A 72089-nucleotide genomic window follows, 5' to 3' on the forward strand; every position below is an offset into this window, starting at 1 on the left:
TTATTATTTTAAGATGTTGAAATTATGGGCCTAATTGATGATAAAGGTGGACTTCTATTTGGTAACTAGAGCACATCATTAATACCCCCAGTGCTATCCAAGATGAAAACCTAGAGTACAAGCCTTCCCCCCACTCTATTAATGGAGAAGCTGGGGACTGCTGCAATGGCTAATTCCACTATCAAGATCCCTTTAAAGAGGACATGCTTGTGTAGTAAAGCTAACAGAGTAGCTCTTGCAAGACTGTCAATCCGTTCAAGGCGTGATTAGCGCAAGGTCAAAAGTCAGACCTCTCAAAAAAGCAGATCTCAACCACTGGGGCTAGGACTGTAAGGGGCCCAAAACACTGCCACGTCTCCAACCCTGTGTACATTCAGCCATTTAATGGGTCTTATTTACGGCTTTTCACTCCACTCCAACAGGTCTTCAGTTCTCCTATATGTTAGAAAAATGTTTTCAAACAATTATGTGTTCGGTAGGGGGCCACCATGTGTAGGGAAGTGATCACTTCATGCCAGAAGGCCATGGCAAGAGATAGCTCTGTAGATGTACTAAGATGCGGTTCAATATGCAATTAGACATGCATATGAACCGAAGAAAACATTTTTTTAAAAAACCATAAATGCCACTTGAAGCTTGGTTTCCACTTACCTGTGAAAACTCCTCCTCCCCACTCCAGCGCCACATAGCAGATCTATGGGTAGCACTAACCCATACAAGAGCAGGGCTGATGAACACTCCGAGGACAGAAATGTTCTTTCTTTTCTACCAACATTCTCCTCTACATGGTTATGAGCATCACTAAAATACCATCTACACCCAACCAATGGTTCAATGACAATGCACACACAATATGATGGATGCCATACACTGCAGATTTATTTGTGTAAACTCTATTTGCCTCCACAGCTCGCTGATAAGCCAGGTACAAATTTGCACACTCACTCAGGAAAAAACAAATGTTGTGTAATTTGCAAACTGACTCTGATGGCTCACAAAAGTGAAATACACATATGACCTTTCTCTTACATCACAACAGGCGAGGAGACACCCAGACAACTGGGCAGACGTGCAGTCAGACATTGTGAGCTCCTCGGGGTCCACTTAAATCGTGACTTAACTCAGCTCCTATCTGGAAAGCCAGAGGCTTCTGACTTGGCTATAGACCAGTACCGACTTGGGTCCCATTCCAAAGCATTGGGGCTGAAGCCAACCTGTGTTGGTAAACCTAAGTATGGTGATGACTACATGAAACTCACATCCTGTCTTCGCAACAATTGGTGGGTATGGGTTCAAGTTACTGACAGCCATCTTTTTTAGTCAACACCCGTTGAAAAAAAGCTCTGGCAAATTCACCCCTGGGGAATCTATTTGCCAGTGGTTAATTTTCAGCCTGCAGACCACCCAGCCGCTCGGTCAACAAAGGCCTGGTCGACCCTCCAGGAAGCGGGCAGGCTCCTCTCAGGAGTCCTCACCAAAGGAGAACTTCTCTTGCCTCATATCACCCATACCAGATGTGGCATGTGCAAGGCTGTTCTGTGGCAGCTCCCCCACTAACCACTTGATCTCAAATATCGGAGACATTCTGACTCTCTGGAAACATTTATATCTCACATGCACACTCACAGCAGTCAAGCATTTGCAGAAACATATCACTCACTGTCAATCACTTCGGATCCCATGTGGACATGACAAATGCTGCAGAGAGCCTCCCACATCCAGGATGATAAATATATGGACCACAGGTCATCCTGACTCAGCAATATGAGGACCCAACATGTATATGTGCTGAGCGGCTTCATGTGGAGGAGCCTCAGAGCTTGCCAGGAGCATGAGATAACTCAATCACCACGTCAATACCCCCAAACACGCACCCACTCTGCAGAAACTTATACAGCGTAAAACAGTTTATCCTTGGTTCATTAACCATTGATTTAATCAGCGGAGGATCCTCTTCCCAGAGTAAATGAGTCTGTAAAACAGTAGCATTGCATCATAATTTAGTAGAGGTGTCTGTAAAACACATTTATTCAAATGGGCAGCAAAGAAGCAATCAGACAACAGCATGTGGAGCCACTTACAGCCATGGGACCGTCTAGAGATGGCTGTGAAGGGCAGACCACCACGGTGACCTCTTACGGTTAAACACTACTGGATCAGGAGTTAGAGGGCAGATTTGTCTTTAGGGAGGAATTCAAGACACAAACGTTCTCAACTTCAGCTTTCTGGCATGATTATTTTCTTTGACACATTGAAGGGCTGTTAAGAATCAAGAAAAATAAAGGGGGTTCAAGGGTATCCGCTGCTGCAAGTAGGGTATTTCCTTCATCAGCAAAGTATCTGGAAGCATGGAAGAAACCTACGCGAACTCTGAAGATTTCTCTGCCCGTAGAGTTAAAAAACAGAAGCAATTACAGCAGTTTTGCAGAGTAATCGTCGGTTTGGTTCATAGACTTTGCCTACTACTGCTATCTGAAGGGTACCACACAGTTGTTATAGACAGTTGCACGGAGAAGTGTGTGGGAGACTGCGGACTCTTGCAACATTGACAGGATCACTATAACAATTTTGGACATTTCACAACATTATTTTGCTGGCCCATTGCACTTCCGGTGAAACTCTCAATTCCTGCCACCTTCCTTCATGGCAATGCTGTGTGACACAAAAGTGAATCAATACCAGCCCACCCCATGTTTGATGCTTATAAGGGCACTCTGGCACCAATGGGTTGTTTGTGGCCTAGACTGTTGCCTAAAATGAAACTGCCATTGAATCTGGACCCTTCACTGGGCATGGCCTCTTTCACTATATTCCAATACAGTGGCATCTTTGTATACATAGGCGATAATATGGGTCGGCACTTCACACTAGAATCACTCAGCCAGGAAAGTTCCAATGTCCTAAATTCACTTGAATGTAATCATATTAGAAGTATAGAAAACAGTCCTGTGGGCCATAACTTCAAAAATCACTTGACAGCTGATCACAGACAAATATTGTTCAGGAAGTACAGATAACTTGTCGCAAATCTAAAAAACAGTAACTTGCACCCAATGTCCATGCTGAAAGCAATAGTGAACAAAGGACACTGAACATGGAGTCAAAATAATTCTGAGATTCCTGGTGGCACCATCAGCACCTGGTTATAAACACTTCCTCTACCAAACTCTTGGATTGTTTACTAGAACTATTTTTATAGCCATTTCAGATCTAATCACCAGATGAGAGTTGCACATAAAAAATCTGAACATACAACACATCCATGCTTAATACCCATTTACAGTCTTACTGGTCTGTTCAATTAAAAAGCAGCCATTAAAACTGGGGTCTGCTGTCAAGACTCCCATTGTAGTTAACACAGTCCCTCATGCCTCCAACGGCATCGCCTTATGCCCAAAGAAAAAGGGCAGACTTCTGATACTCCTCTATTCCAGTAGCGCGCACTCAGACAGGAGGGCAAAATGCTAAATAGTCAAAATTCTTCCCAATAGCTTCCCCAACCCAGAAACAAATTACTAGTGCAAACCAACACTGGTATTCACACACTCACACAAGCACAAACTCTGTCCCTGCCCACACACTCTTCACAGTCCTAGAACACATACACGCTGTTCTTCCTTAGTAGTCCAGTGTCCATAATCAGTCGCCTTCCTCAAACCTTATCGCTTTTCCGTTCGAAGTCTGAGAGAAGATGGTTCCACCCATAGCATTGTCTTAGCGTGCCGAGTCCCCATGACCAGGCAGATTAGACTGGCGGAAAAGGTCTCTGGTCCACAGGGTAACTGCTGGAGTGGGGTTGTCTTTCTGGAGGAGGGGCTTCCTTCCTCACAAATGCCTGGTTATGTGCGCACCTGAAACTTTCCCGCCTTTGTCATGTACTTGATGCCTTTGAAGGGTTTGTACTTTTCACCATACATATCAAGGCGGTTCACCTTCAGCCCTGCAAAGTACAAAGAGAGGGTGGTTAAAGTGGTGTCGGTCTAAGGCAGAGATCAGAAGAGAAGGGAAGTTAAGGGGTATTACAGACAGACACAAAGTAGAGGAGCAAGAGGTTAAGCTGGGTTACAAAAAGACAATGGCACACATACCGGCACAGGAAGAGGACGTAGAGACTATGTGCGTTGAGAGAAATGCAGACAAGAGCATAAAATCGATGGGTGAAATATACAGTCAGATATTTTACAGAGTGTGTTGTTGAGTTGCTATCACTTGATATATGCATGCGTGCTTATTACATATGTTTGTGGTAAGTCTTTGAAACGGGTTATAATGCGCTCCCTTATTATTCTATGGTAAAGCATGCCGATACCTTCCCAGTGGTCATCTTCATTGAGAATATGAGGCACTGAACAGAAGATGAGAAACCTCTAGGAGGAATGTCAGGTTGTGGGTCTGGCACTATGGAGATGATAAAAGATGATTTCTCAGTCTCAGTGGAACTGGGCCTTTTAGGGAATGAACTGGAATTTGGTTATCGCCGGCAACAGATTGTGAGAAAGGTGCTGCAGCTTCCCAGAAGGGGCAAGCTGAATCAGTGGCATCTCTATAATGGATTCCTAGTGGAAGGGCACAAATTGGGCCAAAGATCAGCTAGTGGGGCCCAAACCCACCAAAGGTAATTTAAACAGTATGTGTTCAGGAGTGTGTGAGCATATGTGAGTGCATACCCACACACACACATAGCTATTTATATATACACATCTGATTGAAATGTACAATCAAAGTCAGATTTAAACATGTCAAGTAAATGTGGCCTCATGCATTGGCTCAAACAATTGCTGCTTTGCAGTGAAAAGTAGTGTTTGTGGAAAGGAGCAGTGCAAGTTGTTTTTTTTCTGGGTTGTCCTAGAGTAAGTTCAACAGCTGTGGTGGTGAGGCCTAAGATGGGCCAACTGAATTAGAACTACTAATATTTTATGCCTTTTGTTGCAATTACTTCTTTTAGTTTTTTTTGATTTGTTATATGCATGTTAATATTTTTAGGATTAAATGCTTTTGATTTTTGCAACAAAATTTAATAATAAAGTTGAAAGTCTAAGCATCAGAACTTCCCCAAAGTATGTATGCACATTTTACTGGTGGAGCTAGATTCAAGTCACATGTTGAACACTTCAGTGGTAGGCTCCACTGCATGCTTTCTGCAACATAGAAGAGCACAAATGTTATCGTCTTCCTGGTACTTTGCTCCCCAATAGTGCAATGATCAAGCAAGGCCGGATGAGCCAAATTCACACTTCCAACAAATTCTACAGCCAAGCGAATTAAGCATTCTTAAGAGTCGTCCCTAATTAAGCAGTCTTTAGATTAGAATTGGACACGCTTTTTTATTTGAAAATACATTTCCGATGGATGAATTAAAAAAATCTGCAGTTAGTTTATCATGAGAAAGATTTTGTCTTGATAATATTTTCAGATTTGAGCAAAGAGGTAGTGATTGTGCACAATTCTCGCACAAAATAGAGCTCTGGTGGCAATCAGTCATTGAACTTTTTGAGCTAGTGAGAGAGCGATTTATTAGTGTCCCTAGTCATCACAGACAGAAAGGGTGGGTTTGATCACGACACAAATCAGATTAAGTCAGCCAGCCCCATAGGAGGCATTTACATCCTGGACACATACTTTAGGGATCTGTTCTTATTCTCTAGGTGTTGACTGCACCACTGATAGATAAGTAAAGCTGGTTAATCTTGATTTATTGATTATGTACTTTACACTAGTACACAGACAGCCCTTACAAAGGCTTGTTAGTCATTGGCACATACCAAGTGTCCATGCAGTGGTGTAACAAGTCTGCCATTATCCTTAGCCTAAAAATTTGAATTGCCCCCTTCAATGGTTTCGAAGCAACAAAAAAAGAAATCACCCATGATTGGGGTACAGTATGCCCCTGACTCCAGTGGACCCCCCTGGATCTGTGATTGGACACTCAATAATAAATACATATCGGAGTAAGGGACACTCACCAGAGATTGCCAGCTGCTGAATCTTGAAGTTCAGGTTGATTGTTGGGTTTTCGTCAGGTTTGGAGCACCCAGCCTGAAGACTCATGGACCCTTTCAAACTCGGTAACTTCTGCGGGTTTATCTTCCCCACATCCCACGACAGCAACTACAGAGAAACAAGAAGAGGACTGTGTAAGATTCACACACGGAGCTCTCAAAAACAGAGAGGAACAAGCGCCTTTAATGCAGAGGTAAGGGAAGTGGACATCGGGTGATATAGTGGCCTCCACTCAACAACCATAAAGTATTTACAGTGAAGCGGTAGAAGGATTAGTAAAATCCTGTTCTTCAATACTGGGCACCACAAGGGTTGTGCACCTACTCCAGTAACTTCTACTGGCCTTGTTCTTGCATCCATTTACTGCGCCCCACCTAAGCCCCCGTCTCCTTCAACACTTTCTCTTCAGAATGCCAGAAGCAAGCATTCTGTCTGACTACAGAGAACCTCAAATCAAACAAAACACTTCCCACCAACACACCATGCTTTTCTCCAAGCAGCCCAACTTGGGCTCTACGTCTCTCACCTTAGTCACAGGGTCAAACGTGTTGGTCCCCTGCGAAGGTGTCAGGGTCATATTTAAGACTCCTTTGGGCATCTGGCTTGTGACGGTTACTCCTTCCACAGTCTTCCCCATAGTCTGCTTGGGCCCCACGGTGATCTCAAAGTGCCCAATGGAGCTGTTCTCTCGGAATGTAATATTATGCTTCACATAGACTGGAATTGCCACCAAGCTGCAAGAACAAAAACAAATAGTATTAGATCGACCAAGAAGGATATATAAGCATGTGACGTATTAGTGCAGGGTGAGAAGGGATAGAAAGAATATACAGTGAGGGACCATCAGGAAAATGAGTACACAGGGAGGCATAAGATGGGGGAGGAATTATAGAGAGGAACAAGATCAGCAGTTTTCTTGCTCCCAAGCTTCAAATTCGGGAGTTAACCCAAGAATGGGGCTCGCTAGAATCAGCGATGGCCACATATGGCCTCGATAAATGGTAGTGACGTCACCACAAGCTTGAACACCAAGAAGGACACTCCCTCCAACACCAGGATTGTAGATTTGCTGCCACTTACTTTTGAGCACTAACATGATAGGACAAAAGTCGGAAGTTCCCATCTGGAGGAATGAAAGACAGAATACGCTCAGACTCCCAGCGCTTGAATCGGACACAGGGATGAAAACTGACATCATCAAGAAGTCGAGGATTCTAAAAAATATATATAGAAAGAAAACAGAATCAATAATGACTTTTTGATAACAAAGCACCTAGAATTCATTGAGACTGAACTATATAAAAAAATATGACTGGCAATAGGGTCTCAAGATGAGCCACTTCTATCACACATGGTTATAACAACACAAGCAAAAGTTTGGTTCTTCATTTTGCTGTGTTGTATAGTGCAGAAAAGACATGGGGCAACAAAGTGCTTTACAAAGAAGCATTTAACATAAGATTTCACTGTTTATTTATAACAGGAGTTAAAGTAATACATTATCGGGAGGAGGGAAGGAATAGATGACAGTCCTTCGGCCCAAGTATTCCATGTACTGTGGATCATATGGTAATATGTACATTCTATTTACATGTTTTACAGATGAAAAGACAGGCAGACGTGCCAGAGTTTAAACAGTAAATTCTGGGTAACAACGGAAAGAATAAAAGACAGTCCTTTGGCAATAACTTCCATATAGTGTGGATAAAGTGGGCATTGTGTGCATTATATTTACATGTTTCACAGGTTGAAAGCGCGCAGGAAGTCCCAAAGTCATGGATCTGCAACCCCGCTTGTCCAGACCCATCTTACAAAGCTACAGATGCCATGATTGGACGTTCAGTGCTAGGGATCCTGAGCGTTATCCTAAGTTAGTATGAAGGCTTCGGAAGAAGGAGGAATGAGGTTATTTCTCTGATCTATTGCAGACCACGCAGGCAGCAGGGATTGAAACATAAGATTTTCAGCTCTTTTTATCAACAAATCCAATGGTGGAAATGTCCTGCCATTCAGAGGGATGGAGTTTCAGATTCAATGTGGGCTTCCCAATAAGGAGTGTTTCAGACATTAAGTCTTCTTCTTTGCAAAGATTTGGGACAGGAGATTTTCTGAGCTTCTCAGTTGTTGCGCACCTCCTCAAATCCATAGTGCTCCGCTGAAAAAGACTGGTGTACCATCGAGCAGTGCACTATGGGTAAACTGTGCCAGTCTGAATACATACTTCTGTCTATGGGCAGCCAATCAATTAAATCAGCATAGGAAATAGTGTATGTGTTCAGTTTTTAGACCGTCTTGGACTTAAACTAGCAATTTATCCCATTTTTCCCATACTTTCGGTCACTGTATGAATGGTACACCTATAACTCGCAGGATTGCAAGTCAAATGAAATTAAGATTACAATAGGTGTATTTAGAAAACCAGTTTCTTTGCAGTAACATATTGGGCACCTTTATGGCTATGAGGTTCAAACAATGATATCAGTCAGCATTCAGCGACGAAATGCAATAGCACGAGATAAAACAAAAATATAATTTTAAGGATAAGTCAAAGCTGGTTTGTACTTGTAAAGTGCTGGGACTTTTCGGTCATGCAAGAGTGTGGAATTCTATTCAAGATAAAAACGTCCAAAATCTCCGAATAGTGAAAACGTTGTAGAAACAGCCTACAACTGAAATGTCAAGCTTTTTGTAGGCACTTTCATGGAAGTGGGTTGGAAAAGCGGCTTCAGACTTTACTACTTCACTCTGCACGAGACTCCTATGGAGACCGATAGTTGATGCCTACAGAGTATTTTGTGGCTAAGCACCCACCTAGAGACCCTCAAATATGGTGCCCTGTCTCCACCAGGCTGGGAAAAAACTATTATGTTGGCAAAAGCTTGCATAATTTGTGCACTTTCCTGCCATTTCCCTGTTACTTCAATTTGAGAACGTATCGTCAATGAAACAGAGGTTTGAGCTTAAGCAGGACGAATCTTACAATCATTGCTTCCATTTTAAGTAGCAGAGTCATATCAAATTCACCACTAAGTAATCCAAAATCCAATATAATTCACCTCTAAACAGTAACAAACACAAATGAGAAACACTTAAATTCACATCAAAGAATACCTAGCAACATTAAAAGGTGCCAGTGTTGTGCATGTTCTACTTGTCCACACAAAATGGTAAGAAATATTGTGCAGATGCAGGCAGCATTTATATAGTACTTCTAGCATAACAAACATATAGAAACTTTCTCACGAGGATTAAAAGGCGTTGATAGATACTACAGGTTCTATTTTCCCAAGTCAACTTTCTAACACTTTCCAACCAAACCCTCTGTCTCCGTACAAACCTGCTAATGATATGATAAAGGTGAAGTGTGGGTACACAGGTGGGAGGAGGTTGATCTCTATTCTAACCTTGCGATAAATGCTGAATCTGATACAGCCAGAAGTTAGGAAGAAGTTGGACTCGGGCAAGAAGGAGCTCTCCCAAAGGAATCAGAAATGATCAGTTGCTGCCACTTTGCCACCAGAATAAGGCCAGTGAATTTATTCAGTCAACAGTCAAAGTCGTACGTCAGCATAGGTCCGCAGCAGCTCCATAAGGGGACTGCTGGCCAAATAATCCTAAAGCACAGGAATCGATTTAACCACAAAGCCAAATTAAAAAAAGAATTGTTCAAATGTTGCTGTATAGTGGGTGCCTAGCTACATGGAGATTCGGTCTTCCCTGATAACTTACCATGAAGGATAGTGTCAGATCAGGCATTCCTGTCAATTTAACACAGGCATCAATCACACCCTGAATCTCTGCTGTAACTGTTGAGCCTGCAGAATGGAAAAGACAGTTCACAGTGAGCCATAGAAGGAAGGCATGAAGGACGAGGAGATTGCAAGGGAGAATTTCGGAGGCATATCTACTGAGTGTCAAGGGAAGTAGGCACGAGCCCTGATGAATTACCAGATTTATCCATGATGACATCAATTTCCTCTATCACGTCAAAGTAGGCCTCGTTGTTGGTGTATTTCACCCCAGTGCGTCGCCACGGCACGACAGAAAGCTGCCCTGTAGGGAGCTGGTCTCCAACATTGGTGCTTCCTGCAAAATACAAATATTTACTGAGAATGGTAAAAGAAGAACACAGGTTTTCCTCAATGCAAGCTGTAATCCTGCTCCGAAAGGCGAGATCATCCAATTAAACAGACCATCCATCTTTTACTTAGGAACGCAGATGGTCTATCTGAAGCACTGCAGAAGTGCATTTATACCTTTCCAGTTTACTGGTCATGCAAATACGATCAGTTTATTGTGAAGTTAAAATGATTAGCCACAAAGTGCCTCATTAGAAGGTCCCGGTTATATCTCCCACTAACTCTGCGCCTCCAGGGTTAATGGTAACTCCTGGGGAGGATTAAGGGAGACCCTGAAGTTCCCCACAGAAAACAGGATTTCTGGGCCCGGTTCTCCTAGAAAGTCCTAATTTTAAACGCTATTTAAACCAGAAACTCATGTAGTTCTGATAGGATCAAAAGCTTCTGTTACCTGCTCCATCGGCATTAAATTAATTCTGGTAATGAGACCCAGCAGGGCAAATTGAGAACAATCAGTAGAGGGATAACTATCCCTCGGCCCTCACAATAGAGGGAAGGCCACCAGGTCTCCATGCAGGCCGTTTCTCACAAAACATGGATGTACCTAAATGAGTGATGTCTAACTTAAGTCCACGAGGGTTGGATCCATGTTGAATTTTGAGGATGACACTGACAAAAATTGGCCATTAGATTTTGTAAATCAATCTTCCCTGTTATTGGTCAAACAGTTCTTGAATAAACAACTACTGAAAAAAAAATATTGAAATCAAAGGCCAGGTGGCAAACAACCCACAGGTACACCAGAAGCCTCACCGCTACCACTATGACTAGGACTAACCTTCGCTTTGCGACCACCCTCTCTATTAAAGACAAAGGCTTTGTCTAGATTCTTCCGTTTCTTGGATTTCTTAAGCCAACTCTGCAGAGCTCTTGTATTTGCTAATCCTTACTTCTCATTGCCACATTAGTTAACAGATGTAAATGCTGTGCTTTCATCTCAACCAGTTTATGGGCATGGCCTATATCCTTCCGTTCGCCATTGTTTTTTTTAGAATCGTCTTCTGAGATGGTCTCTGACTGGTGGTTGCAAAATCTCCTTCACTCACACATATGAGACCTGACAAGGGAGCTATACTTTTATGGTTTTGACAATAGCTTCAAACCAACAGATATCAGATTATTCTCAAAACTTTAGTATTACTTAAGCATTAGGTGGGGGGTTTGAACCGCTTGATTCCATTCACTTCTACGAATTCAAGCACTAATTTGATGCCAAGAAGAATACTGTAAATTGAAATTTGAGCTCTGACTTTTTTGTTTAAATCGGTTTATTGTGTTTCAAAAGAACATTATGACATATGCATGAGAAATAATAGCCGTCAAATCATTTCAACCACATGTAGGATCACTGAACAAAGTCTCACGCCTCACTCATGAGCTGGGAATGCCCACCGTGGAACCCGGTAAGATGGTAACCACAGTTTCCTGAAGGGTTATAGCCGATAGGCCATGATGGCGGAGAGAGAGTTAACTATGCATTCGTAAAGTGGTTCTGGTGGTTCCACGTGCAAAGTGTCACAAGTCACACAGTTCATGTGAGCGCATAGATGCTATAGAAAAACAAACAGTAACTCCCAAAAAGCCCCAAACTGCAGCAGTTAAGTCCGACTTCTGGTTGCATATTCTTCACTTTGTCCCCCCGCCTCCCACTCCCTCTTCCCCCCTCCCCCCATTACTGTCAACTGTCCCCCAGCCCCCAGTCTCTCACAGCCCGTCCGGTGGCACTCCATAAAGCTGCTACATCACCCACCGCATACAGCTACAACTCTCCCAACTGACGGACTGCATGAATGTGCCTGCGTGGTGGGATGAGGGTGCACCTGACATGCCACCTATCTTACATTGTAGAAATGCCTCCCTCTTCAACTGGTCGCAGCCCCGGGCTGCCCTCCTCCATGTGTAAGAGGGCTTGAAGTAGACCCTCCCATTGCGCTGCTATGGGTGTCTTACGCAGACCCAGCGTTTCCTTCCGTGTGATAGCCAGTCCCTTCGCTTTGGCCCACGCCAGGGGGGAATACCTCCACACCCTCATGTGTGATGGGGATTGCGCTTTCCAGCGCTTCGTTAAGAGGCGCTTGGCAACTACCAGCCCCAGGTCTAGGAAACGAGAGGTGAACTTTGTGGCAGGGGTCCTATGAAATTGATGCAGTAAGTAAGCAGGCCATTCAAAGGGTATGTTACGGCCTGAGCATGCGCAGAGCGTCTCACTGATAGCCCGCCAATAGGTATGTAGTACGTGGCAGTCCCACAGCATGTGCACTAGGCCAGCCTCTACCTCTGCACAACGGGGACAGGCCACATCCACATGGTGAAAATACCTATTGATCTTGTCGGGGGTGAGGTACGCCCTGTGAATTATGAATAATTGAATCTGACGGAACCGCATGTTTCTGGGAATGCGAGTAGGGTTCTTCAATACCTTTTCCCACTCTCTGTCTTCTAATTGCTGCCCCAAATCTTCTTCCCACTTGCCTCGGAGTGAATCTAACTTTATTGCCGCATGCGTGCGGAGGGATGCCGCAAACCAACGGATTAAGTGTCGGCCTTGTCCCATAACGTGGAGGTACTGTATGATGAGATGCTGACTTGGCTCTTCTTTCATGTCCCCCCCATCTCGAAGTTAGTGTGGTGATCAGAGAGCGATGTCTTAAAAAGTGTCCCGGTGAATGCCCCAGCTCTTCAGTAAGAGACTCAAATGGTAGAAGCACACCATCCTGATACAAGTCCCCTAGGGTCTGTATGACTACTTCATGCCACTCCAAAAGCTCCAGAGACATGATCACCCCAGGCCCGCTAGGAGAACCCACTAGCGGTATAGTAAGTGCGTAGGGAACCAGGCCCTTGGTGACGAATAGGCAGCAGTGGAAACATTTGTAAGCCACTGCTAAGAGGAGGGGAGCCGGCGCTGGTAGCTTGGCAGCCGGATGAAAGAGCTTAGTGATACAGTCCAAGGAAAGGGGGGGGTTCTGTGGACTCTGTCCGCGAGCCATCGGGCTATCCACTGCAATTGTGCAGCCAAGTAGTAGTGTTCGAAGCAGGGGGCCGTTAGGCCCCCCTGGTCCGCGGACAAGTATAACTTTGCCAGCGCCGTCCTATGACACTCGTTACCCCTAAAGGAAATCTCTACGGAGTGCAGCAAGCTTGTTAAAGAAGGCCGCCGGGACATATAATGGTAAGTTAGCGAAGTGATACAGGACACGCGGAAGGATCACCATTTTAGATAATGCCATTCTACCTGTGGCTGTTAGTGGAAGCGTCCTCCAGAAGCTCAGAAGGACTCGATGGCTGTCACCGCACGACCCAGATTACCATCAAAGAGGTCAACTGGTTGACGTTAAATCTGGATACCCAGATACCGGAAGGTATCAGCTTTCCATTGCACCTGCGTGCCAGCCAGTACATAACCCGGGTCCCTGGTATCACCCCCAAATGCATAAAGACAGGATTTATGGACATTTACCCTAAGTCCAGAGATAGCAGCAAAGTTGCTCAAGATGTGCTCTAAGCGACTGGAATAGCTCCCACATCTCTCACAAAGACTGGGAGGTCGTCCGCGTACAGCGAGACCTGGTGCGTTGCATCACCTTGGGGTATTCCATCTCCCAGCATTGCTCGCAAAGCCGCTGCCAGGGGCTCGATGGCCAACGCGAACAGGAAGGAGGGGTGGGGGGGGGAGAGGGGGAGGGGACAGCGGGCATCCCTGCCGGGTTCCTCTACATATCGGGATGGCATCTGAGATGTATGGCCCTAGCCGCACCCGGACTGTGGGATTTTTGTACAACAGGCCCACCATTTGCAGAAACTTCCAGCCCAACTCATATCGTAGCAGCACCGCCGCAAGATAACTCCATTCTAAGCAATCGAAAGCTTTCTTGAGGTCTAGCATCAGGCACCCCGCTCTAGGCCAATCCCTCCCACTATCTGCTGCCAGCCAAAAGAACCTCCGCAATTCCAACGACGTACTACGTTTGGGTACAAAGCCATTCTGGTCAGTATGGACCAATTCGGGAACCACCGGCACCAGACGTTCTGCCAACAACTTAGCAAAGATTTTGTAAGCTGTATTTAGGAGCACCAAAGGCCTGTATGATCCAAGGTTTTCGGGGTCCCTGTCTGGTTTGAGGAGAGACACCAAATAGGACTCTCGCATGGACGGCAGCAGTGTGTTATCCGTCAGGGATGTGGAGTAAAGAGTATCAGGCGTTGTGTCAAAACTTCTCGGTTCGCCTTGTAATACTCAGCCGGCAGGCCATCCGGTCCCAGCGTCTTCTCGGATGCCATGAATCCGATCGCCTCCTCGATTTCCTCCAGAGTAAGGGGACTGTAAAGTGCCTCTTGATGCGCTCTTGAGGCTGTTGGTAACTGGATAGTTGCGAAAAAATTCTCCAGTGCAGGTTCGGAGCAACGCCCCCTGGATTGGTATAGTTTCGCGTAATGGTCTACCATCACTTTGTGTACTTCTTTTTGTGTGTATACTAGAGGGCCCTCTGGTGTGCAGATTGCTCCGATTGGGGCATGCCTACTCTCTTGCTTTAACAGCCAGGCCAAAAGTCGGCCCGCCCTTTCCGCCTTGGCGTGTGTGCGAGCTGTATGGGCCGCGTAGTTGTGGCATCTTAATCTCTCCATAAGATCCGCATGTTGCGCCCTGAGATCCTCGAAGTGTCCTGACCGACCACCCCCACTCTCCCCTTCAACTTAGTATTGGAGTAATTGTGTTTCTATACGAGTGAGCGCCAAGGACAGTTGTTTACGTATATTCCATGTGGCCCTGAGGCAGTGCCTCCTAATGGCAATTTTGTGGGCGGAGCTCGCTGTCCCTTCAGTGTGTTCGAAATATTCCAGGACAGCAGACCCCAGGGATGCACAGAAATCTGGATTCTCCAGTGCAGCAGTCTGGAGGCGCCAGGTGGGTATGGGGGGGCGGCCAGGATCCCAATTCAGTCTTAGCCGTAAAGGATTATGATCGGAGTGCGTCCTACCCAGGTATTCCGCCACTTCAAGCAGGGGGACCAAGGACCATGAACCCACCACCCAATCCAACCGCACATGTAACCCGTGAACTGCAGAGTAATAAGAGTAAATTTGATCCATGGGATGCAAGACGCGCCATATATCCAGTACTGCCCAACTTAACAACCAGTTCGCAATTACTTGTAGCTAGAAGCTGCCATCGCAGACCGAAGTGGCGGGAAGGACCTGTCCATGTGCACATCAAGGACCTAATTGAAGTCCCCTCCCAACAGCAAGGGCAGCCCAACGTAAAATGACAGGGTTACGGATAATCTCGCTAGGAACAAGAATTGATCAATGTTTGGGGCATATATGGAGCCTAATAATATCAGCTGGCCATTAAGCGTCCCATTCACTAGGGTGCATCTGCCATCGAGATCTATCACGGTGTCCTCACAAGTGAAAGGGGTGCCCGCCCTCACCCAGATTAGTGTGCCCCTCGCAAGCGTGGAGTATGTTGTGCCGTAGATGTGCCCTCTCCAACGCCTACGCAGTCTGTCAAGTTCTGGCTGGGTCATATGCGTTTCCTGCAACAGGCCGACTGCAGCTGAGTGACGCGGGAGATACACGAAAATGGAGTAGCGGCGTGCCAGTGTGTACATACCACATATGTTCCATATCATTATGTCAGCACGTGTCATGCCTGTTTATGGTGATCGACAGGGGCACCAGGGACGGGGTATCTAGTGGGACGTGGAGACTAGAGGATTGCATGTTTACGTCGGAATGCTGCATCAGATAGAACAACATACAACAAACTAAGAACGTCCGAACATCTGGGGTGGTCATTTCGCAATGGCCGTCCAAACTTCTGTAACACTGACGGATCCTGAACTAGGACAATATGTTGCATATGGGGGAGTGTGTGCTAGAGATGTTCTATGATACCCTTCCCCTTTACTGTCAGTGTGATCCGTGTGCCAAATACCAGAGCTCCAGAAGTGTCTCTTGGGACCGGCAGCATGTGAGCCGGTCAGCCCGGACAGTCGTGTACACAACCTCCGGTGGAGCCGTGTTCTGCCAGCTGACAGGCTGCGTATTAAGGTATTGTCTCAATGGGAGGATCGTGTGATGTTTAACCCAAGCTGACCACCCCCACCAGCGTACCAGTCAGCGAGTCTATGCATGTGTGAGCTGCTCACAATAAAGTGCATCGTGTCATCGCTTCATCCTATAATGACATCAGCGGTTTGAGGGGTGACCACTGGCAGGCAAGGATTTTCCGAGATTACTGTGGATAGTGACGAAGAGCCACTGGTCACCAGCATAGTCTGCCTGTAACAGTCTGCCCGGTCCTGGAGGTGCGGGGTGCCAAGCTTCCAGCGCATCTCGCCGTTCCTTTCTCATGTTGTCAGGGTTTGGGGCAGTGGCCCCCGGGCTACCTGCTTTCAGATGCCCCTTCCTCCGCCATCGTCTCGTTTTCCGACTCAGTGCATGGTTACCATCTGGGCCCGAGGGCCGCACTCCCTTCCACAATCCTGACTCTTATAGCCAGTCCCACGCCTTCTCAGGAGAATCAAAGAAAAGGGCCCTGTCTTTTGTGACCACACGTAGCCAGGCCGGGAACAGTAGCAAATAAGGTAACTCCAAGGACCGGAGTTGGCGCTTCACAGTCGTATAATTGCTCCTACGCCTCTGTACGAGAGCAGTGTAGTCTGGGAAAAGCATAACTTGACTGCCGCTCACTTAGAGGGAGCCCATTTTGCGTGTTTCATGGAGCACTTCATCTCTATCTCTATAGTTGAGCAATTTAAATATGAACGGACGTGGCCTAGCTCCCGGTTGTGGCTTCTGCGCTGGTATGCAATGAGCCCTTTCCACAACAAACTGTTCGGACAGTGCTCCCTGAGGTAGAAGATCGCGCAGCCATCTCTCTATGAACGGTGCCAGGGTTCTGCTGTCCTCTTCCTCCGGTAAGCCCACCACGTGGATGTTGTTACGGAGTGAGCGCACTTCTGCATCTTCCGCCCTGTCTTCCAGTATATGTACGCGGTCTATCAGATCCTGCAGTGCGGTTGTGTGATTGTGCGTCAAGGGTTGGAGCTCCTTCAGAGTTTGGTTGTGCACAGCAACTTTATCAGCCAGCTTCCGGTGATCCGCATGAAGCAAGGTAAAGTCCGAAGCCACCTTGTCGATTCGGGCCTCCAGGGAGGTCCTAGTGTGATCCAGTGCAGCACCAATCCGCTCCACCGCTGCAAGGACGAAATCCATTTTGGTGCCAGGGCTGTGGTGGTTGGTTTCAGCATCTCCCCCTTAGTCCCCTGCACAGGATCAAGGCTGGTAGCACGCATGTGTCCTTGTTGTGTCTTGGCCCGTATCCGGCCATCACCAACTGCTGTGCTGTGGGCATTTGAGATTACAAGAAGAGCGAACAAAGTGCCGGCGATAATGACTCAGCCAACTGGTCTGCACTCCAGAAGATCCCCTAGGAGAGTGGACAGGTAGGTGCTGTGTGCGGCTGTCTCACCTCATTGTACCCCTTACGGGGAGCACTCTAGGCACCAGACCGTGCAATCCGTGGATTGCTTCTGACAATTCTGCTCATCAATAGGAAGATATGCTCCGTCCGCCAGAAGTGTAAGCTCACTCAGGCCCAGTGGCGCTCACTCTGCAGATCAAGGACAGTCAAGCCAGCATCCAGTCTTTAGCAACCAGTGGCACAGCAGTAACGGTGTCAAAAAGATGGGATAGTGGGCGCTACAACAGCCTCTCTCCACCAGTTCCTCTAATACTCCTCCAGTCGGTAGCGTGTCGCCTGCCTATTCACTTAAGTCACAGTCAGAGGTCTTCATGGGGGGCCCATAAATGCTGCAGGGTCCCACCAGCCAGAAATCACAAACGCCGCCCACAGGTAACACCGACTGCGCTGTCACTTCAGTCTCCTCACCAGCGTGTCCCAGTCGCCCTTCTCCAGTGACTTCTGGCCTCGCAGGTCGCTCCTCTAATTCCACTACAGGCCCTCTGCAACCCTTCAGGCCACGGGGGCTGTCGCCTTGCCTCAGGCTACGCTTCTACGACGGGGAGCGGCGTTTCAAATGGTCCCATCGGGTCCCACCACTGTGCTCCCTCTATTTTCCCCACTTTCCAGTGTCCCTCAGAAGCTCCAGCCAGGTGGTTTATTCCCCATCAGAAGATTGTCTCCGAAGTGGGCCTTAGTGAAAGTTGAGCTCTGATAAAGATACATTACACTGGGGCGTGTTTTTCTAAATGCTCATTCACAACGTTGTGCAGGGATATCCTCATTTGGGGACTGTAGCACAAGCATGGGAACAGCTTTGCAATGCCCTTTACTGATGCTCCAACATTTTTTGCCTTCTTCAGCAGTCTGAGTAAAATGAGAGTGGTAACAAACTGTGCCATGTTTGCAGGATGAAGGACAAAGTTGGCTCAATCGGTCAGTTTGGCTACAGCAGAAATCTTTGTACAGTCTGCATCTTACACAGTCAAATCACAACGGGCGAGTCCGCTAGCCATTGTTCCAAGGTTAACAACATTTAATACAACTGACTAGAGTAATGGTAAAACTTGTTGTGCTAAATTAGGTGTAACAGCAAAACAGTGGCAGCAAGAACTTTATGCAAAACGAGCAGCTTAATAAACATCTGCCAATCAATACTCATTATCACAAAAACTACACAACTGATCATATGGCAGTTAATTGTACTTATTGCATTCTGCGCAACCATCACTTGTTTCTACAGGTTGTTGTGCCTCTGGAACCCTCTAAATGAATACGTCACTACTACATCTACTCATAGCTACAGACGTGCCAAGCACCTGTCTGAAGTTATGGCAGCTGCATGCGGTGGTCTATTAAAGCATGATCTAACGTACCATAAGGTGTTTTTGTAAAGCGCACGTTCACCCAAAGGTACCTTGGCCCCAAATAACAGATGTTTATTGTTACCCAACTCAATGGTACTCTTTTTATCGACCTCAGAACGATGAAAGACTGAGTGGATCCCCCAGGATTTTAACCTGAGACCATGGGGTCAAACACTAGTTCCTACAGTGGACACATTAGGCCACTAAGCCACCAGGCCCGGACTTGTTTGCTTCTCATGATGCACTAGCTTCACTGTTCAAAGTTCTTGTTCCTGAAGCCTCAAAGCAAAGCTGATCTCTTCCCCAGACCAGGGGAGTAAGAGAGGTCAGGCGGAAAACGCCTAGGGAAACAGCCATCATGCATGGTTGAGCCCTGATCATTCAGCAAATAAACCAGCGTCAGTTGACATCCCAACTTCAAAGTTTAGTAATCATTTGAAGAAAGGCCTCTGAATTTTGCGAAGTAGGTTTTGTATGGGAAGATGGAGGAGAGTCAGGTCTTCCCATTTTGCCCTAACTTTTAAAATGTGTCCGTGCTCGGTGCATTCCAACTTTTTTAGCCTCTCTAGATCAAGCATGACACTTGCTTAACCCTACAGTGGATGCCAATCAACAAAAACTTTATTGTACTGCAAAGTGCTACATATTGATTTCCACCTATTGCCCCCACCCGCTCCCGGTCTCAATGAGTTAATACGGATACCTTTGTTCATCGAGCAAGATATGGGTGAATGTGATGCTTAGGAAAATGAGGGGGACCCTAACTTTTGAACTCACCTCTTATTGACTTTCTCGTATAGAAACATATGTATCAAATATGTGTATGTTTATTAAATACCTATTTTATGTGCCATTGCTTTTAACACAGAAGAACAGTTCATAAAATCTATATTGTTATCCTCAGAAATATTCCCAAATATACCAGTGGTCCAAGTATAAATATGTATTTGCAAATGTGGCTGCTTAGGTTGATTCATTTATTAAAGATATAAAATATGACATATAACATTACATACCGCATCAATATTTATATTTCACTATTTAAAACGAAGGCGATTGTCTGCCCCAATCACTATTAATCCATGTTCAGCATTTTTCAGGACACCATCAGTTTTTGGCTATCAATGCCTGACCTGAACAGAGTCTCTGTGAAGCCTGCCAGTGTTATCAGGCTCCAATAGTTTGGCACAAAAGATCAACAAACAGACCTTTTCAGAGGTTAAAGTGATCATGTCAATTTTTTCCCAACTCTTCAATTGCCCAAACAAAACCTTTGGCTCCTGAATGTTTTTCTCCCTATAGAATGAGAAACCTTTGAATTAAGCATGTTGCTTCGGTGTTGAACCACATGCACTTGGCAAATTTATGTTGTAACAACATTTGCTTAGCAAATAATAGTTTTTGGTTTTCTCAAATGTACTGTTCTGCAAACAGATTTTGTTAACATAGGATTCAGTAGTGTTGACAGTTACTAAGAAGCAGGTCTGAAACGCTGTGTAAATTGTGTAGACCAACCAGCCCACATCTCTTGGATCCACGAGCCTGGCCCAACATTCCCAGGATGTATGCCTCCAAAGGCATAAAGTCCCGCTTTCTCCACCCTTGCGCTGTTGCGGTCACTTACCTGTGATGGTGTTGACAACGGTGCGCAGAATTGTGGGGGGTTTAATGAGCTCCTTCAGGATATTTGACTCTGTGGCCAGTGGGAACCCGTTGTCCAGCATTTCCTCCAGCACCTCGTACACAACCACAACATTATCCTTAATCACCACCTCCGAACACACTCCAAAATAATCCTGCAAGAGAGATGACATCACTAGTAACGGCAAGAGAAAGCAAGGAGGGACAACAGGATAGCTAAAAACCGACAGCGGAAGACAGTCCCAGGTGAGAGAGGGGATTGTGTCAAAACGTATTTACCTAAAACAGGGGGCACAGTCGAAAAGCCAGGACCAATGAAGTGGGGATGCCATGTTCAAAAATCATAACCTCAGACAACCAAATTAAAAAGCTTCACGAGTAGTCTTTTTAACCTTTCACAAAGGATGGGAAGGGCAGGTATCAACAGATGACGAAAAGATGGATTCCCAGAGAGGAAAGGACACCTTCTTGAGAGGATCCCTGCAATTTCCTGAAACTTTGTAACAGAACCAAAAGGAAGGAGGTCACAGAAGAACACAGGATGTGGTTCAGCACCACACAAACCAGACACTGTATATGGAGGTTTGGCCTGGCCTCCAGGGGCAGCTCCCAAGCATCAAATCAGGTTTGATCAACCATCTTCATTTAGAAAGTGCTCTGAAAAGAGTGTAAATTATAAGCACAATCCAGACAATAGCAAAATAAGCTACGGGGTCTCTGCAATGCAGTCCAAGGGGAGGCTCAACGGACAAGGAAGCCAGAATAGTCTTACCCTGTGAAAGGGACACACTACTGTATGTTCCATGCAGTATGTCCTCACATGTGGCACCACTTAATCATCAAAGCTCTCAATGCACACCACGTTAGCCCAAATAAAATAAAGGACCATGCTACCCAACCCACAATGTACACACAGTGGAAGTTAAGAACCCCTATGGGGAGAGGCCATGGAGATCCCTAGGTGGCCGCGAGTGTACACAATCTCATTTACCTCTCTGATCTGAGCTCTCCCTTCAAGGTGCTGCCCCTAAATAACACTTGGGGACAAGCACGTCCTGTCCTCACCGCACACAAACCACTGCAGAGGACAATGGTCCTCAAAGAGAAGATTCTTGGCAACCCTGACTCAGAGCTCATCATGCAGCTGCCACAAAGTCTCTGTTGATGCAGCTTCTAGTACATGGGGCTTTTTTGAAGAAGTGATAGCTGTGCATCACTGTCTATCACCCAGTCTCGGATCCGGCTTCAAATCAAGTGCACAAACTCCCAGACTGATACCACTCTCTCCCTGACGCACCTGTCCAAAACATGTGGCAGTGAGTATCTGGCATCAAGGTGCCTTTCAGCCCTAATGCGTTCTAAAGTAGGATCACTTAACAGGCTGATACTGCTTTCTAAATATATGAATTTACATTTGCAAATCAGTACACAAATTAAAACATTTGTGAAATCGTTAATATGATCGGGGATTCTATATTCCTTCCTTGTGTTGTAGTTGAATTTCTCACACTTATTAACCAATTATTTGCACATTCTGCAGCGGCCAAACTTGTGAAAATCATGTGTATATGATGTCAAACAATTTGCCACTATTCTTACCCTTTGACCTCTTCTACAAAAAGGAGAAGAGAGGACCATGGAAGGTGAAGCAATTTATGAGAATATGCCTTGTCTTGTTTCTCAGTGTCACTACTTAGAGACACACAAGCTACTATTCCTGGCTGTTGTGTCTGCTTGGTTCCTAGTATGGTCTAGTTCCCTTTTAATTAATTCAGTAAACCTGTTTGCAAATATAAATATTTGCTGCCTGCTTGGAATCTCGCTCATCACGCGTCAGTTTCTTATTTTTCATGTTTAATGCCTTCCTGGAAGTTCTTAATAAAACTTCCATTTCTCTTTGTGCAGCTTCTGTTAGACAGTTTAGCTTTATTTTTGACATCTACTTACGTTTATTGATGTCATGTTGTCATTTATCTCCTTCATTGTCATTAGTTCTGCATCTAGGTCATTGAGGTAGGTCTAGTTTATGAAACTGTAGGCAGTAGGGTGTCCGGTAAGCATGCAATCACCTTCTTACTTTCGTATTTGTTGAACAAATTGCATTGGGCATGGTTAAAAAAACACAGTTGCCAAACCTCCATTAAGTCTGTAAAACAGGATGCATCCATAAGACAGGAATATTTAGTGATGTGAATCTGCATTTTGAAATGGAAGTCTACGGATTATTTAAGTCACTGCCCCACAAAGAAGACATTTCAGACTATTTTCCAGTGATTGCATTAACTTTCTACCAACCTCAGGTAAATTAGAATTTTGAATGTTTTAACTTGTTCAGAGCTAAGCAGAGGCCAGATAAATCAATCAATGTCTTTCATGTAAGACAGAGTCACCTCACCAGGTGTGACCTACATGATGTAAACACATAAAGGAGGGGACCCCTCTAACGTTACTTTGAGGTCAGGAAAAAAGGGGAGAGAAGGTAAAAAGTACTAAAGAAATTCCCTCAAGACCTATATACTTTTAATTACCAACATGATTTGCATATTTCATTTTGTTCACACACAATAATAACCTCAAAACTAATGAAAAACATTTCTTTAGTATTTTATTTCATCATTCTTTGTTTTTCATTTTCATTTCTTATAGATTCATCATTCTTTGTTTTTCATTTTCATTTCTTATAACATCTTTTTATATATAGTTTTGTGCAAAATACATATTCCAACAAGTACAAAAACAATTTTATAATAAATAGCCCCTGACCTACATGATGTGCGCAGCTTGAGAGAGTACAAGTTCCAAGGATGGCCATTCAAACTCAGACTTTCGCAAACAAAGAGGACCAGACCTTTCTCTGTTCCACATTCTGGAGGCAGTAAGGAAAACAAGTCTTGTTTATGCATGGGGAGCAATCAAGGCCCACTCTATAAAATACGCCAGAAGCAAGAGATTTACTGATGAGGATGAGGAATCTTTCCATGCCAATATATGGATGACAGACATGCTGTGCTCCACAAAGGAGGGCAGTTACTTGTGAAGATCAGACACTATGGAAAGCCATGGAGAAAACATGTGTTGGTGATCTCCTGTATGCTAGTCTTTGACCGGTAAGGGTCTGTCTAACCTCAACCAGTATATGCACCAGTCTTAGATGGCAGAGTCTGGATGAAAAATCTCTGTAAATACATACCATAAGGTTGTTCAGCACGCACAAGGAAATCTCTAATGGATTGGGGATACTGCACTGAGACCCTGAAGTGTTCTTCTCCAGTGACTACCTTGATCATCATTACAGCAGCTTTTTGACACCGTGCCTTAGTAAGCATGAGTTCTGGCCAAAGTCAACATCAAACACAAATTCACGCTTTGAGGTGTGAAGCAGAATTCCCATAATCTTGGTCTCTGTGGCAAAGCAGCCTCTACTGCTGCTGGATGTCTTCAATTCCCATGTGCACTACATTGATCAGTCGGCACTGCATACTGACAACACTGTCACAGTGGTTGAGCTGAGATACCATGCAAATCGTTTCATATGTGGAAATAAGTTGAAAGAGAGCAGAAAAGGCTAGAATCACTAAAACTGAGTCAGGAACCAACACCATGAGTCATGTTGATTGCGTTTTCCAAAAACACAAAACAACCAAACAAAATAAGAATCCGATTGAGGTTGTGACAGCAAAACATGGTCATCCAAAGGGAAAGCCATGTGAACCTCACCATCAATTACATAACTGCAGATTCGACAGACGCCGGTTTGTTTTTCAAGCTTAGTCCGTACTCAAAGCAGCCAAAAATTCGAGCAACCGAACTTCAGATAAATTGTGACATTCTCACGCCATGTTGGGCTTAGTACTGGTATTTCTTCCATAGCACACTTTTTTCAAAATAGCGCTGGAGAGGCGCTAGGTGGCATGTCTGGCGCCATCAACAAGAGCGATGACATGTTCCTGAATATGTTGTTTCCAGAGACTAAAAGACAGAAGCAAATCAATATAAAGTACCAATATCTAGGTTATGTTGATTTGTATAGCGCACTAAAAACCTGCTAGGCGATCCAGGCACTTGTGCAGGTGAGTAGGTGTGTGGTTCCAAGCTGCTTATATGAAAAAAGGTCTTCAGTTTCTTGTGGAAATCAAGAAGTGAGGAGGAGGTTCTGATGTGTTGAAGGAGGTCCCTCCATGTGTTGAGTGCAATGTGGGAGAATGAGCGACCTCCAGTTTTGCTTTTGCGGATGCTGGAAATGTGTGTGAGGGAGATTGAGGCAGAGCGTAGGTGTCTGTTGGGTTGGTGAAAGTGTATGCGGCTGTTCAGGTATTCTGCTCCTGTGTTGTGTAGGGCTTTGTATATGTGTGTAAGAAGTTTGAATTGGCTGCGCTTGTAAATGTGGAGCCAGTTGAGCTTCCTGAGGTCCAGTGTGCTGTTGGTGCGGCATGGGAGGTAGAGTATGAGTCTTGCAGCGGTGTTTTGGATGGTCTGGAGTCTGTGTGGGAGTTGTTTGGAGATTCCGGCATACAGAGTGTTACAGCAGTCCAGCCTGCTGGTGATAAGTGCTTGCATAATGATCAGTCTGGAGTTCTGAGGCAGCCATTTGAAGAACTTTTGCAGCATGCGTAGGATGTGTAAAAAGTGGTTCACACTGCCTTTACTTGAGCCGTCATGTCATCTAGGATGACTCTTAGATTTCTTGCGTGATCTGGGGGTGTGGGTGCTGGTCCTAGCTCAAACGGCTACCAGATAGAATCCCATGAGGAGTCTTGTTGCTGAAGACCAGTCTGTCCGCCTTGTCAGAGTTGAGCTTCAGGCAGTTGGTTCGCATCCAGTCTGCTACCATGGTCATGCAGTTGATGAAGTTGGTGTTTGTCTGGTCTGTCAGGGAAACGATGAGTTGGATGACATCGGTGTAGGAGATGATGGTGATGTCTTGTGATATATGTAGAAGGCAATTCTTGTAAGAAATAGATATCCTAAGATCAAGCTAAATCGAAACTTCAAAATCACATGCCATGCAAGTTGTAGGTTCGGAAAGCACCAGGATTACAGATTCTTGATGGAATTGGAAGGTCTCCATGAACTCGTTCATGTAGTAACTAAAAAGGAAAATAGGTCCCAAAGCAGTCTGAATCCCTAGCCACCAGTGATGTATTTACAGTGGTGCCAACCAAGTTAAAACACCTTTTGACCCTCTTTAAGAATCCCACGTGTTAAAAGATCAGCCAAAGGTCACTAACTGCACTAATATCGAAAGGTGTAGCACATCTGAAACCACAGGTCAACATGTGAATGTCAGTTTACAGCAGATGATCTTAGCCTGCGGTCCACGGACTCCTGTAGACTGCAGGCATGTACTCTAGGTGTCCGTGGCGGTTTGGAAAATGTAATTATATTAGCAGAATAATGAAGTATATATAAATAAAGAAGCAAAATGAAAAATTTCAAAATTTAAAACGTTCGGTAAATAGGAAAGAATATAACATTGGAGGCTAAAATTACGGTGTTGTAAGCTTAATCCATAGCAGCAGTGTAATTACACTAAACATAATACAGTATGGGCCATCAGTGGCCTCAAATGAAGTGCTGCCAAAAAGAGAGCATGCATTAAGATGAATGACAAAGCGATGAGGCAGTCAAGTATATCGCTTTGTCTCTTAGAACTAAGAACCAAATTTAGAAACGCTCCAACCTTCCTATTAAAATGAAAAATTCGATTTTTCTATATTTGTGAATCAAATAAAATATTCACCAGTTGTGGGTTTGCTTGATGTATATTTGCTTCTGCATTTTTATATATTGAGTGTCAAATCATAGGAATGGCTGAGGGCGGATTTCTCCGCTTACAGTAATAACCCAGTGGAGGCGTGCCAAGAATCAAGTAATGACTCAGTGTGGGCTACAGAGGTCAGGAACCACTTTTGCACAGTATGAATTGATATCCTACGTCGAGGTTAAGGATCTAGCCCCAAGTTCTAGTTTTGACTTTTGAGGGGAGTAATGTGCAGCTGATTGCACCATCTTGTCCAATACCCTCTTTCAATGCCTTATGGTCATACAATTTGCACACATGGAGATGGGGTGGAATTACCTTTTGTGAAATGGCCATGCATATCCTGGCACACTCAAGTTGGCTCAAAGTGCGCGAGCCCCTTAAATTCTCCCAGCCTGGCACTCGAAGGTGCTCCGACTAAGCAAAATGCATTTGCCTGTAGACTCATGCTTGCTGGACTATCGACAGAAGCAGCCTCCTGCTCCCCTCCTTTCTGTCTCCTACAAGAAAGACCAACCTGCTTCCTCTGCACACAGAGTTTGATTCACAAAATGAATGGCTCTGGAAGATACTCAAAGGAAAAACATGTCAGCAGCAGAAACTGATATGTGAAACAGGAGACCTAGGTCTTCACAGTAATGAATAAAACAAGAGCTAGCAACAGATAGAAAAAGCAACACAGTGTGAAAGAACGGCATGAATAGAGACAAAGCGGGCGCAGAAGGGAGAAGTAGTGCTAAAAAGAGGGGTGATCAGGTTAACACAAAGAGTTGGTATACAAAAAAGAGTGATAGAAGGAGGGACAGGGGAAAAGAAATGCGAGAGTACAGGGGGTGGGGGAAAACCTGGAAAGAGTGAGAAGGAAATATATGGGCATGGTGGCAAAGGGCAAAAGTGGGATAAAGGTGAGAGCAAAATAGAGCGAGAGAGGAAGGTGGAAAAGAGGGAAACCGAGTTAAAAAGGTCAAAGGCCGTGTCACTAGTGAAAGATGGGTAAGAAGCAAAACAGATACAAACTAACAAAACAGCCCACCATGAGAACCTCCCCCATTGATTATCAAATATCACAGCCTTAAAAAACAAGGCACTGACCAGCCTCTTAAAATCGATGAACAATCCATTAACAGATAAAACCAAGAAACGCAGGCAAAGATCAAACACGGGATGAGCGTTGACTGGTGGACGTCGATCGGTGGCTGTTGACCGCATAGGTTTATGGCTAGGAGTCAGTGGCGATATTCACCGACAGGCAGTGCCTTCAACTCGTGTCATTTGGCAAGTATAGCATAAAAGAACCTCATCTGTGAACATTCCTGAGGAAGTGATTATACAGCCCATCGAGCAAGAAACGACGTTTCCCATGATTCCAGGCGTCGCCTGAAGAAGCTTTTCAGCCAGTCATGTGCCAAAGGTGGACTCTACTGAATCTTGGCAATAAAGGCAGTTGACTCCCATGTGACTAGATATCGATGTGTGTCCCACAACCAGTGTTTAAAATACAGTGTGCATGTACCTTTCAAACGGTTGTGATTAAAAGATTCTGCTAATGACCATGAAGACTCCTGCAGAGAAGATCATCCACCTTGTAAAGATGTTTACACAACAGCGTTACTTCACTGGTGCCAGCTACCTTGTCATCCAAAGCAATACTTAGATTGTTTTTGTTTTATTGTGGAACTTCCAACAACACCCTTTTGGTTTGCAGAATATATATTGGGACTGAAATATGCTTCCCAGCTAAGATGAGTTTTGGGCTCAAACACATTTGCTTCGTTGTGTTGCCTCAGAAGAGCTCATGAACTTGGAGGCTGCTCCTCGTTTTCCACCTCTAAGCACCCAAGACTGTTCCATCTCTGGTCCCTTCTCCTATCTTTAGTAGAAGATGCACTATACCCCTCGCGGGTTGCTATAAGGTCAAGCCTAGCCAATCTTTTGGTATTGCGCAAATTACTGTTTGAGTACAACTGCATTCTTATTTTGGGAAAAATCGCACATTTTTTCAGGAACGTAAGAAAACAAAAAGTGGCTGGTGGAAAGTGTCACTCTGCAAACGGATTTTGTACACCAAATTTGAAATGAAATTAAGTATAAGTTTGATAAGACATTATTGGTACAACTAATATAATTTCAAGCCATTTTTATTGGATTAGTGTTAATGCAAAGCTTTTTTCAATTGTGAAGGAAATATCATTAGTATGGATTGGGTACGTATGTGAAAGGCCACAGGACTTATGTGACAATCAGCGATGGCATTTTCTGCGTGACTACGGACTTACCATGCTTGTCATGTAGTCCATCATCTGCAGCATAATGTGCATGTTTCGACAATAAAAAAGTTTGATTCTCAAAGAGACCAAAAGTTATTAAGAATGTGTGACACGCATGGTGCTGCACAGTGCCAAACATTTTGCAGAGGTAACTGGTCACATTTGAGTTGCTAATTGCTGTGTTTAGGGATTAAACCATTGCTAAAACAGCATTGTGTGTTAAAAAGACAAAATAGCGACATGATACTGCCAGAGAACGTGTCGCCTTATGCCCCAAAATTACTTTTTCTTGACACATAATTTACTGAACCCTGATGCATAATTTGGTCCTCGATTGACACATGATTCCAGTGACCGTAAGTATGGTCATGCTGATCAAAACCAATTGGTCTCATTCCCTTACTTTTATCACCACCCACTCCTTCACTGATCTCCCAATCTACCTTTCAGGCGAATTTCTGTTTTCCCCAGAGTCTTTTTCTTTGTTGATTTTCTACGTTGGTGGTGATCAGGTGACCTCCCTTTCTGCCTCTTTAGGCATCTTGACTGTCCCTTATTCGGATGCAAGTGTTAACTTTGTTTTTGTTGTGAAGCATCTGTTCGCCTACAGTCGCTTCTACCCTCAGGCCCCTCTGCTGAGCACTAGCCATAACAGTACTAAAGCAAATCTTTAAGAAATGCTGCTTCTTTCCTGAGCGTAGTACATGCTTGCAGGGCACAAGTCCTAAAAAAAATTTAAAAATTTAAAAAAAAAAAAGAAGAAGTGGGGTGGACTAAGCTAGTTAGGCAGTATGCAAGTGATATCACGGCGCACAACATCACAGCGTACAACATCACGACGCAAGACATCACACATGGTATCATATGACTTGACATCATAGAAAGAGGCATCACAAGACACGACTCTACAGGAAGTGGCATCACAAAAAGTGACATCAGAGCTAAAGCCCTCACATATATGTTTAGCAGGTCTACCATGTGTACGTTTGAGCACATTGTGAAGATAATAGCAGTGAGCTATGGTAGATGATATGCGACTTCAACACCTTGCAATACCCCAGTTTTATGTAACACATCCTGTACATTCATTTACAAACGTATATAATTTATTGTACATGTAATGAGCGCGTGTTGATGTAAAGCGCTCTGACACCCTGCATTGGGGAGAGTAGGGCTTTACAAGAAAAAATAGTGGAACTTACATTATTTCACGCCTCCTAAGGGGAAGTAAGCTCTATAAAATGCAATTTGTTTTCTGTAAATACTGGCAAAGACCAACACATCTGACATTCTTACAGTGCATGCATACTTCCTAAACAGTGACTGAAAAAAAGTGAAAAGCTGCCTCTCAAGTCTGTGCTAAGTGCTAACAAGGTGTGAGCCTTTGTTTCCCCTCCATTTTATTTGCATCAGGCGTGAGGCTCCCGATGGCTCCCAGCCAAGAGACTCAAACAAAAGGAGGCCTGATGACCCCTGCATTCGGGTTTGTTATAGGCACAGCAGTTATATTAAATAAGAACGCCCCGTTCCTGCCTGCACGGTGTTGCTGGTTGCTGATGGAAAGCAGACAATGAGCAGGCGCTGCTGAAGGTGGAAGTTACACGGGGATGAGTTTAGCACATTATTCAGTGAGGTCCACATTCGTGCACCACCGACTCGTGCCCTGCATGCTTGTCTGAGTGACAGTACTTGCTAGCTTGCTACACATAGATGTTCACCTCATGCACAATCACTCATTGTTCCCCTATTTGGTGCCACGTAAATGTAAATGTGTGTATACTTGTAAAGCGCACCATCACCTAGAAGGTATCTTGGCGCTGTATACCGCTGTGGAACCCTTCCTGGCTTTCCCTGTGAGATGCCCCTTACTGGGCACCTCCAAGGTGAGGCCAGGCATCCTTGCGCTTTCGGGGCCGTTGTAACGGTCCATGGAACACACCTGGCGTACAACAGTTTTAAGTTATAAAGGTGTATATTTAAATAGATTTGGAGTCAGTCAACAGTTTACTTTCCCGTAACTGCTGTTCCCCAGACTGGCCTTTCACAAATCCTCGTTTACCAAGCCTGAAAGTCAGGATATGGAGACAAGAGAGAGGCATCTGGGAAACATTTCCAGAATCCCCAAAACAATGTCTTACTCTCTCCCGAAGAAAGACAATTTTGAAACACGTGTTCAAAGGTACACAGCACTGACTGCACCAACTATGGTGAAAACTACAGACGTTTACTAAAGTAGGTGTTACCATGCACTGCATTTACCGTAATGCATCCGAGAGTACGTAGTGCTGGGATGCGAGGTCGTGTGCTCCCTTCTCGCTTTGTTGGAAAACTGTAACTGCCTGACCAAAAACAACAACTAATAAACATCTGCAAAAAAAAAAATCATGCCTGGCATGATACATGCGATAAATGAAACAGGAGACTGATGCACCCTCATGCACGATGTCATGCTGTTTTGACAAATAAATATAGACCTACCAAAAAATCTGGACAAAACAACCTTAAGCATAGCCAGTTCTCTCAGCATTTGCATATTTTGTGAATATAAAACATAATAAAAGGCATAATTGTGTTCTAATTCATAATTGTACTGCAATGAATTAAACAGTAGAGAGAGGCCCTAGCAGGTGTAAAAAGATGGCAAGGTAGAACAAAGACTAGGTAAAGCAGTGCATCCCCTCGTATCCTGAGTCTATTCCACAAATGCCCCCCCTTACCAACTACTCATGGGGCGACACCACCGAGTGTCCCACTCTAGCTCTTGTCTCTATCCGTTTGCCTTATGCTGAATCCAACGGTCTACCCCACTCCACTCGATAGCCACAATTTGTGAGCTCACCTGGAATGTGTCCACCACACGGTGCAGAAATTCGATGGCAAAGAGAGGAGGAACCTCGGTCTGGATAACGGCCACAAAGAAGATCTTGTGCCGGTAGACACTCAACAGGTAATGATGGGGGGTGGGAATCACAGGAGGCACGTTCTCGGCCTCAGAAGCCCGCTCCTGAGCCTCGAAGAAGTAATCGCAGACAGAGCGGCTGACAACGCTCTTCCAGTGTTTCTCCAGGAAGATGTCCCCCGAAGCATTGATGAGGAAGAGGCTGTGAATCATGGTTGGACTACAAATGACTCCAGGGCGAGGTGCCTTCGGTCTCAATCCTAAGGGAACAAAGCGATTCATGTCACGTGAGACAGTCTATAGTAGTTGCACTGGTGACAAAGGGGACATTCCATTGGAAGCATTACAGGGCACGGACCACAGTAGCAAACATTGTTTTGTGACACAAAGGGACATCATAGTCTTTTCAAACAACATCTTGCCGGTCCCTGATCCTCAACCCAAGCCCACCAAGCTTATTTACCCTAACCATTTTCTCCATCTCAGATACCCACCTATATGTACTATGTACTTCTCTTAACTTTGTGCGCCACGCTACTGCTTTGTAGTTAGGTTCAGTCTATGCAAAACCCATAAATACACAGGTGACGGGGAAAGAGTCTTTGGTAGAGAGGAGCGTGTAATGTTTATTGGTGTGGATTAGTACTACTGAGATGGTTAAGGGAGGTCACAGATTCATAGTGGAGCACTGCATTCAGGAGAAGAGACTCCACGTGCTTAATAAAAGGATGATAGTTGCATGAGGTAGCCACTTGCTATAAGATAGAAATTCCTCTTATCCAATAATACGAGTTTGTAACTGGAATACTAGGAGGCTTGAGACTTTGATCACTCTTTCAAACTCTAGCCCTTCCTATTCCTCAGAGTTAACAATAGCAGTGTTTGCTGTTACAAGGCCTTTTAATGGTGTCAGGAGCTAGAGAACCCAATTTTTGGTATAAAGCACACAACCACATGTGCTATTTCTTTACTGTTCAAATGTAAGAAGAAAACAGAATACCCACACCCAAGAGATTGAGTAAGAATAATCGGAACTCTAGGACTGTGTGTGTTTGCAAATAAATCGTTTAAGTGTACTGTTGTAATCTCCACTGTTGAAAACAACATTTGGAGTGCCCATTTTACACAGGCGGCATTTTATGGCCTGGTCCAGGAGAGGTTTAGATTATTTCTCTCAGACTGAGTTAATAACATTCCTGCCTTTAACATATTGACCTTACCCACTCATCTGTGGGATTCCACAGGAGTTTATCTTCAGCCTCTGAATCGGTCAGAAGTGTCCATGTTTACATTTATATTGGTGATATTAAGATTCTCTTGTGGCTTGTTGGCACATATCTGTCATCACACTCACATGCCAACAATGTGTGATGGAGAGCCAGGATTCATGGGAAGCAATTTGTTCATTTTTATGGTCTGGATTGACAGCATAGCTGTCGCTAGACAATTATGTGAGAATCACCAGGAGAGGGGCATTGGCTCCGCCCAGATGTTGGGAGCCAGGAGTACATGTTTTGATTAAGCAGGAGTTGTGAGCTTCCACAAAAAAGGGATTGCCCTCCATGCAGTTGTGATCATTTGTTTAGTTAACCAGTTGCCTGAGGTTTAACTTTCTGGGGCACACGAAAAACATTGTAATGCTATTGAAGTGTCTTAAATAACTGGACAATTTATGGTGGTTTTCTCTGGCAGCAGCAAAAATGGGAGGAGGGCAGTCATTAACCTACATGAATTTTTAGGTCTGTCTCAACAATTTATTCAAAACATCTATTGGCATTGCCAATGCTTCTCAGAGGTGGGGGGGGGAGGCCCTGTAGGCTTGAGTCAGGATTGAGCCAGATTCCTGGCTCTAGCTCCATTTGCGGTCCTCTTGGATTCTTGAACCCAAACAAGCTCAGCTTACATTTTGCTTCTGCCTGCCAACCATGCTGCACCCTCATGCATCAAGAATTAAAGCCAAAGGAGTGACCTTTGATGTCAAACAGAGGAGAGAAAGAGATACTTAGCTTAGAAGCTAGGAGCTGAAATTCACAATGTGAAACAAGAATCTATGGGCTCAATCGTAGCTTTGCTGCTTGACCCAATTATGTGATCCTAGGGAAATATTTTATTTCACCAAACCCTCTATTTCTTCATTATCATACATGAGAGCACCTTCAAATAGGTGAGTATAGGATATGCCCTGTACAGAACCTACTTGTCTTTGATTTAATAACCCCAAGACCAGGACTGGAAGAATATCCTTCTCCTCCCTCGCTGCTAAAATCTGGAACACCCTGCCTCCCCACCTGGGGCTATCCCAGTCGCTGACCCAATTCAGGATTGATCTCAAGACTTGGCTCTTAGACTGAACCTCAGCGCCCAGTTGGACCCGCAGCCCCCCCAGTGCCTGAGACCCTAGTGAGTAAATAGTCACACTTAACAAATACTGATTGATTGATAATGTTACTCCATCTATAATAAGAATCTACGCCATATAGGGTACATATGACAGCTGACTTACCTCTAAGTTCACTACTGACACTATCAGGGTGTTGGCAAATGATGTTTCTAAGTTAATTTTTCAAAACTATCACTAATAAATACTTCTGGGAGGAGCTACGCGGGCATCCAAGATGGTCGCGTGAGCAGAGAGCTCCCGAGACCCGCGCCGTCCTCCTTTATCTATCCTTCACCTATCCTGGTCTTTTTGACGGGCTTTTGCAGCGCTATCATCGCTGATGCTACTGATCCTTTTCCGGTCGAAATCGGACCTTGGGGACCATTTTTCTGCAACTTGGAACTTTCTGGCCTGCCCGCGGGCGCGACCGGGGACTTGGCTGCCCACTGTGGCCGACCTGTAATTGAACAACAACGGCTGCCTGGCATCTGGCCCGCCGGAGGTGTATTGCTTTCACTTTCGGTTTCCTTCCCTTTGTTCCTGTCTCCTCCTACTCTGCCTCGCCTGCTGCCCTCTCGGTCTGCACGATCCTCCGTTGGACTGGCAAGGAGGCCGCGACACCTCTGTCTCAGTGGCGCATCGGAGTTTCGAGACTAATCTACCTGCTCGTCACCTCCTTTGGCTAACCGGCCAACTCTGAATGCGAGATGGCGACGAAAGTGGAGGCCGAAAGACGCCGGAAGGCTGCGACACGGGGGGGGATCGATCCAGACGAACATGATCGAACGCTATACCCAGCCGAGAGGCTCCCCCGGGGCCGTATGCATGGGTGCTGAAGGACTTCAAACGGACACATCGTCTACGTCGGAAGTGTCGCTCCAAGACCTTATGGCTGCCATCACTGGACTCAAGGCCGACATGGGCCAACAATTCGAGGCCGTAGTGACCAAAATAGACACGGTGGCGGTGGATGTGACTCTGATTCGAGCCGACCTGGCCAAAACAAATGAGCGGGTGAAGGCACTGGATCTTAAAACGTCGAGCCTGGTGAACGACATGGCTGAGGCGCAATCCGAAATTGGCAATCTGCGTGCATCGCACGACCTACTGCTCAAGCGGATGGAGGACTATGATAACAGGGCCAGGCGGAACAACATACGCCTTGTCGGAGTTCCGGAAGGCGATGGTTCGGTAGCGACCGATCTTTTGGTCGAGTAACTAATAGTCGCCCAACTGGCTCCGGCAGGACTTAGTAAGTTCTTTGCCGTGGAGCGCGCCTATCGTTTCCCCGGAGGTCAAGTGAAGCCGGGGAACCCGCCGAGGCCTATCATTGCCAAGCTTTTTCATTACCGGGACAGGGATGCTATCCTCCAGGCCGCCCGTAAACATGGTCCCCTAAAGTATGACAATAACTCTGTCTCCATATATCCCGACTTCACTCCTCAAGTGCAGCGGCAAAGATCAGGTTTCCTCGGAGTGAAGCGTCGCCTAAGGGACCGGGGACTGAAATATGCCATGCTGTTTCCGGCCCGGCTCCGGATCGAATATCGGGAACGTGCCTATTTCTTTGATCAACCTGAACGTGCAGCCGACTGGTTGGACTCGTTGCCGGCAGATGACTTTGGGAGCGGAGGCCCTGGTGGTGCGGAAGGTGGTGCAGCGGCCCAGGAGTAACAGATGCCCTGGAGGTTCCGATTGAGACTATGCAACGTACTGTACATATTGACTTATTCCCTAATGACTCTGCCCGTGGCGGTGCGGTAACGGGCGATTTCTCCCTTCCTCCTCGGGGGGTTCTTTGTGTAGAAGTATGGGGCGACAGGCACACTGCAGTTGGGGGTGGCTTTTTAGTCAGCAGGGGTGCAGGGAGGGGGGTGTTGTAACGGGTTTGGGTTCTGGGGTCGGTGTTTGGGGACTGGTTTGTGTTTCGTTTAATTTGTTCTGTTCTTTGTTTCATGGTATTTCATATCTTGCAATGACTGTTCATAGTGGGTCCTGCTGGGGGGTGGGTGTGGAATGTTTTTGCCGTAATGGGGGGGGGTGAAATGCGGATTCTTTCTTGGAACGTAAATGGTTTGGGTGACAGGATTAAGCGGGGCATTGTACTGCAATTCTTGAGGCGCCACGCCCCTGATGTTGTGTTCCTTCAGGAGACCCACTTGATTGGTAATGCTTGCAAGGCCTTAGACCGCCGGGGTTATCGACTGGTTGCACATGCGGGTTTCACCTCGGGTTCCCGGGGTGTGGGTATTATGGTAAAGTCTTCCCTTGCTCTTGCTATTGATGATGTTATCCTTGATGAGCGTGGGCGGTATGCTGCTGTTTCGGGGAGGTGGGAGGGTAAACAGGTCGTGTTTGTTGTTGTCTATATCCCCCCGGGACTGCAGGCTACCACTTATGCTGATTTAGGCAGGACTCTTCTTGGGCTGCCAGACGGCTTGTTGGTCCTGGGCGGGGACTTCAATTCTGTCATGTCCGGCGACTGCGACCGACTACCCCCTAGAGTATTGCTGCAGTCCCAGATGTGGCTCAGTGAAATGGCTGACACTTTTGGCTTAGTGGATGTCTGGCGCTCACTACATCCCACGCTCCAACAATACACTTTTCACTCTGGCGCGCACGGCAGCCTCTCCCGTATTGATTATTTTCTTATGTTAGCCTCCACTTTGTCCACTGTTCGTGAGATTCGACATCTCCCCCGGGGTATCTCGGACCACTCCCCCCTGCTGATTACGATTTCTGTGGGTGGTCTGCATGGTAACAGAGTTCCCCCGATCCCTCCCTGGCATTTTAAAAACCCCCGGCTCCGTTCAGACTTGATTAAGGCAATAGATTGCTATTTTTCTGAGAATCTGGGCTCTGTCACTTCCCCCACTGTTCTCTGGGAGGCCTTCAAGACGGTTATTCGGGGTTCCGCCCTGTCACTCATTGCCACTGAGCGTAGGGTCAAGAGGGAGGCTGTTGTGGCTCTTGAAACTGAAATCACTGCGCTTGAAAGTGAGTTGGGTGGGAATGACACGCCTGCACTGTTGCACGAATTGGAATTGAAACAAGCAGACTATAAGGCCTGTGTCACGGATGCTGCTAAATTGATGCGGTCAGATCAACTTGGTCGACTGTATGATGTGGGTGACAAGGCTAGCAAGCTTCTTGCGTGGCTGGATAAGACTGAGCGTGCGAGTCGTGTTGTTCCCTCCATTGTTCGTGATTCTGGTGTGACTGTCTCGGATCCGGGTGAGGTTGTTGAGTGCTTTGTTGACCACTTCCGTATGGTTTATACGCCTGTTAGTGATCGAGATGAGGCCGACTCCAGGTTCCTCCTGCGTGACATTGCCCTGCCTACTGTGTCTGATGCGGACTGCCTCGCTCTGGAGGCCCCCTTTACTGTCGACGAGATTGCCCTCGCAATCCGTTCCCTTCGCTCGGGTAAGGCAATGGGCCCTAACGGACTCCCCATTGAACTCTACAAACTTTGTCCCGACAAGATGGCCGCCCACCTGCGTCACATGTTTCTCGAGGCGGTTGAGGCTGGATGCCTCCCCCTTGAGCAGCGCCTTGCTACCATAGTGGTCATTTATAAGGACGGCAAACCTCGTGACCGTTGTGCCTCGTACCGCCCCATCTCCCTCCTTAATGCGGAACCCAAAATCCTTGCTAAGGTGCTGGCCAATCGGATGCTTGCTGTGATTTGTGATTTGATCCACCCGGATCAATCCGGTTTCATCCCTCACAGGAACACTGCTCTTAATTTGCGTAGGCTCCACAGTGTCCTCGCGAGAGCTTCTGTTCTCGCCGAGCCAGCAGTGATCGCCTCCCTTGACGCCACGATGGCATTTGACACCATTGAATGGCCCTACCTATGGGCAGCCCTCGCCAAATTTGGCTTTGGCCCCAACTTCATCGCATGGGTCAAGCTTCTTTATGAACAGCCGCTAGCTCAGGTCGCGGTGAATGGGAGGTGCTCAGACCCCTTTCCCTTGGGCCGTGGAACACGTCAAGGATGTCCCCTTTCTCCGCTTTTGTTCGCTTTGGCACCTGAACCTCTTGCCGCGTGGCTCCGGTGGGAACCCTCGATCAAAGGGATCCGATGGTCCCCTGACCTCGAGGATCGTGTCTCCTTGTATGCGGATGACATCCTCCTTTATCTTACTTCCCCTCAGAAGTCACTCAATGTCCTCTTCGACGTCCTCACGTCCTTCGGTAAGAACTCGGGACTGGTCATTAACTGGACCAAGTCCTGTGTCTACGCCATAGCTGGTACTCTACCGCCTCTCCCCCGCAGATTTCCTATCCTGGTAGCGACTGGCGGTTTTAAGTATCTGGGGGTCCATGTATCCATGATCTCCTCGGTCCGCTATGAGCGGAACTTATATGCTCCGCTCCGCAGACTGAAGCAGGATGTTCGGCGATGGCGCGATCTGCCCTTATCTCCATTGGGCCGGGCGGCGCTCTTTAAAATGATGTCGCTTCCCCGCTTCCTCTATGCCCTGCAAAATTTCTTCGACCCCGTTCCTGCCCGCTATTTCCATGAAGTCGAAAGTTTACAGCGGCAACTTATCTGGGATGGCCGTGCCCGCATTGCCTTATCTAAGCTCACGCTCTCCTGGTACGACGGAGGTATTGCGCTGCCGGATATTAGACGATACTACTGGGCCTCGCACCTGAGCGCCATCAACCATGCGACATACTCTTCGGAGCCCGCCCCTGCCTTTGCTTTAGATAAACTGTTGTTGCCCGGTGGCAACTTTAATAGGGCGCTATATTCTAAGGCCCCCTTTCGACTCCTTACGGGCCCAACGAAATGTGCAGTGCGGGCATGGCGAGATGCTACGGTGGCCACGGGCTGGGGTGGTAGACTGACACGTATGACGCCACTGTATGATTCGGAGCGACTGGGCAACTTGTGGAAGACGAAAGGGTTTGAGAAATGGGACATGATTGGGATTAGTACTGTGGGGGACCTTTGGACACGTGGCGCGGTTAAGTCCTTTGAATCACTAAAGCTGGAATACCGGCTCGATGATAGGGAGCACTTCCGGTATATGCAGGTGAGACATGCCTTGTCTTCTGTCTTCCCCTCCGGTACGGACGTTCCGCAGTCCTCCCCTCTGGAGGATCGAGTTCTAGATGGCCATGTCCCAGACAGTACCATCTCCTTAATTTATAAGAAGCTCATTAATAACAGAGCTGACCAGCTCGAGAAGCTCCGGGCTGCCTGGACTGCTGACGGACTTGAATTGGACGACGAGGACTGGCAGTCCGCTGTGTCCTCCCCTAAGGAGGTGGCTATTCCGGCACGACTTCGCTTTGTCCAATTGAAAATCCTTCATCGCGTGTATCTTACTGGAATGCGTCTGGTGCGAATGGGTCTGGTTGCTGACGGACGCTGTAAGCGTGGGTGTGGGATGGATGGTACTTTTCTTCATGTTCTGTGGGAATGTCCAGTGATTGTAGCGTATTGGTCGAGGGTGCATGATGTTATGAGTCGTGTCACGGGGGTCCCATTGCTTCCTGAGGCACGTCGTTGTCTGTTGAATGTGTGGGAACCGACTGACTGCACTGCTGCCCAGACGCTTTGGGTCACCCTAGGCAATATGATCGCGAAGAGGGATATCGCGCAGCTCTGGGGCTCCCCTAGACCGCCAGTGCTCAGTGCCTGGAAAGAGAACATGGACTGGTCCATGTTTCGAGAGAAGACGGTATATGAGGCCCGGGGGCGCCCAGGGAAGTGGTCCAGAGTTTGGGCTCCCTGGAATACTTATCGTGGAGACATCTGTTCTCCTCCACTTGACTTCGAAGTCCCTCTCCCCTCCTCTCCGTGATTTACGTTCCTCTCCTCTACTCACCACATGCTTTGCTCTCTTGTGCGCGCCACCCCCCCCTTACCCTCGTTTTTTCTCCTACATCCATTCCCCCCCCCCCACCTCCAGCAACCCTTGCCACCATGATACCATGTGTTTGTTTGTTTGTGTTCATTTCGACAAAAACATAAAATTAAACCTTTCCTATCCTATTTGTCTGATATTACGCTCTTGCCGATAATATTGATGTGATAGATTGCTCCAGCAACGTACTGCCTCGTATTGCACTTTTCGCTCAGCCAGTTTTTGTCATAGCGGCCGGCCCTGTGGGGTTGTAGGCAGACGCTGTGTATTGTGCATTTGTAAATAAAGGTTTTAAAATAAATAAATAAATAAATAAATAAATAAATAAATACTTCTCAACGCAGTGAGAGGTATTTATTAGTGATACTAAGGTGAAATGCTTCTACATGCTGAAGAAATAGACATTTTTGGATTTTGAAGCGATCAAGTCATATTTTTTACATTGCTTTTGTCATAACTTACATGCCTAATACTTGAGGGCTCAGCTTGTGCACTGGCTTTTTTAGGCAAGCCAGACCCTTTGCTTGGCTCTCCATGTCGTCCACCTTTTGTATCCCTGATAAGACAGAGGTGTTGAGGGACAGCATAGCATTTGGGGTTCCGCGTTAGGGAACCAGGAACAGGGTTCATTTTGAACCACAGGAAACTCATTAAATAATGTAGGGTTTAAGATGGATGGAGATGGGAGATGGGAATTTATACCTGGAACGTATTCCTGGTAATGTCAACTCACACAGCTTTGGTAAATGAACTCTCTACTTTACTCTCTCTGTAAGAATTCCAGCCGGCCTCCCATTGAAGGGTCAGAACTAGACTACTCCAATTGCCCACACAAGGGACTTTCTCCAGGTAATTCAGGACAGTGCTGCAGGAGCCTTCCAGTTCGAGTCACGCTTGCGGTACATTTAAAGGCACGTGCATTGTTCAATGTTCTACTTGTGGACATGGCCTACAACTTCTAAAGACCACACTGAACAAATTTACAGGCTGTGCAGTCAGCGAGGCTGCTTGGAAGAAGCCCGCTTTGAAGAACAGGAAGGAGGAGGAGGGTTATCCTTTTCTGAGGTTGATCCCACCATCTGCGACAGCCTTCCATTAAGTTACGGCTTACCTGTACCCACCTGGGTTTCAAAAAGCTTTTGAAAACTGGGCTTCATGTTACAGTTTCTCATTTTCTGGCTTCACACAGCTGAGTGTGTTTTGAAGGTGCCAGGACCTTCTTTTAAGAGCCCAGTCTTTTTCTGCTTTAAATAAAGCCCTGCTCGGTTTGTTATTGCTTCTTTTACAGGCCATTACTGGTCTCTTGTTGAAGAGTTCTAAACATTCTACCGCTTTTTGGATAAAAGTGGCTGCTTGATGAAGGGAAAGTCAAGGGCTCTTGGTCAAATCAAAGAAGAAAAAATAACTGCTGGATACCAGGAATTACCACAGACACTACACATGACACCCCTCCCCTGGCTGCCACAGGACACACACAAAAGGCCCCTTTGTTTCATTGACAGCCAGTGGACCTATGTTGAGGGTCTGGATACAGGGGTGAGCCCCAAAAAAAACTGTAGCAGTACGCAGCTAGTGTGAGTGTCGTTGTAATATTATTTAAAGTCACAATGTAGCCATCAGAGTCTGTACTTTCAAGCTCGTGCCTAATAGCTTACTGGGCATGTTTACATTATGGAAGTGGTCGGTAAAGTTGTATTTCTGTGTCGGGCCCTCACAAATGATGAAACAGTATGTTTTGTTTATTGTGTACACAACGAGACAAATATTCCCGTTCTAGAGCCTCGTGCCCCGCCGAGCACCAGCGGCCATCTATCTGAGCCCTCCCCGGCCTCCAGCCCCATACGGCTGGACTGAGGAAGGGGGGGAGTCTTCCCTTTCCATTGAAGCCCAATCTGCGCAGAACAAAACCCTCTGCCGAGATCGGACCTGAAGTAAATAAGCATAAAACGTCGGTATTCAGCAGGAGGAAGACAAGGTCCCGGGTCGGTATCCAGAATCCAGTATTGTAAACTATTAAAACATTTCCCGGCCCCCTCCCCCGATGAGCCAGGAACCAGCAAAGTTCCTGTGTGGTGCACTCGGTCTCGGTGCTGCAGGGTTGACATGTATCCATCCCCCGCACCCGCGAAAAAGAATAAACCAGGATGGAAATCGAGTCCCAGAGCCCCGATCACGCCTCCATTCATCGGCTAACCCCGGCCGGATCTACTTCTCCCTGCAGCCTGCATCTGCTGCCAGCTCTCCATACTATCAGCCTCCGGCCCCCGTTACCCGCCTCTGGCCTCTCCCTCCAGCCCCGGTATCACTCGAACCCCCTACGCCGCTCTCCATTCACTCCTCGCCAGCCTCTTCCTAACCCGGGCTAGCCATCCTTGCCTTCATAACGACCGCCCTCCCTTTCTCTCGATATCCCCTCCACCCTGCCTGTCCACTGCGTCACCCCCACCAAGAGCCCCAAGTTGTCTCCGACCCCTCCTGGGTTCTGACAGCCGTGTCTGTACCTGAGCAGCTTGGCAGGGCCTTCCTCAGCAGCAGCCTCTTCCTCTGATGAGCTCCCGCGTCACCCTCCTCTTCCTCTCAGTCACCAGCCTCGTCAGCTGATCACCCTCCCTCCTCCTCCTGCCTCCGCTCATGCCTGCTCCGCCGCCTCCTTCGTTTCTGTTTCTCCATCATCTCCGCTGACCCCACCGATCGTCCCCCTTCAGCTGAGCCGAGGCCCCGCCCCTCAGCAGACCACCCTTCGCTCGTCCTTCGACCTCTGTACGACATCGTCAGCTTCGAGATGAGGAAAATAGCTTTCTGACAAAAAGCACCCTAACAATATATATATTTGTTGTGTTTTTATGTAGCGCCAATTCGGCCCGAGAGCATTGGAGCGTGACCTCTAGATTTTGCTACACAAGGTCAGATTCATGTGTTTTTTAGGCACCTTCCGGTAACTTCCGCGCTATATAAAAACGCATAAAATAAATAAACAAATTAAAAAATTAAGTAATTTTCCCAGAATAACAGGATGCTGAGCCAACGCCTGGCCTGGTTTCCAAGTTTAGGAATTGGAAGCTCTGGGTATTAGCAAATCTCCCTCCCATTTCCTTTTTAACAAAAAAAAAACAATATCAACGAGCCCCCCTGTTTCCGCGTTCTCTGTCCGTGTAATCAGTGTCACTTGGATAACATACATCGACCAGTGCGCCGGGTCTTTTTAACACCCTCACTCGAGCACAAATTTAAAGGGTGCCACTATGGACAATGCAACAATCCGCTCCAGTGTGCACAGTATGGCCATGGTAATAGGCTTCCTAAATGACGGGTATGCGTGCTAAAGGTTACCCATCTTAGTCAACCAGAGGGGTTGCTCAAATGGGAGTAATTTCTGATATTCTATATGTTTCCATCGGCTTCATTGATTCATTTTGCTTGCGAGAATGTGTCACTCATAGTTGTTGAAATGTCACTCATAATTACACTGACATTCTAAAAATGTCACACATAGCAATCTGAAACCTTGGCGGCTATGGCTTTAAGTGGGATGCAAAAAGTAGGGGCATGGCCTATGATAATGTAATGAATGTCATGGCGTCCCAGGATGCTTGTTTCTGGTCCTGGGAAGACCTGGCTTGGCAGTTTGGGCTGGCCTGTTCCCATGAGGCACAGGGTCAAGACTGATTTGCATATGGCTGTGTCTGAACTGGGGTGGCTTAGTGAGCTAAAGAACGATGATGGATTCAACCCAGATCTGTGACTGGGAGTGAGTGTCTGTAAAGTTTCAAAGCTCTGTCCATCAATCTTGTGTTTGCTTTGTTCGCCCTAAATTGGCAGGGTATGCCCAGACATGGACCCCTTGCTCACTTTTGCACTGCTCAGGGTCGTTTCTGCTGTTAGGTAAGACTAGACGATTGCCTAGGGCAGCAAAAGGGGGAGGGCGGCAAACAGTCCTGGCAAGTACCATGCACCAGGGCCCCAGGGCGTTAGTCCAGCGCATTTCAGTGTGGTGATCCGCATCACAGCACTGAATGCATTAGTCAAGCATTATAAGGCCTGGTATCCTGGGACTCAATCACCGAACTCCCTGCCCGGGATCAGAGCAGGTTTTTTAGGAGCTAATGCCTTTTCACTCTGCTTGATATGAGTTGTATTTCTATGTTTGTTGCACATGGAAAATATGCATATGAAGTAAGAGCCGCCGGAAAACGAAAAAACGTCTTGTCACTCGCTGTTCGCGCACCGCACAGCGCAGTGCCTCGAAACTCCCGTACGTTTATTACTCAAAGGGTAGATGTCAGAGGTTGAAAATTGTCCTCCGAGCAGAAATCAGACGAGGAAACAAGGTGTGGTCAGAGCGGCTGAGCGAAGGCATGGGGGCATCAGGCTATGAGGGGGATGGGGGGGTGAAGGTGCCCCCGCCAGACTGCTTGGAAGTGACATCGCGTGAGTGAACATGCGTTGTGGGCAGAGCAGGGGAATTAATATATAAGCAGACGGCAGCGCGCAGACAGACCCTGGGGGCCTCGTCCCCTGTGAGAAGGATGCAAACTGATGCTGCCCCAGTGTCATGTCGTGGCAGCAATTACGACTGACAAATGTAGGAATATTTATAAGAGCTTTATTCTGCTTCTGCTCATGACCCTGTCCCTACTCTAACTGCCCCTTTCCTGTCGCTGCCCCTCCTCTTCCCCCAACCCCGAAACTCCTCCTATCCCAACTACTAGACTGCATACAACATTACATCTCCCCCTTTGTTAACAAAGAAAACAGCAAACTGGAGTCATTTCTAATCCATTTCCTCAATTAGTCTCTTTGGCTTGAGTATGTCTCGTCGTGGTCTGAGACATGGTCCCGAATCTATAGGCGCACTCTCCGGTGGCCTCTCATGTCTCAAAATGGGACTGGGTTGACCTAGTCCGCCACCATCACGTGGTGCTGTGTCCCTCTCAAGTGTTTCTTTCAGGCCTGGTGTGCACTTCTGAAAATGAGACACATTTCGAGTAATCCTTCTTTGCCCGGACTCAGCAGTGATCATGGTGCCTTTCTGCTGAGTGATAAGTAGAGGCTCATCCTTGAATCGACAATCTGTCTTCTTGGTCTGTTCCTGTTTCACTAGTACCCAATCTCCGGTCTGGAAAGAGGGAGACTTTGCGCACCTTTTAGCGTCCGCATATGTCTTCATCCTGCTCTTCTCAGCGTGATCAGCTCTTGCTGTTTCTCGATGGGTATGAGTCAGGGACACCGGTGCCAGAGCTCTTTCCCACGTCGGGATCCTTGTCCTGATAGGTCGCCCAAGCATAAGTGTGGCAGGACATTTTCCAGTGGTAGCATGTGGAGTGGTCCTGTATGCTCTTAGCACTTCATTCAGAGCTGTCGGCAAGTCCTTTTTCTCTAACGTGGCCTGCTGGAAGGTTTTCTTGAGGGTGGCCATAAACCTCTCAATGGTGCCATTGGCTTGCGGCCACAACGGCGTAACCTTTCGATGTCGAAAGATTAGATGCTTCGCAAATTCATTGAATTCATGACTGTTGAATGGTGGACCATTGTCTGTTTTGAGTTCTTTGGGAACACCCCATGCAGCAAACACCTCGTCCAGCACAGCAATTGTGCTGGAGGCATTGGTGGAGGGCACAAACCGAGCTATCGGGAATCTTGAATACTCGTCCATGATGGCCACCACGTACCGGCCTGATTGGAGGGGTCCATAGAAGTCCATGGCCAGTTCCTGCCATACCCCTTCCGGCAATGGAGTCATTTGAAGAGGAGCTGGAGGTTCTCCGGATCTTACCAGTTGACATTGGGGACAGTCCTTCAAGGTGAGCTCAACCATTTGATCTAGTTGCGGGAACCAGACTCTCTCCCTCAAAGCTCTCTTGGTGGCAACTACTCCACGATGACCCTCATGCGCGAGGTTGACTACTCCTTGCCGTAGCTGCCTCGGGATTACAAACCGATGGTCGCTCAGTAGGAGCCCCTCTGAGGTGGTTGACAGCTCGTCACTGACATGTCTGAAGGTTTGCATTTCTTGGCGTATTTGGGGATCACTTGTTTCATCCTCACTCTCATGTCTCCAACGGTGTGTGCGCAATCGGCGCATTACCTTTTGCAGGATATTGTCTTGCGCCGTAGCGTCTTTGATCGCATCTATTGGGACTGCCGGTGGTCGGGCTACATCTACCACAAAGTGAATATATTCCTCAGCTATCGATGGGTGTGATTCATGAGATGCCTGCGGGTGTCTGGACATATAGTCCGCTGGATTCTCACCCTTCCCGGGTTTGTGAATGATGGTGAATGTGTATTCTTGCAATCTCAGACCCCATCTTTCAATGCGGGGCGGCATCTTGGCTTTGGGGTTGCCGAAAATGGTGACCAAGGCCTGATGATCGGTAATCATGGTGAAATGCTTACCAAAGATAAACATATAAAAATGTTCACAGGCCCACACTACCGCTAGGCTCTCTTTCTCGGGCTGAGAATAAGCCTTTTTGGTGTCAGAAAGGCTGCGGCTGGCATAAGCCACAATGTGGCGCTGCTCAGTGTCATTGTCATATTGAGCTACAATGGCACCCAGACCCACGGGACTGGCGTCCACCGTTATTTCCGTCTTTCGCTTGGTGTTGAAATAGGCCAAGTTGTCCGCTGATTCCACTGCTTGCTTGATTTCTTGGAAGGCTCTCTCACACTGAGGGCTCCACACGAACGATTGTCCTTGTTTCGTGAGAGCACGAAGTGGATGACTAATTGTTGCGTAGTCCTTGATATACCTGGAGCAGTAGCTGGCCATTCCTAGGAACGATCGAACATTGCTGACGTCTTGAGGGCTTTTGGTGGTGTTAAGAGCGGTTACTTTCTCGGGGTCGGGCTTCATTCCTGCCCCTGAAAACACATGACCAAAAAACTTGAGAGTGAACTGGTGAAATTCACACTTGTCTTTGTTCAACGTTAAGTTCGCTTCCAGGAGAGCATGGCACACTCGATCCAGGGCTTGGTCGTGTTCTTGTGTGTTCGATCCATAGACCAGTATGTCGTCACTGTATTTAGTGTGTTCGGGATGTGCCTGATGGTTTGGCGTATCACCTCTTGAAATATTTCGGCTGCTGAGGAAATTCCGAAACTTAGTCTCTTGTAACGAAATAAACCCAGATGGGTTGCAAATGTTGTAATGTATCTTGATTTTTCGTGCAACTCAAGCTGATGGTAGCCCTTGTTGAGATCTAACTTTGAGAACACCCGGGCTCCGTTTAATGCCGCTATCATGTCACTCAGGTGGGGCCCTGGATGTCTCTCTCGTTCTATGGCTGTGTTGGGAAGCCTCATGTCCACGCATAGCCGTACTTTCTCAGGGGTACCTTTCTTGGGAACAATCACAACTGGTGATACCCATGGTGTGGGACCATCCGTTTTCTCAATGATGTCTGCCTGAAGCAGTTCCTGAATCTCGTCTTCCACCGCCTGCTGAAGGTGGAAGGGTACTCGCCTTGGGTGTTGAGCAATGGGGCGCACCTGATCGTTTATGTGTAATCGAATTAAGCACTTGTTCATCTTACCGAGTCCGCTGAACAGCTTTGGGAACTTCCGGACAATGTCTGGATTATCATGCACTCGGTATTGTATCTCCACCAGTCTGAGTTTCTCTGCCGTGGGCAGACTGAGGAGGCAATCAGCCTCTGGTCCTTCAATGACATGAATGTATGCCTGTACTGCCGTGTATTCATGTTTGAGTGTTGTTGCAAACTTGCCCAGACAGGGAAGTGGTTTTTTCGCCATCCAGGTGAACACCCTGACATGTGCGGGACTCAAAGCCGGCGGCGGTCTCATCTTCTTGTATTCAGTCACGGGCATGTAGTTTAATGATGCCCCACTATCAAGTACAAATTTGGTGGCGTGAGTCCCCACCTCAATGTCTAACGGAGGATACTTCTTTAATTGATCTGGGTCAGCTACCATGCATATGTATTCATCTGTGTATGTCGTCTCTCTCAAGTTTGACCTCGACTCCCTGTACAGTGACCTTTTGGTGGTGTTAAGAGCGGTGACTTTCTCGGGGTTGGGCTTCATTCCTGCCCCTGAAAACACATGACCAAAAAACTTGAGAGTGGACTGGTGAAATTCACACTTGTCTTTGTTCAACGTTAAGTTCGCTTCCAGGAGAGCATGGCACACTCAATCCAGGGCTTGGTCGTGTTCTTGTGTGTTCGATCCATAGACCAGTATGTCGTCACTGTAATTTAGTGAGTTCGGGATGTGCCTGATGGTTTGACGTATCACCTCTTGAAATATTTCGGCTGCTGAGGAAATTCCGAAACGTAGTCTCTTGTAACAAAATAAACTCAGATGGGTTGCAAATGTTGTAATGTATCTTGATTTTTCGTGCAACTCAAGCTGATGGTAGCCCTTGTTGAGATCTAACTTTGAGAACACCTGGGCTCCGTTTAATGCCGCTATCATGTCACTCAGGTGGGGCCCTGGATGTCTCTCTTGTTCTATGGCTGTGTTGGGAAGCCTCATGTCCACGCATAGCCGTACTTTCTCAGGGGTACCTTTCTTGGGAACAATCACAACTGGTGATACCCATGGTGTGGGAAAATCCGTTTTCTCAATGATGTCTGCCTGAAGCAGTTCCTGAATCTCGTCTTCCACCGCCTGCTGAAGGTGGAAGGGTACTCGCCTTGGGTGTTGAGCAATGGGGCGCACCTGATCGTTTATGTGTAATCAAATTAAGCACTTGTTCATCTTACCGAGTCCGCTGAACAGCTTTGGGAACTTCCGGACAATGTCTGGATTATCATGCACTCGGTATTGTATCTCCACCAGTCTGAGTCGCTCTGCCGTGGGCAGACTGAGGAGGCAATCAGCCTCTGGTCCTTCAATGACATGAATGTATGCCTGTACTGCCGTGGATTCATGTTTGAGTGTTGTTGCAAACTTGCCCAGACAGGGAAGTGTTTTTTTCGCCATCCAGGTGAACACCCTGACATGTGCGGGACTCAAAGCCGGCGGCTGTCTCATCTTCTTGTATTCAGTCACGGGCATGTAGTTTAATGATGCCCCACTATCAAGTACAAATTTGGTGGCGTGAGTCCCCACCTCAATGTCTAACGGAGGATACTTCTTTAATTGATCTGGGTCAGCTACCATGCATATGTATTCATCTGTGTATGTCGTCTCTCTCGAGTTTGACCTCGACCTCGACTCCCTCGACAGTGACCTTCTGGTCCATTGAGATCTGTGCGATTCTTTGCTGGAGTGTGATGAGCCAGACGACGACGGTGCTCAGTCTTGCACAGCTTTCACGTGGTATCGCTTTCCTTCTGGTCGAGATCTGGTTGTCTCACTCCTTCTCTCCTTATTGAATACTCCACACATTACTTCAAAATGGTACATGCGCCCGCATTTTCGACACTGTTGGCCCATTGCGGGACAGGAGTCTGTGTGTGGGAAATCATACCCACATCTATAACATTTCCGTGAACGTTCAGGCTTTTTGTTGTGATTCGCTTTCTTTTCTCTTCTTCTGGATTCATAGCGTCGATGACTTTGATGAGTATGTCGGGACACTGGACGAGACCTTCTCTGGTGGTCACCTGATCTTCTCCGACTGTTGGAGCTTTGTGTCCAATATGCCTGTTCCTTCCTATCTCCCCGGCCTGTCTCCATGTTTTTGGCGTGCTCTTCCGCCTGGTCATATACTCTTGTCATCTCCTCAAGCTCATCGAGATCATGACTTTTTCGTAGTAAGCACCTGCGAAGGGTCTCTGAATGACAGCCCTCAATGACTCTCAGTTGGATGGCATCTTCCGTTGAAAAGGAGTCAAACTTGCAATACTGTGACAGGCGGCGCAGACGTGCGATGAAAGTGCTCATCATCTCATCTTTGTCCTGACGTGCTTGATGAAACAGGTATCTCTCATAGTCCACATTTCTTTTATGCACAAACTTCCTGTTGAGTGCATCACGCACCTTATCATAGGTCCCTTTGTCGTCCGTCGGTAGTTCTTTGATGACCTTCCCAATCTCTTTGCCAACCAAATTGCGGAGTGCAATTAATTTGTCTCTGTCTCCTGTGACTTTCGACCCTTCTAGGTAATCTTCAAAATCCTCCAGCCACTCCTGCCACCGAGGACCCATGCTTCCGCCTGCCACCAGAGTCAACGGTTCTGGGGGGGCGTAGATGGGAGACTATGGACGCGACCGGGGCAGTCGCGGCTGCTGCTGCACCACCTCCATTCCGGTTGGGTGAATTCGACATGGCTATTCAGATGTGTCACCAGCGTGCTTGCGTTCCGACTAGTGCACGCCTTTGCACTGTCCACTGCTTGTTTCTGCAGATCGCTTTGTTCTGTGCACTCACCGGTGCTAGTTTTGTCCTTTCAATGCTTGTTTTGCTTTTCAATGCTTGTTTTGTATTTTCAATGCTTGTTTATCTTTTCAATGCTCGTTTTGTATTTTCAATGCTTGTTTTATTGACCTGTGCTAGTTTTGTCCTTTCAATGCTTGTTTTGATTTCAATGCTTGTTTTGCACTTTCAATGCTTACTTTATTGTCTTACACTGGGGATGCCTGACTCCAAAATGGCCGCCCATGCACTTCACAGGGATGTCCTTTACAACCGCCTGACTTTAAGATGGCCGCCACCAGTCACCCACGAGGCTTGAATTTCCATTCATTCTTGATCACACTCGGTCCCATTAGACACTCACCGAGGGTCTCTTCTCCCAGCAGCAGGACTTTTGCAGCTCAGCCCCCACTTCTAGGCCACTTTCACCGTCCAGGTAGGCCAGGGGCGAGCTCCAGTGTCTTGCGTCTGCCGCGTGCCGTTCCTCACGCATCGGGGGTGAGACCCGATTTCGGCAAAATCGTCGCTTTTCTTCCGGCGCCTCCGCAGGGGTCCCTCGCTTTCCCGAACTCACCCCACTCCTTCAGGGCGCTTCAGGAGGACTGAGGTGGGCTCTCAGTTCCTTCTCTGTCGATACGCTCTTCGGGATACACTCGCGATTTTCTTGTGGCGCGAAAGTCGCATCGGGTGTCCGGGAGGCAGCGCTGCACTCCCGCTGCTCTACAGGGGGGCTCTACACGATCGCCTGATGGTGGAGCAGCTCATTTACCACTGGCCTAGGGCTGTAGGCGGCGGCTTCTTTGGGGCACACGTGTCCTGCAGACAACTTGTTCTTCGTGGTGCCCAGGGACAGGATACTTCGTCTGTGGTTCTGGGATGATTATCTTTCCATCCCACCCTCGTCACCAGTTGTCATGTTGTGGCAGAAATAAAGACTGACAAATGTAGGAATATTTATAAGAGCTTTATTCTGCTTCTGCTCATGACCCTGTCCCTACTCTAACTGCCCCTTTCCTGTCGCTGCCCCTCCTCTTCCCCCAACCCCGAAACTCCTCCCATCCCAACTACTAGACTGCATACAACATTACATCCAGGGCCCGTATGTTCCTCTCACTTGGAACGGTCATGTGGATGGGATCCTGCCCTGGCCGCACAACTTGACCCCAGCCCACAGGGCCGCGGCACCTGCATGATTATCAGTAAATGCCAGAGTGAGCGACAGACTGCATTTATCCAAAAGTAATTGCAGTAGTACTTTTTGGCAAGTTTGCCTTGCAATTCAGCGGTAGCAAGGAGCCGCAGGAGTGCTTATTCTCTGCTCCTCCTCCCGCTGTGCAGCTGTTCCCTGGCCCTCTCTTTTCCCCCCGTGGTTTTGCCCAGCTCATCTGCTGGAGTCCCTTGAAAGTAAAGTTGCCAGTGAATTCTCTGGAGTGCTCGATTTTTGACTGCGCAGCAGGTTCCGTGTGTGTACAGACCCGTGCAAGTCATTAATGATAGCAGGCGGCAGTACACTTGACCCTGGGGTTCCCTAGCTTGAGGCGTGCATTTTGAAAACCTTTCTAGTTTAAAATCCGTTAGAGTGATGCTTATCACTCTGCAGCAATATAAATGAATGTGTGCTTAGTGCTTCCATTGTCCAAAAATGGAAGGTTGTCCAAATTACGATTAAATAACTGGTAACAGCTTTAAACTATGCATGTTTGAATGAAAATATTGCACATTTTTGTTGTACACACTTCTCCTAGATAAACAGACATAATACCATGCTGTTGAACTTGAAAGGCATTCTGGCCCTTCACGAAAGTGCATTATAGCTTATGTATAGCACAGTATATCCAGCCACCTTCAACCTGTGCCCCAGCCTGGGCCCCCAGTTATTGTTGCTGTCTCCTGACAACAATAAAACTCCTCATGAACACCTGCTCTGAGTCCGGGACTAGAGGCTGAGCAGGTGGTGTTTAGGGCACGCACACCTCCTGCATACATGCATAGCAGTACCACCGTGACCTGTTCTGCACTGAGAACTGTACATCAGCTGAGAGTGGGGAGGCATTTTTCAATTCTCGCCTAGGGCGGTAAAACACCAAAAAACGGCCCTGCATTGAATTCAAAGAACTCCAGGATGCAATTCACTTATATCATCAGGAAGACTGGCTTGGCATTTCTTGACGTATGGATCGAACTGTCAGAGACCAGTATAACAAGTAAAGACTAATATTTTCAGTATTGAAACATTTTCAACTTGGATTATTCACACCAAAAAATAGTATTACTCATTCAGCTGATACTGTTGATAAACATCAGCAACGCCAATAGGTCTGTATTGTTTTAAGGGTATGTTTCTTGGTTGTGAAATTTGCCTGGATGCAATAACAGAAAAGTAACAAAGAGCCACCCAAATGTTGTCCATTGCTTTGATTTAGTCACAACAAAGTGTCATTGGAAGTGGCACACATTTGGCAGTAGAATGTCACTCAGAAACACTCTGAAACCCACACAAAGGCATTTTGAAACTTGTCTGCAATGCACAAGAACAGGCACGCACCCGAAAATCCCTCAGAATCGAGTTATTACAGTAAGCAACCTGAAACAAGATTATTTTGTTTATCACGAAAAGCTGCCTGAAGAGCTGTAACAAAGGCGTGCCAGTTCTGTATGTACAAGGTTTACATTGCACAAGCGGCTCGAGGCGAGTCACAGGAGGTAATCTGAAGTCTGTTTACAGAACAGGCGTGAAGCGAGCTCCACAAAGACCGTACATACAGCAGCCTTCCCACCTCGGGAGGCATGTACTCGCAGCAGGCAGCGAAATACAATAGGGCTCCGTGGAGCAGAGAGACACGGAGGGTCACGTTCCAGATAAGAGAATATCAGAGGCTCGAGCGGAGCATGAGAGACTGCTAGATAGATTGCGCCACCTCAATTATGCGGCCCACTCAGCGCGCACACATCATATGGGCGACAAGCCAGGTAAACTGCTAGCCCGGTTGTTCAGACAGGAGGACCGTATGACACCAGTGATGGCAATTAGAACTGACCAAGGCGGGGTGGCATATACACAAGACAAGATACATGAGGCCTTCACTGCACACTACCGCACACTCTACAGCTCTCGGTTGCGAGTCACCTCTGCAGATATCGCCGACTATCTCAGCAACATCAAGCTGGCGGAGCTGGATGATAACCAGCATACCGACATGGAGAGGCCCCGCTCATGCCAGATGAGCTGCGTACAGCCATTTTCGCTCTATCCAATGGCAAATCACCGGGCACGGATGGGCTACCTGCAGAGTTTTACAAGGCCTACTCTGACATACTGGTTCCTGAATTGCTTCGAGTGTATGCGGCGGCTCTCGAAGATTCCACTCTACCCGCAACGCTAAACGAAGTTAACCTCATCTCCCTCCCGCAAACCAGACAAGGATAGCACACACCTAGGCTCGTACCGACCATTAGCCTTATTAAATACATACTATCAAATACTGGCCTCAACACTATCCCAGCGACTGGCCCCATTTGTAACCACCCTGGTGCACGGGGATCAAAATGGTTTCGTACCTACTAGGAGGCCGAGCCCGGTCCCGCGAGCAGAAAAAAAGAGCACGCGCCTAGGGAGGGTCACGTTCCATCGACTGACAATGGCAGCAGAGAGGCGCTCGCCACGGAGCGCCGTGCCAGCGAGTGCCCGGATCATGAGTCAGGAAAACCAGGACAGAGCACTGGGTCCCGGTGACACAGGCCAGGGCTCCTTTGTAAGCAACCCCGGACATTAATAACAAGAGCGGACAGGGCACCATCATGGCAGAGGCAGATTCAGATGCGCGCCTTCGGATTGGGTTGTGCGTGTGAGCTTGTAACGTAGACAGTTCACGCGCGCGACCCAATTCGAAGGCCCGCGTCTGAATTCGCCTCTGCCATAGACAACGCTGCGCGTGTGGCTAGCTCTTGTCTCCACTCGTTGGCTGAGCCGACAGCTATAGTTCTCACAGCGAGAGCGCGTTTTCGCCAGGGCGAGACCTAAAAACGACTGTCCACAACAAGCCTACAGACAGAAACAATTTCTTGTTATTTCAAAGTTTCCACCCACCCAGCTTAGTTCGTACTATACCTTACTTGCAATTCCTAAGAACAAGAATTTCCTCTGGTATCACAACATGCAAAGCAATGCTGGCAGAACAAAAAGAAAGATGATTTGGGAAAAAGTCTATAGCCAAGTAAATCAATTCATTAAACACAAACACATATGCTAGGAGAGACCTGGGTTACTAAATTGTGATGCTAAGTTGCGCTATCCCAAACGTGGGTAGCGACACCGGATGCACACAGAAAAGAAAATTTCAAGCGAGGTTGATTGTGCGTTTGAATTTATTTTATTGCGAATCAAATTTTATCTTCGTTCAAAATGTTGTATTCACATGATGAAATTTATAGAAACATCAATCTTCATTTCTTATTGATTCAAAAGCTTCCCCATGAACTCCCAGTGCATTTCGGGCGCTGGGCCCTTCATCAGGGGATTTAACTGTACTGTTGACAGAAGGAAAATGATACACAAATTTTAGTACGCAACCTTGTGTACAAAATGCAAATCAATTCAATTCAAGAATCCAAAAATTATCTTTTAAACATGAATCTATTAAATTACATTTTTACTCTGAGATTCACCCGGTATAAACAAATAAATAAAGTACACGTTTAACCCCTTATTGTTATCAGATGTGAATCGAAGTCAAAAAACAATGTGCGAGTTCCTCTATGTTTAAATGGAGCAAAAAGCTAGAATGTCTGAGACCGTGAGATTGTCAATGAACAAACCGTGGTCCATTCGGTGGGAGGTGAGTCATTAAAATGTGAAAAAGAGATGGGGTTCGACAAATTGGAACACGTTAACAAAGAAACCCGTCTAAATTCTCTGAACCGTCAGGCACCTAGTGTTTGGAAAAGTTCTCAACCCGGATGGGGAGATTGTGGGATTGGCAAAAAGCCGTTAGGTTGGTTCTATCAGTAAGAACCGCTCTAAAAGAGTACCGGCTGGGATTTGAACTGAGAATAGGGTCACTTACCAATATCAGTGCGAAGCACTGGAAACAATGTCGCCCTCCGCGTGCGTCGGCGGGATGGAATGCGGAAGTTCCGTTCGGGTCTTTACGTAAGCGTGGTGTGACGTGTACGGTCATGTGATAAATGAAGGTGAAAAACAGACTACCCAGAGTCTGGAATATGTGGGTGATCGTGTACCGTGGTTGAAAGAGTCGTGAAAGAAAGGTGAATGCCGGAGTCATAACATCAGGCGCTGCTGCGCAGGACCAAAAAATGCACGAATGGCTGTGTGGGGTCGTATATAAAAAATGTAAAAATTAACACACAAATATCATGAAAATTAACATCACAAAAGAAGGTGAATAGTCTACACATGTCTGTTGCGCAATGTAAAAACATGGTAATCTTATGCAACTGGGGTGAGACTGTATACAAGAGAAACACATTACAAGGGTGTATTTACAGAAAGCAATGAAAGTCCATACGATCATTTAATCCTTTTGGATGAGTCGTGGTAAGACGATTTATCCAATATATTTCTCGTCTCAATAAATACTGGCTGTTGTCTCTGCCCGGTAGCATGCTCGGTTGTTCCAATACTAAAAATCTTAGTTGACTGGGAGTATGATTGTGAAGATCAAAATGTACTGCCAAAGGAGATTTGGAATTTTTAGTTCGAATGTTACTTTTGTGTTCTGTGAGCCTGGTTTTTATTTTTCGCTCTGTCTTGCCAACATAGGCCAAGCCGCATGGGCATTTCAACATATAAATTACATTGCGACTGTCACAGGTGGCAGATACTTTCAATTTAATCACCGTTCCTTGACTAGGATGTCTTACTTCATTTCCTTTGATGATGGCATTGCAATTTCCACAATTGTGGCATGGTAGTGTACCTTTGTGAGCTACTGTTTTTCTTTCAGTTTTGGTATTCAATATTTCTTTCATGTTTCTGGTTCGCTGGTATGCGAACCTGGGTGGACTCGAAAAAATACCATTGAAGTCTTCTTCAAGTGCCAATAATGGCCAGTGTTTGAGTATGATCTTTTTGATCCGGTAACTATCTGTGGAATATTTCGATGTGAATGCTGTTCTCTCTTGCTGAGTAGTAATCACCTTGTCTTTCAATAGTGTGGTTCTGGAGATGTTAGATGCCTTTGTTTTTGCTTCCTCGAGGATTACCGTGGGATAACCTCGCTTCCGGAATTTGTCCATAAGCTTAGGAGAGTTTTCATTGTAAATTTGTTCAGATGAAGATATTCTTTTTACTCTTAATAGCTGGGAGTACGGGAGATGTTGTTTCAATGACGGTTGGTGGAAACTTTGAAAATGTAGCAAATTATTTCTGTCAGTGGATTTGGTAAAAATTGTCGTTTCCAATCGGCCCTGTTTATTTTCAATCATTACATCCAGGAAAGATATTTTTTCCTTCTGTATGTTATGAGTAAATTGGATTCTTTCATTTACCTCATTCAAGTTTTTGATGGCATTGGTGAGGGTTTCACTCGTTCCTTTCCACAAAATGAAGATATCATCTATATATCTTTTATATAGAATTAAGTTGTCTGTCCATATGTGGTTGTTCAAAATGTAATCGAGTTCGTACCTGTACATGAAAAGATTCGCGTACGCCGGTGCGGCGCAATTTCCCATGGCGGTACCGGAGGATTGGATATAGTACTCATCGTTCCATTGAAAATAGCTGTGGTATAAGGTGAAATTTAATAATTCCATAAGGAATATCATGAAACTCTCCTCCATTTCTGATAACATCAGGAAGGATGCCACTGCTTCTGTTCCTAAGTTGTGAGGAATTGAGGTGTACAAAGATTGTACATCAATTGTACATAGTAACATTTCCTTGGTATGTGTCGATGCACCTTCTTCCAAAATGTTCAAAAAATTGGTGGTGTCCTTGATGTATGTGGACATCTTTTGTACGATGGGTTGCAGGTGTTTGTCAAGATATCTTCCTACCGGTTCATAGATGGAATTAACCGTTGAAACAATGGGCCGGCATGGTGGATGGGTGGGATGTTTATGAACCTTAGGGATCATGTATATGTAAGGCACTGATGGATTATCTTTGATGAGATAGTTCTTCTCCCTGGTTCCGATGATGTTGAGGTCAATGGCTTTGTCAATAATGGTGGTCAGTATCACAATGAACTGTTTTGTAGGGTCATTGGAAATTTTGTGGTATATTTGAGTGTCTTTAACATGGTTATCAAGTTGTTGTTGGTAGTATTCCGTGTCCAGGATAACAAGGGCGCCACCCTTGTCAGCCTGTCGAATAGTTATCTCTGCGGTCTCTGCCAGTTTCTTAAGAGCCTGGTACTCTTGTTTTGACATGTTGGTTGATTTAGATGAAGGTTTTTTGTATATTGCTTCAATTTCTTTAGAGATCACCTTCTCATAAGCGTCTAGTACTTTATGACTTGTCGGAGGCGTAAATTTGCTTTTGTTACGTAAACCCATCAGAGTGTCTTTAGTAGGTTCAATGGGTTTGGGAATGACATTGGAAAAAAAGTGTCTCAATCGCAAAAGTCTCATGAACTTGTATATACAAATTTGGGTATCCAATGAATTTGAGTGATATGTGGAGACAAACGTGGTTCCCTTTTGTAGAACTTTTTCTTGCTTGGTAGAGATTTTGTATTTGGACAAGTTAATGACTAAATTTTCTGACTCCTCGTGTTTTTTGCCACTATGTCTCTTTGTGTTCCTCCCTTTGCCCCTCCGGGTTCTTCTTGGATGCTTGGGCCTTTCTCTAAAAAAGGCTCAATTGTTTTATTGCTTTGTCCTTCACTTGATGTGGTGCTTTGTCCTTCACTCGATGTTGTGGGCCTTTCCGTTGTTTTGCTTACTGTAGTTTTGTTGGGTGGATATCTCCTCCGTTGTGATTCATCGGAGGATGAAGTTTCATCTGTTGATCTGTTGGTGTTTGATTTTTGTTGTCTACGTTTAGCATAAATGTCAGCCCAAGTATATACTTCTCCTAACTTGTAGTCTAGAGAATCTCGTTTGAATTTTCTGATTTTACGTTCATTGATTTCTTTTGTGTAAATATCCAGTTGTTTATTGATATCATTGATAATGTCATCCATTTCCTCTGTCGTAAGCATTTGATTTAGTTCCGATTTCAGTTGTAAAGTTTCCTTGTTAAGATCTTGAATTAATTTGGCCAATTCCTCTATGATGAGAAGGATCAGATCTAAAGAACATTTGTTCAATATCGCTTGCCATTTCTCTGTGAATTTTGAGTTGTTCTTGCATAGTGTGGATTTTAATGAGATGCGAAGTCCACGCGGAATCCTCTGCACTTTATGATATTTTATTAAGGTGCTTGCATGCAATTTTTGGTTTACTATTTTTTTGGACATGTATAGCAGTTGCCTAATGTTACTCTCCTTTGATCCTACGTTGGTAGTGGGGTCATCGGTATCTTGAATTAATGCGTAAATCCGTTGTGTATCATCCTCTGTGTATCTAAAAGTTTCAGCACGTTGATCTGTGATGTTGATGTCGTCTAAATCCATTGTATGGAGTGGGTGCGGAGTCCTGGGTTAGCCCCAAGGCGAATGATGAACTGGTATGGTTTTAGGACAATCGCACTCCTGGGTGTATAAAACTTCAGAGTATGGTCTATGACGTTGAGTTGGTGCTATCCGGTAATCCTTTAGGGACTGTAGGACCAAGTTACAATGCTAAGTTGCGCTATCCCAAACGTGGGTAGCGACACCGGATGCACACAGAAAAGAAAATTTCAAGCGAGGTTGATTGTGCGTTTGAATTTATTTTATTGCGAATCAAATTTTATCTTCGTTCAAAATGTTGTATTCACATGATGAAATTTATAGAAACATCAATCTTCATTTCTTATTGATTCAAAAGCTTCCCCATGAATTCCCAATGCATTTCGGGCGCTGGGCCCTTCATCAGGGGATTTAACTGTACTGTTGACAGAAGGAAAATGATACACAAATTTTAGTACGCAACCTTGTGTACAAAATGCAAATCAATTCAATTCAAGAATCCCAAAATTATCTCTTAAACATGAATCTATTAAATTACATTTTTACTCTGAGATTCACCCGGTATAAACAAATAAATAAAGTACACGTTTAACCCCTTATTGTTATCAGATGTGAATCGAAGTCAAAAAACAATGTGCGAGTTCCTCTATATTTAAATGGAGCAAAAAGCTAGAATGTCTGAGACCGTGAGATTGTCAATGAACAAACCGTGGTCCATTCGGTGGGAGGTGAGTCATTAAAATGTGAAAAAGAGATGGGGTTCGACAAATTGGAACACGTTAACAAAGAAACCCGTCTAAATTCTCTGAACCGTCAGGCACCTAGTGTTTGGAAAAGTTCTCAACCCGGATGGGGAGATTGTGGGATTGGCAAAAAGCCGTTAGGTTGGTTCTATCAGTAAGAACCGCTCTAAAAGAGTACCGGCTGGGATTTGAACTGAGAATAGGGTCACTTACCAATATCAGTGCCAAGCACTGGAAACAATGTCGCCCTCCGTGTGCGTCGGCGGGATGGAATGCGGAAGTTCCGTTCGGGTCTTTACGTAAGCGTGGTGTGACGTGTACGGTCATGTGATGAATGAAGGTGAAAAACAGACTACCCAGAGTCTGGAATATGTGGGTGATCGTGTACCGTGGTTGAAAGAGTCGTGAAAGAAAGGTGAATGCCGGAGTCATAACATCAGGCGCTGCTGCGCAGGACCAAAAAATGCACGAATGGCTGTGTGGGGTCGTATATAAAAAATGTAAAAATTAACACACAAATATCATGAAAATTAACATCACAAAAGAAGGTGAATAGTCTACACATGTCTGTTGCGCAATGTAAAAACATGGTAATCTTATGCAACTGGGGTGAGACTGTATACAAGAGAAACACATTACAAGGGTGTATTTACAGAAAGCAATGAAAGTCCATACGATCATTTAATCCTTTTGGATGAGTCGTGGTAAGACGATTTATCCAATATATTTCTCGTCTCAATAAATACTGGCTGTTGTCTCTGCCCGGTAGCATGCTCGGTTGTTCCAATACTAAAAATCTTAGTTGACTGGGAGTATGATTGTGAAGATCAAAATGTACTGCCAAAGGAGATTTGGAATTTTTAGTTCGAATGTTACTTTTGTGTTCTGTGAGCCTGGTTTTTATTTTTCGCTCTGTCTTGCCAACATAGGCCAAGCCGCATGGGCATTTCAACATATAAATTACATTGCGACTGTCACAGGTGGCAGATACTTTCAATTTAATCACCGTTCCTTGACTAGGATGTCTTACTTCATTTCCTTTGATGATGGCATTGCAATTTCCACAATTGTGGCATGGTAGTGTACCTTTGTGAGCTACTGTTTTTCTTTCAGTTTTGGTATTCAATATTTCTTTCATGTTTCTGGTTCGCTGGTATGCGAACCTGGGTGGACTCGAAAAAATACCATTGAAGTCTTCTTCAAGTGCCAATAATGGCCAGTGTTTGAGTATGATCTTTTTGATCCGGTAACTTTCTGTGGAATATTTCGATGTGAATGCTGTTCTCTCTTGCTGAGTAGTAATCACCTTGTCTTTCAATAGTGTGGTTCTGGAGATGTTAGATGCCTTTGTTTTTGCTTCCTCGAGGATTACCGTGGGATAACCTCGCTTCCGGAATTTGTCCATAAGCTTAGGAGAGTTTTCATTGTAAATTTGTTCAGATGAAGATATTCTTTTTACTCTTAATAGCTGGGAGTACGGGAGATGTTGTTTCAATGACGGTTGGTGGAAACTTTGAAAATGTAGCAAATTATTTCTGTCCGTGGATTTGGTAAAAATTGTCGTTTCCAATCGGCCCTGTTTATTTTCAATCATTACATCCAGGAAAGATATTTTTTCCTTCTGTATGTTATGAGTAAATTGGATTCTTTCATTTACCTCATTCAAGTTTTTGATGGCATTGGTGAGGGTTTCACTCGTTCCTTTCCACAAAATGAAGATATCATCTATATATCTTTTATATAGAATTAAGTTGTCTGTCCATATGTGGTTGTTCAAAATGTAATCGAGTTCGTACCTGTACATGAAAAGATTCGCGTACGCCGGTGCGGCGCAATTTCCCATGGCGGTACCGGAGGATTGGATATAGTACTCATCGTTCCATTGAAAATAGCTGTGGTATAAGGTGAAATTTAATAATTCCATAAGGAATATCATGAAATTCTCCTCCATTTCTGATAACATCCAATTTTTTGAACATTTTGGAAGAAGGTGCATCGACACATACCAAGGAAATGTTACTATGTACAATTGATGTACAATCTTTGTACACCTCAATTCCTCACAACTTAGGAACAGAAGCAGTGGCATCCTTCCTGATGTTATCAGAAATGGAGGAGAATTTCATGATATTCCTTATGGAATTATTAAATTTCACCTTATACCACAGCTATTTTTAATGGAACGATGAGTACTATATCCAATCCTCCGGTACCGCCATGGGAAATTGCGCCGCACCGGCGTACGCGAATCTTTTCATGTACAGGTACGAACTCGATTACATTTTGAACAACCACATATGGACAGACAACTTAATTCTATATAAAAGATATATAGATGATATCTTCATTTTGTGGAAAGGAACGAGTGAAACCCTCACCAATGCCATCAAAAACTTGAATGAGGTAAATGAAAGAATCCAATTTACTCATAACATACAGAAGGAAAAAATATCTTTCCTGGATGTAATGATTGAAAATAAACAGGGCCGATTGGAAACGACAATTTTTACCAAATCCACGGACAGAAATAATTTGCTACATTTTCAAAGTTTCCACCAACCGTCATTGAAACAACATCTCCCGTACTCCCAGCTATTAAGAGTAAAAAGAATATCTTCATCTGAACAAATTTACAATGAAAACTCTCCTAAGCTTATGGACAAATTCCGGAAGCGAGGTTATCCCACGGTAATCCTCGAGGAAGCAAAAACAAAGGCATCTAACATCTCCAGAACCACACTATTGAAAGACAAGGTGATTACTACTCAGCAAGAGAGAACAGCATTCACATCGAAATATTCCACAGAAAGTTACCGGATCAAAAAGATCATACTCAAACACTGGCCATTATTGGCACTTGAAGAAGACTTCAATGGTATTTTTTCGAGTCCACCCAGGTTCGCATACCAGCGAACCAGAAACATGAAAGAAATATTGAATACCAAAACTGAAAGAAAAACAGTAGCTCACAAAGGTACACTACCATGCCACAATTGTGGAAATTGCAATGCCATCATCAAAGGAAATGAAGTAAGACATCCTAGTCAAGGAACGGTGATTAAATTGAAAGTATCTGCCACCTGTGACAGTCGCAATGTAATTTATATGTTGAAATGCCCATGCGGCTTGGCCTATGTTGGCAAGACAGAGCGAAAAATAAAAACCAGGCTCACAGAACACAAAAGTAACATTCGAACTAAAAATTCAAAATCTCCTTTGGCAGTACATTTTGATCTTCACAATCATACTCCCAGTCAACTAAGATTTTTAGTATTGGAACAACCGAGCATGCTACCGGGCAGAGACAACAGCCAGTATTTATTGAGACGAGAAATATATTGGATAAATCGTCTTACCACGACTCATCCAAAAGGATTAAATGATCGTATGGACTTTCATTGCTTTCTGTAAATACACCCTTGTAATGTGTTTCTCTTGTATACAGTCTCACCCCAGTTGCATAAGATTACCATGTTTTTACATTGCGCAACAGACATGTGTAGACTATTCACCTTCTTTTGTGATGTTAATTTTCATGATATTTGTGTGTTAATTTTTACATGTTTTATATACGACCCCACACAGCCATTCGTGCATTTTTTGGTCCTGCGCAGCAGCGCCTGATGTTATGACTCCGGCATTCACCTTTCTTTCACGACTCTTTCAACCACGGTACACGATCACCCACATATTCCAGACTCTGGGTAGTCTGTTTTTCACCTTCATTCATCACATGACCGTACACGTCACACCACGCTTACGTAAAGACCCGAACGGAACTTCCGCATTCCATCCCGCCGACGCACACGGAGGGCGACATTGTTTCCAGTGCTTCGCACTGATATTGGTAAGTGACCCTATTCTCAGTTCAAATCCCAGCCGGTACTCTTTTAGAGCGGTTCTTACTGATAGAACCAACCTAACGGCTTTTTGCCAATCCCACAATCTCCCCATCCGGGTTGAGAACTTTTCCAAACACTAGGTGCCTGACGGTTCAGAGAATTTAGACGGGTTTCTTTGTTAACGTGTTCCAATTTGTCGAACCCCATCTCTTTTTCACATTTTAATGACGCACCTCCCACCGAATGGACCACGGTTTGTTCATTGACAATCTCACGTCTCAGACATTCTAGCTTTTTGCTCCATTTAAACATAGAGGAACTCGCACATTGTTTTTTGACTACGATTCACATCTGATAACAATAAGGGGTTAAACGTGTACTTTATTTATTTGTTTATACCGGGTGAATCTCAGAGTAAAAATGTAATTTAATAGATTCATGTTTAAGAGATAATTTTTGGATTCTTGAATTGAATTGATTTGCATTTTGTACACAAGGTTGCGTACTAAAATTTGTGTATCATTTTCCTTCTGTCAACAGTACAGTTAAAGCCCCTGATGAAGGGCCCAGCGCCCGAAATGCATTGGGAATTCATGGGGAAGCTTTTGAATCAATAAGAAATGAAGATTGATGTTTCTATAAATTTCATCATGTGAATACAACATTTTGAACGAAGATAAAATTTGATTCGCAATAAAATAAATTCAAACGCACAATCAACCTCGCTTGAAATTTTCTTTTCTGTGTGCATCCGGTGTCGCTACCCACGTTTGGGATAGCGCAACTTAGCATTGTAACTTGGTCCTACAGTCCCTAAAGGATTACCGGATAGCACCAACTCAACGTCATAGACCATACTCTGAAGTTTTATACACCCAGGAGTGCGATTGTCCTAAAACCATACCAGTTCATCATTCGCCTTGGGGCTAACCCAGGACTCCACACCCACTCCATACATTGGATTTAGACGACATCAACATCACAGATCAACGTGCTGAAACTTTTAGATACACAGAGGATGATACACAACGGATTTACGCATTAATTCAAGATACCGATGACCCCACTACCAACGTAGGATCAAAGGAGAGTAACATTAGGCAACTGCTATACATGTCCAAAAAAATAGTAAACCAAAAATTGCATGCAAGCACCTTAATAAAATATCATAAAGTGCAGAGGATTCCGCGTGGACTTCGCATCTCATTAAAATCCACACTATGCAAGAACAACTCAAAATTCACAGAGAAATGGCAAGCGATATTGAACAAATGTTCTTTAGATCTGATCCTTCTCATCATAGAGGAATTGGCCAAATTAATTCAAGATCTTAACAAGGAAACTTTACAACTGAAATCGGAACTAAATCAAATGCTTACGACAGAGGAAATGGATGACATTATCAATGATATCAATAAACAACTGGATATTTACACAAAAGAAATCAATGAACGTAAAATCAGAAAATTCAAACGAGATTCTCTAGACTACAAGTTAGGAGAAGTATATACTTGGGCTGACATTTATGCTAAACGTAGACAACAAAAATCAAACACCAACAGATCAACAGATGAAACTTCATCCTCCGATGAATCACAACGGAGGAGATATCCACCCAACAACACTACAGTAAGCAAAACAACGGAAAGGCCCACAACATCGAGTGAAGGACAAAGCACCACATCAAGTGAAGGACAAAGCAATAAAACAATTGAGCCTTTTTTAGAGAAAGGCCCAAGCATCCAAGAAGAACCCGGAGGGGCAAAGGGAGGAACACAAAGAGACATAGTGGCAAAAAACACGAGGAGTCAGAAAATTTAGTCATTAACTTGTCCAAATACAAAATCTCTACCAAGCAAGAAAAAGTTCTACAAAAGGGAACCACGTTTGTCTCCACATATCACTCAAATTCATTGGATACCCAAATTTGTATATACAAGTTCATGAGACTTTTGCGATTGAGACACTTTTTTTCCAATGTCATTCCCAAACCCATTGAACCTACTAAAGACACTCTGATGGGTTTACGTAACAAAAGCAAATTTACGCCTCCGACAAGTCATAAAGTACTAGACGCTTATGAGAAGGTGATCTCTAAAGAAATTGAAGCAATATACAAAAAACCTTCATCTAAATCAACCAACATGTCAAAACAAGAGTACCAGGCTCTTAAGAAACTGGCAGAGACCGCGGAGATAACTATTCGACAGGCTGACAAGGGTGGCGCCCTTGTTATCCTGGACACGGAATACTACCAACAACAACTTGATAACCATGTTAAAGACACTCAAATATACCACAAAATTTCCAATGACCCTACAAAACAGTTCATTGTGATACTGACCACCATTATTGACAAAGCCATTGACCTCAACATCATCGGAACCAGGGAGAAGAACTATCTCATCAAAGATAATCCATCAGTGCCTTACATATACATGATCCCTAAGGTTCATAAACATCCCACCCATCCACCATGCCGGCCCATTGTTTCAACGGTTAATTCCATCCATGAACCGGTAGGAAGATATCTTGACAAACACCTGCAACCCATCGTACAAAAGATGTCCACATACATCAAGGACACCACCAATTTTTTGAACATTTTGGAAGAAGGTACATCGACACATACCAAGGAAATGTTACTATGTACAATTGATGTACAATCTTTGTACACCTCAATTCCTCACAACTTAGGAACAGAAGCAGTGGCATCCTTCCTGATGTTATCAGAAATGGAGGAGAATTTCATGATATTCCTTATGGAATTATTAAATTTCACCTTATACCACAGCTATTTTCAATGGAACGATGAGTACTATATCCAATCCTCCGGTACCGCCGTGGGAAATTGCGCCGCACCGGCGTACGCGAATCTTTTCATGTACAGGTACGAACTCGATTACATTTTGAACAACCACATATGGACAGACAACTTAATTCTATATAAAAGATATATAGATGATATCTTCATTTTGTGGAAAGGAACGAGTGAAACCCTCACCAATGCCATCAAAAACTTGAATGAGGTAAATGAAAGAATCCAATTTACTCATAACATACAGAAGGAAAAAATATCTTTCCTGGATGTAATGATTGAAAATAAACAGGGCCGATTGGAAACGACAATTTTTACCAAATCCACGGACAGAAATAATTTGCTACATTTTCAAAGTTTCCACCAACCGTCATTGAAACAACATCTCCCGTACTCCCAGCTATTAAGAGTAAAAAGAATATCTTCATCTGAACAAATTTACAATGAAAACTCTCCTAAGCTTATGGACAAATTCCGGAAGCGAGGTTATCCCACGGTAATCCTCGAGGAAGCAAAAACAAAGGCATCTAACATCTCCAGAACCACACTATTGAAAGACAAGGTGATTACTACTCAGCAAGAGAGAACAGCATTCACATCGAAATATTCCACAGAAAGTTACCGGATCAAAAAGATCATACTCAAACACTGGCCATTATTGGCACTTGAAGAAGACTTCAATGGTATTTTTTCGAGTCCACCCAGGTTCGCATACCAGCGAACCAGAAACATGAAAGAAATATTGAATACCAAAACTGAAAGAAAAACAGTAGCTCACAAAGGTACACTACCATGCCACAATTGTGGAAATTGCAATGCCATCATCAAAGGAAATGAAGTAAGACATCCTAGTCAAGGAACGGTGATTAAATTGAAAGTATCTGCCACCTGTGACAGTCGCAATGTAATTTATATGTTGAAATGCCCATGCTGCTTGGCCTATGTTGGCAAGACAGAGCGAAAAATAAAAACCAGGCTCACAGAACACAAAAGTAACATTCGAACTAAAAATTCCAAATCTCCTTTGGCAGTACATTTTGATCTTCACAATCATACTCCCAGTCAACTAAGATTTTTAGTATTGGAACAACCGAGCATGCTACCGGGCAGAGACAACAGCCAGTATTTATTGAGACGAGAAATATATTGGATAAATCGTCTTACCACGACTCATCCAAAAGGATTAAATGATCGTATGGACTTTCATTGCTTTCTGTAAATACACCCTTGTAATGTGTTTCTCTTGTATACAGTCTCACCCCAGTTGCATAAGATTACCATGTTTTTACATTGCGCAACAGACATGTGTAGACTATTCACCTTCTTTTGTGATGTTAATTTTCATGATATTTGTGTGTTAATTTTTACATTTTTTATATACGACCCCACACAGCCATTCGTGCATTTTTTGGTCCTGCGCAGCAGCGCCTGATGTTATGACTCCGGCATTCACCTTTCTTTCACGACTCTTTCAACCACGGTACACGATCACCCACATATTCCAGACTCTGGGTAGTCTGTTTTTCACCTTCATTCATCACATGACCGTACACGTCACACCACGCTTACGTAAAGACCCGAACGGAACTTCCGCATTCCATCCCGCCGACGCACACGGAGGGCGACATTGTTTCCAGTGCTTCGCACTGATATTGGTAAGTGACCCTATTCTCAGTTCAAATCCCAGCCGGTACTCTTTTAGAGCGGTTCTTACTGATAGAACCAACCTAACGGCTTTTTGCCAATCCCACAATCTCCCCATCCGGGTTGAGAACTTTTCCAAACACTAGGTGCCTGACGGTTCAGAGAATTTAGACGGGTTTCTTTGTTAACGTGTTCCAATTTGTCGAACCCCATCTCTTTTTCACATTTTAATGACTCACCTCCCACCGAATGGACCACGGTTTGTTCATTGACAATCTCACGGTCTCAGACATTCTAGCTTTTTGCTCCATTTAAACATAGAGGAACTCGCACATTGTTTTTTGACTTCGATTCACATCTGATAACAATAAGGGGTTAAACGTGTACTTTATTTATTTGTTTATACCGGGTGAATCTCAGAGTAAAAATGTAATTTAATAGATTCATGTTTAAGAGATAATTTTTGGATTCTTGAATTGAATTGATTTGCATTTTGTACACAAGGTTGCGTACTAAAATTTGTGTATCATTTTCCTTCTGTCAACAGTACAGTTAAATCCCCTGATGAAGGGCCCAGCGCCCGAAATGCATTGGGAATTCATGGGGAAGCTTTTGAATCAATAAGAAATGAAGATTGATGTTTCTATAAATTTCATCATGTGAATACAACATTTTGAACGAAGATAAAATTTGATTCGCAATAAAATAAATTCAAACGCACAATCAACCTCGCTTGAAATTTTCTTTTCTGTGTGCATCCGGTGTCGCTACCCACGTTTGGGATAGCGCAACTTAGCATTGTAACTTGGTCCTACAGTCCCTAAAGGATTACCGGATAGCACCAACTCAACGTCATAGACCATACTCTGAAGTTTTATACACCCAGGAGTGCTATTGTCCTAAAACCATACCAGTTTACTAAATTGTGACCCACATCAACAGGACTTGTCACACAAATTGATGAAAAAATATTTTCTTTTTATTAAGTTAATTATTGTTTAGTAAAAATATATATTATTTTTTTGTCATGGTTTTGAAATCCATATTTTCTGTTTAACTTATACTGTATCGATATAAGGAATTAATATCAAACATAGATATTATTATACATGTTCATGTGTGTATATGTCAGGACACTGCCTAGGAACTCAAGCTAATGCTAGGAAACAGCTGGAAAGAGATTTGACGAGGGTTGAGGCAGGCCTACTACAGGGGGAACAAGAGGAGAGGGGGGGTGACGAGCAGAGAATATCAGAGGCTCGAGCGGAGCATGAGAGACTGCTAGATAGATTGCGCCACCTCAATTATGCGGCCCACTCAGTGCGCACACATCATATGGGCGACAAGCCAGGTAAACTGCTAGCCCGGTTGTTCAGACAGGAGGACCGTATGACACCAGTGATGGCAATTAGAACTGACCATGGCGGGGTGGCATATACACAAGACAAGATACATGAGGCCTTCACTGCACACTACCGCACACTCTACAGCTCTCGGTTGCGAGTCACCTCTGCAGATATCGCCGACTATCTCAGCAACATCAAGCTGGCGGAGCTGGATGATAACCAGCATACCGACATGGAGAGGCCCCGCTCATGCCAGATGAGCTGCGTACAGCCATTTTCGCTCTATCCAATGGCAAATCACCGGGCCCGGATGGGCTACCTGCAGAGTTTTACAAAGCCTACTCTGACATACTGGATCCTGAATTGCTTCGAGTGTATGCGGCGGCTCTCGAAGATTCCACTCTACCCCCCACGCTAAACGAAGCTAACCTCATCTCCCTCCCGCAAACCAGACAAGGATAGCACACACCTAGGCTCGTACCGACCATTAGCCTTATTAAATACATACTATCAAATACTGGCCTCAACACTATCCCAGCGACTGGCCCCATTTGTAACCACCCTGGTGCACGGGGATCAAAATGGTTTCGTACCTACTAGGAGGCCGAGCCAGGTCCCGCGAGCAGAAAAAAAGAGCACGCGCCTAGGGAGGGTCACGTTCCATCGACTGACAATGGCAGCAGAGAGGCGCTCGCCACGGAGCGCCGTGCCAGCGAGTGCCCGGATCATGAGTCAGGAAAACCTGGACAGAGCACTGGGTCCCGGTGACACAGGCCAGGGCTCCTTTGTAAGCAACCCCGGACATTAATAACAAGAGCGGACAGGGCACCATCATGGCAGAGGCAGATTCAGATGCGCGCCTTCGGATTGGGTCGCGCGTGTGAGCTTGTAACGTAGACAGTTCACGCGCGCGACCCAATTCGAAGGCCCGCGTCTGAATTCGCCTCTGCCATAGACAATGCTGCGCGTGTGGCTAGCTCTTGTCTCCACTCGTTGGCTGAGCCGACAGCTATAGTTCTCACAGCGAGAGCGCGTTTTCGCCAGGGCGAGACCTAAAAACGACTGTCCACAACAAGCCTACAGACAGAAACAATTTCTTGTTATTTCAAAGTTTCCACCCACCCAGCTTAGTTCGTACTATACCTTACTTGCAATTCCTAAGAACAAGAATTTCCTCTGGTATCACAACATGCAAAGCAATGCTGGCAGAACAAAAAGAAAGATGATTTGGGAAAAAGTCTATAGCCAAGTAAATCAATTCATTAAACACAAACACATATGCTAGGAGAGACCTGGGTTACTAAATTGTGACCCACATCAACAGGACTTGTCACACAAATTGATGAAAAAATATTTTCTTTTTATTAAGTTAATTATTGTTTAGTAAAAATATATATTATTTTTTTGTCATGGTTCTGAAATCCATATTTTCTGTTTAACTTATACTGTATCGATATAAGGAATTAATATCAAACATAGATATTATTATACATGTTCATGTGTGTATATGTCAGGACACTGCCTAGGAACTCAAGCTAATGCTAGGAAACAGCTGGAAAGAGATTTGACGAGGGTTGAGGCAGGCCTACTACAGGGGGAACAAGAGGAGAGGGGGGGTGACGAGCAGAGAATATCAGAGGCTCGAGCGGAGCATGAGAGACTGCTAGATAGATTGCGCCACCTCAATTATGCGGCCCACTCAGCGCGCACACATCATATGGGCGCAAGCCAGGTAAACTGCTAGCCCGGTTGTTCAGACAGGAGGACCGTATGACACCAGTGATGGCAATTAGAACTGACCAAGGCGGGGTGGCATATACACAAGACAAGATACATGAGGCCTTCACTGCACACTACCGCACACTCTACAGCTCTCGGTTGCGAGTCACCTCTGCAGATATCGCCGACTATCTCAGCAACATCAAGGTGGCGGAGCTGGATGATAACCAGCATACCGACATGGAGAGGCCCCGCTCATGCCAGATGAGCTGCGTACAGCCATTTTCGCTCTATCCAATGGCAAATCACCGGGCCCGGATGGGCTACCTGCAGAGTTTTACAAGGCCTACTCTGACATACTGGTTCCTGAATTGCTTCGAGTGTGTGCGGCGGCTCTCGAAGATTCCACTCTACCCCCCACGCTAAACGAAGCTAACCTTATCTCCCTCCCGCAAACCAGACAAGGATAGCACACACCTAGGCTCGTACCGACCATTAGCCTTATTAAATACATACTATAAAATACTGGCCTCAACACTATCCCAGCGACTGGCCCCATTTGTAACCACCCTGGTGCACGGGGATCAAAATGGTTTTGTACCTACTAGGAGTACCTCACAAAATATAAGCAGGCTGTTCAGGGTGCAAGAGTATGCCAGGCGACAATGGCCGCAGTCGGGGTGCCTGGTGCTAGATTTAGAGAAAGCCTTTGATTCTGCGGAGTGGCCTTATTTGATAGCGGTACTGCGAAAATTTAACCTTGGATATGACTATATAGACATGGTGCGCCTGTTATACCAGAAGCCTGAGGTGCGGGTCCGCACAGGCAGTCTGCTGTCGAAATCCATCAGAATCAAACGCAGCACCAGACAAGGATGCCCGCTGTCCCCATTGCTCTTCTCGCTCGCAATGGAACCTCTAGTGGAAACATTGAGAATCCAGGGAGCGGAATGGGGAATCCCGCTGGCGGATGGTATGCACACAATCTCGCTATATGCAGATGACCTGCTCTTGTATGTTAAAGACTTGACCCATATACCCCCAGTGCTGTCTGACATCTTCCGCACTTTCGAGGCAATGTCGGGACTCAGGGTCAACTGGACCAAGTCTGGAGTATACTTGTTTAGTTCAGACACACAGGAAAGCGAGATCAACATAAATGGTACGCGACTCGCCTGGTACCCGACTACATTCAGATATCTAGGTGTTTACATTTATAGGTCCCTGACTGAAGTACTAGAGGGCAACCTGGTGAGAGCAATCTCTTCTG

The 72089-nt window shown here is 45.5% G+C and overlaps 1 protein-coding gene across 1 annotated transcript; it reads right to left on the reverse strand.

Annotated features, from left to right (window-relative positions):
- Positions 1-854: 854 nt before the first annotated feature.
- AP3M2 (adaptor related protein complex 3 subunit mu 2) lies at positions 855-42427 on the reverse strand. The gene is made up of 9 exons (XM_086943584.1): positions 42309-42427; positions 31483-31802; positions 20599-20770; positions 9949-10086; positions 9730-9815; positions 7081-7214; positions 6527-6734; positions 5964-6108; positions 855-3940 (listed from the first exon to the last, which is right to left on the reverse strand). Exons 2-9 carry the CDS (start codon positions 31753-31755, stop codon positions 3840-3842), a joined length of 1257 nt encoding a protein of 418 aa, XP_086799710.1. The 5' UTR covers positions 31756-31802; positions 42309-42427; the 3' UTR covers positions 855-3839.
- Between the last annotated feature and the right edge of the window lie 29662 nt (positions 42428-72089).

This window comes from Lissotriton vulgaris, chromosome 11 (assembly GCF_964263255.1).
Source record: "Lissotriton vulgaris chromosome 11, aLisVul1.2, whole genome shotgun sequence".
In the NCBI taxonomy this organism is placed as follows: Eukaryota; Metazoa; Chordata; class Amphibia; order Caudata; family Salamandridae; genus Lissotriton; species Lissotriton vulgaris.

Bases quoted from the DNA above. Each gene is read 5' to 3' on its own strand.
- AP3M2 (XM_086943584.1), bottom strand. From the start codon at position 31,755: ATGATTCACAGCCTCTTCCTCATCAATGCTTCGGGGGACATCTTCCTG. The intron at 20,771-31,482 runs GTGAGCTCACAA...TCTCTCTTGCAG, and splicing joins GTGTGGTGGACACATTCCAG to GATTATTTTGGAGTGTGTTC. The intron at 6,109-6,526 runs GTGAGAGACGTA...GTTTCTCTGTAG, and splicing joins CGTTTGACCCTGTGACTAAG to TTGCTGTCGTGGGATGTGGG.